Genomic DNA, 69,599 nt, shown 5'->3' with positions numbered 1-69,599 from the left:
CAAGGACGTCAAACATCCATTAGAAATCCTGGCCCTGTTAAAGGCAGTAGCTTTACCATCAGCTGTTGCCGTGATGCATTGTCCTGGCCACCAAAAGGGTGGGTCTGACATGGCAAAGGGCAACAGGGCAGCCGATCGGGTGGCTAAGGTCACTGCCCGTTCTGCCCATTCTGCCCTCCAGGGTGCACTCATCCCTCTTGTGGAGCTGACTCAGTATGCTCCTGAATACACCGAGCGGGATGAGGAGAGAGCTCGTGCATGGGGATTTACTGAGTTTGATCCCAGCTCTACTTGGAGAGTAAACTCTCATGGGATGATACTCCTCCCGGAGGCCCTGGTATATCCGGTGCTAAAACATCGTCACGAGGGATCTCACTATGGGAGAGATGCCTTATTAGAAACAGTGTGCCCATATTTGAAGGGCCCCTATTTACACAAAATAGCACAACGGATCACCAGAGGTTGTGAATTATGTGCCAGGAATAACCCCAAGACTGACTCCCACCCTAAAGCCATTGGGGTTCAATATCGGGGCAAGTGTCCTTTTGAGGACTGGCAGGTGGACTTCACACAAATGCCTAGAACAACAGGCAATTTCAAATATCTCTTGGTTTTTGTCGACACGTTTTCGGGATGGGTGGAAGCATTTCCCACAAAGACGGAAAAAGCTTCCGAGGTTGCCAAACAGCTACTGAAAGAGATAATCCCTCGCTTTGGGTTGCCGGACTCTATCCAGAGTGATAATGGGCCGGCATTTGTCTCTGACGTCACCCATGCAGTGAGCAGTGCGTTACAGATAAACTGGAAATTGCATGCTGCTTGGAGACCGCAGTCTTCCGGGCAAACAGAAAAGATGAACCACACCTTGAAGAAAACCTTGGCAAAACTGTGCCAAGAAACACAACTTCGTTGGGACCAGGTACTATCCCTTGCCCTCCTCCGCATAAGAGTGGCACCTAGAAGTGGGCTACAATGAAGCCCCTTTGAGATTGTGTTTGGAAGACCTTTTCAGGCCTCCGTTCTGAAAGCCAGTCCGGAAATAACACAAGATTGCCGGATCACGCAATATGTGAAACACATCCAGGAGGTTCTGGCAGTGATTCATAACTTTGCAACCTCAAGGATCTCTATGCCTCCTGATCAACCATTGCATCCCTTCAAACCTGGAGATCAGGTCTTACTGAAGACTTGGCAGAGCGGGGATGCTCAAAACCAGCTGTCAGAAAAATGGACTGGTCCCTATGATGTCTTGTTGAGCACACATACTTCTCTGAAACTTGCAGGCATAAAACCCTGGGTACATCATTCCAGAGTTAAGAAAGCCCCAGGAGGAACTGACCCAGAGACGAAGTCCCATTGGTCTTGTGAACCCATTGAGGACTTGAGATATTTGTTTAAGAAACAGACAAAAATTTGAATGTTACTGACTTCTTTTCCAGTTATTGTTGCAGGATACCCAAGGACTCATTTTTTTTTCCTGAAGAAACCCTGAGAAAACTAACATGCTCTAACCAATCTTCTTCTTTTCAAAGTTTAGGAGACGTGAAATAACATCTAGGATCATGCATATGGTGCCACTATTTTTTTTTTACACAGAAAGGTTTTCAATCTTGATTTTGATTTTGTTATTTTTTTTTAACTTTCTGCTTTTTTTTTTTTACTTTTGAGATTTTTTTCTCTGCTTTCTTTTTGTTACTTTGGCCAATGAGTGAAACTGCAGTTGCATGAGATATCCCACGCGTGATAAATGGTAACTAATGAGCTCTTTGTGTCTATATGTTGTATGTCTGTATGTCCTTTCCTTGTGTCCTTGTCTTGACCTCAAGTGATTGACAAATTGGTATACATGGTGCCCATAGACGTTGAAAAAAAAAAAAGAGTCTCCAGTTATGAGAAAAACTAAAGGTTATGGTTTGATTGTCAACATTGTGCTACTGAACTAAGCCGGTGCCTTCATAGAGATTGAACATTGTTGTTTCTGTTATTTTTCTGATATTTATGGCAAAGCTTCCCAGAAATCTAAATTCAAGTACAAATTTGGTAGCCTGTCATTTGGCTGATGCAAGGAAATTTTGTGGAACCTCAGTAGAGCTCCTGAGACACTCCACAAAGTTTCTCCCTTTCTTCCTGGGAAAGGCATTAGATGAATTTGTTCTATTTGGATTTTACCTAATGAAGTAAAACTGGAAGGGAAGCATTGTCACTTGGGAAAATGGTAAAACTTTGGTATGTACAAAATGTTAACAGTAGTATCTGGTATGTATGTAAATTGTCAATGGTGATTGTCACCTTGTAATATTATATAATTCAATTGTTTCACATCTACAGAAATTGTTTCTGAAAATATAGGGAGAAAAGGTCTCAACAGATTCCTATTGATGGAACTGTTGAGAGTAAAACTTTTCTACTAAGGACTGAATAGACTTGGAAATACACCTCATATTTACTACGTTTTCCTTGACATAATAATACTGATGATTTTTTTGCATTTTGCTCTAAATCCACAAAGTTTTCTTGTTTTGGTGACCAGGATCTGCAGCAAGGTTGTAATTTTTTTTCCAACAAAGCTAACTTGTGTTTGCATTTTCTCTCCCCTTGATACCAACACGGCATAAAAATAGTGGTAGTAATCTTTTACTACTTACTCAGAGTCTGTTTTTGCATAACTTCCATAGGGATTTTGTTTAAACTGAAAAAATTGGACATAAGTTTCATTGTGTGGCTTTGTGTGGAGCTCTTCCAGAAAGTTGAAACAGAGCTGAACCAAGAAGAGGAGAACCTGTTTGCCTTGTTTGTAGGGTTCCAGAGACCTCCAAAGAAGGTGAGGAAGCTTGCCTCCATTGGCAGGACTGGACAACCCGGCCAACGAAAAGTCCCTGGTACCCTCGAGAAGAGGAAAGCCCAGGTGGAGTCTGATGAGACCAACTTCTTCCAGAAGCCTACACGGACCGGATGTCAACAGTTCGCTCTGAATCCTATATGGAGTATTCCAACGGAGCCAGCTAAAAATTGCTGCTTAGTTATTCTGCCCTGTGATTTTATGCAAAAAATAGGCAATATGGTTTAAAAGTAGATTTGGTTTGCAAACTTTTGCTATGCTGTTTAAAAAAATTTGGGATCAAGGTTGAGAGAATTTATCTTTACATAAGTTGAAACATTTTAAGATTTTTTTTCCTGTGATTTTTGACATATCTGCTGTCTTGTTCTGGGTAATGCCTCCAGATGTTTTCTTTCGGCTGGGACTGATGAACTGTTTTTCCAGGAATGGAGGACTTTTGCTTTCCACAATGGACACTACCTGGAGGGATTCGTTTTCTTTCAGACTGGAACCCTGAAAAATTTTCATCTGAGACTGTATCCCAGCATCCATATGTTTGATCTTCATCACCATGGAAATGGTGGCAAAAAGTGAAAGGGGGGAATTGTTAGGGGGAAAGGATGTCCTGAGATAATCTCATACAGGCTTTGTGGACTCCACCCCCACTCCAGACTAAAGCCATCAGGACATTGGGAAAGACAAATCCCATCACCACCAAGGGGAGGGTGGCTGGGACCTGAGGGTGGAGTTGGGCAGCCAGGTTGGATATAAAACCAAACACGTGGGCCTTGCTCGCTCTCTGGCTCGCGATCGCTTGCCTCCTGGCTTCACCGCTCCTGGCTGGCGGCCAACTCTGAGAGCGCCATTTTGGGATTCCTGATCGGCGGATGGGGTAGGACTCATTTAAAACTTTGTCTCCCACTTTTCTCCCAGAGCTGTACATTTCCTCATTTCCCTTTCCCTTGTAAATAAACCTTTTATTAACCTTTCACGTGTGCCTGCAGTAGAGCATTGATAAGTCCTTTTAAGCGCGTGGGTGAGGACCCACAGTCAGGCACCCCGTTTTGTATCGGGGTTGCTCTACAACACTATCAGTGTGTAAGAGAAAAGAGTTCCAGTGGAGAGTAAAACCAACCTGTCTCCCATCTTGGGCTCTTTTGCCCCAGGCTGGGTCTTCTGATGCTGGAAGAAGGGAGACCCCATTCAGCTTTCTCTGAGGGGTCCTGATATTCAGGGAACTCTGGGGGATTTCTCTGCTGCTGGAGGTAGGGTGGGGATGTTGGGATCATCTTGAAAGTGGAGAAAAGGGAGAAAAAAATCAGAATTCTGTTGTTCCCTGACTCCTCTGTGTTGCTTCTTTTCATTTCATCTTTTGTTAATCAAATTTTACCAGACTCATTTGGGAGAGTCCAGGGTGGGATAAAGAGATGTGACCTGGAGTTGGAGGTGAAGGTGAAAAGGTGGGATTTTAATTCTGAAGACTTGGAAGGAGCAAATCTTTTTTTTTTTTTTAAGATTTTTTTATTTATGCATACAAGAACTGGGGTACAGGCCAGAGGTGTGGGGGGTGAGAGGATTCACCGGAGACAGAGTGGGGAACAGAACAGGCAGATTGACTGAAATACACTGCTCTGGGGAACAGTGGGTAAGACAGGAGAGTTCTGCTGTGCCATGTGGGTAGCTCCCTGGCTGGGGATAGAACTCGTGCTGCAGTGGCTGTTAATAGCTTCATAGGTTGCATCTTAACCCCTTCTGCCACCAGAGAGGCCCGGAAGGAGCAATACTAACTAACATCCCCTGGGGCTGGACTGTGAATGATTCTTTCCAGACCCCTGTCAGTGACTCGCTCATTCTGTAGGAAAGTAACACTAGAAAAAACTTCCAGCAAAAAGCAGGTCCAGAAGGGAGGGATAAATAACACTCCAATGCCAGTGTACTTGAGACTGAGCTCGAATCTAAGAGGATCAAAGGAACCCAGGGGTCTAGTCTCCCAGGCTGAAATGCTCAGGACCCCTGCTCTCATGCATCTTTGGGTCAGGTCTACTATGGGAATACTTGACCTAGAGATCTGGGACTCGGACACTGCACAGCTTCTGAACAGGTTTTTTTTTTTTTTTTTTTTTTTTTAAAGAAAGGGTGACAGGCGGGATGCTTTGAGTGATGATATGAGGAATGAGTGTTTACTGGATTTGGCAATGAGTCTGGGGTGTTGGCCAGAGGTGGGGGGTATGTGAGAAGATTCACCAGAAACAGTGGGGGGCAGAGCAGGTTGATCTCCTGAAATACACTGCTGAGGGGAGCAGCACATGAGACAGGAGAGATCTGCTGTGCCATATGGGTCACCTCCCTGGCTGGGGGTCAAGCTCTGGCTGCAGTGACTGGTGATAGCTTGATAGCACTGACACTTTAACCCCTGCAACACTGGAGTCTCTCTTCTGACCAGTTTTTTTTTCTTTTTAATTTTTTTTAAAGGTTTATTTATTTATTTATACATGCACTGGGTACAGTCAGAAGCGCGGGATGGTGAGAAAAATTCACCAGAGCCAGAGCGGGGAGCAGAGCAGGCAGAAGGACCGAAGTACACTGCTGAGGGGAGCAGCGGGCGGCAGGAGAGGTCTGCGTGCCATGTGGGACCCTCACCGGTGCCTGGTGATTGAACTGGCACTGCAGAGGCTGCAGGGAGCTTCGCAGCCCAGCACTCAACCGCTGTGCCACCAGGGGAGGCCCGGTATAGAGTTTCTTAATACTAATAATATACAGGTTCTGACTTGGCACCTGGCTGGGTCATGGGGCCATTTCCTCAGGCGGTTTATGCAAGTGCAGCTTGGGGAACGGAAGTCATGGCTGCAGGCAGATTCTAGCATCAGCAACATAAGGGCGGGAGGAAAGTAACCGAGATAGTGCACAGAAAGTGTGTAGCATGAGAAGAGAAAGAGGGATGAGGAAAGTGGAGAATGAGTCAAAGGAAGGGCTAAGAAAGCACCGAGGATAAAACCTAAGGAAACGGGATGGGATGAAAGCCCAGGGGGAGAAGGAGGGGACGGGCGGGATGCTCTGAGTGATGATACGAAGAATGAGTGTTCACTGGATCTGGCAATAAGGAGTCCTGGTGATCTTGGGAGCAGTTCCATTGGACAGGTGAGCTCCGAGGCCGCCCAGGTCACAGGGATGGAGTAATAATTTTTTTTAAGATTTTTTTTTATTTATTTATACAAGAACTGGCGTACAGGCCAGAGTCACGGGAGGGTGAGAGGATTCACCAGAGACAGAGCGGGGAGCAGAACAGGCAGACGGACCAAAGACACTGCTGAGGGGAGCAGCAGGTGAGGCGGGAGAGGTCTGCTGCGCCATGTGGGAAGCTCCCTGACTGGCCAGGAATTGGACCTGCGCTGCAGACAGCTTCACAGTGCAGCGCTCAACCTGCTGCGCCACCGGGAAATGGAGGAATATGGAGGAAAGAAATGGAAGTGGTGGAGGAAAGGTTATAGTTTTTAAGAAGTTTAGTTGTGTTTGCAAGGAAAAAAAATTGAGGGAGCAGAGTACATGGAATACAGGGACATTATATTTTTTTTAAGTTTGGGCATTTTAATGTGCTGTTAGGAAAAAATAGATTGGAGACAGGTTGAAAATGCAGGGACCCAGGGATTAGGATGGAGCAAGCTCTGGAGAGCATGAGGCAGTTGGCCTGAGAGTGTCCGGGCAAGGCTGACCCTCCCGCAGGGGAGTGGCGGGTGGCCATAGGAGGAAATAGCACTGACAATCATCAGCTCAGCCTCCCGGCCCCCGGCACCTCTCCCTGCCATGTACCTGGGAAAATCAATAAAAGCCTGGAAAAGCCAGCAAGGGCTCCAGGACTCCTCCTTTACCCCGTCTGCTCGGATCTCGGAAATCTGCATTGTACCTTCCTGCCTCTACAACCCCTCAGGGACAAACAACCACATCACACAATAGGAGCACAAATCTCGTGGAAAGGGGCAGGAAAAACTTTAGGTGAACTTTGTTTAGAGTGACCACAGGGCAATATGACCCACGTGGGGTGAGTGATTGCTGTACAGAGCCCTCTGCAGCTATTGGCTTGGGCGTTTGCCTACTATGGGTCTCCTGAGACCCAGCACTGCACTGGATAAGGGGGTACACGAGCAGGCATCCAGGATGGAGGGTGCTTTGCTGGAGAACTGTAGGGGGGCAACACGGAGCGTGGACTACTGGCTTGAGTGTGAGGCTCTTAGCACAGAGCAGCTGTAGATTGAATCAGGTCAGAGCACACGGATCTCCTTATAGAAGAGGCTAGTACTTGAATTCCAGGCTGAGCTATTCAAAACACCCGCCACTCCCTACCAAGAAATGTTTGAATCAACTACAGCAGGAGCACCTACCAATAGCACAGGATGACTCTAGGCTGGTGAGGAAAAGAGAACAACTCTTAGTCTGTGACCCCATATCAACTGCAATTTGTGCCCAATGCTGCATCTAGCACTTCAAAATAGCCTGGAGTGGAAGTGGGAGGAGACCATGAGAGACACAGACTGAGAAGCTGACCTGGAGAAGTGGTGTAAGGGGCAGGATGGGACTTGAGCAGGTTTACTATGACCCAACGGGGTAAAGGAGAGAGTCCTGGAGCCCTCGGTGGCTTTTGCAGGCTTTTATTGGGATTACCAGGTACACGGCAGGCAGGGGTGCTGGGGGGCCAGGAGGCTAGCAGGCCTCCCAGCCCCCAGTGAGTCTTCACTCTTTCTGGGCTCTCCAGCGTTTTTTCGTGGCCTTGCTTCTCTGCTCTCTTGTGGTTCTCTCTCTCTCGGCTTCTTCTCTGCTTCTGCTGGTGTCCCCATGACGCCGTACTTAAAAGCCCAGTCTTAGCCCAGGTGGATCCCATCTACCTATGCCCACACCCTACTCCAGGTGCCCGCCATCAGGATGCATTCAGGACCGCAGGTTTCCGTCATCTATCCTAATGGTGGGAGGGCAGAAAAGCCTGAAACTTTTACCTTACCCTACAAGGGGTAATTGTGGATCCCATCCCACAAGGGCAAGTTCAAATTCTGCAGTCTCCCAGAGGGGATTATTTGGTGCCCGCTGCCTCAGTGCTTTTATTTTTTAATTTTAATTTATGCACACAAGAACTGGGTGTAAGCCAGAAGTACAGGGGGTGAGAGGTTTCACCTCTGACAGAATGGGGAGCAGAACAGGCAGACTGACTGAAATACACTGCTGAGGGGACCAGCAGGCGAAACAGGAGAGGTCTGCTGCACTATGTGGGTAGCTCCCTGGCCGGTGACGGGGGAATCGAACTCATGCTGCAATGGCTGGATAGCTTGATAGCGCTGTCTTTAACCCCTGTGCTGCCAAGGAGGCCCTGCCTCAGTGCGCTTTTATATTTACTACTCCTCACTGGTACTGGTTCCCAAATTATTCCAATAAGTGCAAAGACAACAGTTGGAAATCTGTCACTATGGAAACCCATACAGAACTAAAAAGGGGGAGGCAGATGAACTCATCACAAATGCCAGAGCAAAAACCCTGAAAGGAGCCCCGAAGCAGCAAAGCTGTGGAGTATGACAGACGGTGAATGCAGGGCAGCAGTTCTGGTAACACTGATGGCACTTAAAGAAACAATGAAGGAGGGCCTCCCCGGTGGCGCAGTGGTTGAGCGCTAGGTTGCGAAGCTGACCGAAGCCTCTGCAGCGCGGTTCGATCCCCGGCTGCTCCCCGGCCACAGGAGGAGGGTCCCACATGGCGCGCAGACCTCTCCTGCCGCCCGCTGCTCCCCTCAGCAGTGTACTTCGGTCCTTCTGCCTGCTCTGCTCCCTGCTCTGGCTCTGGTGAATTCTCTCACCCTCCCGCGCTTCTGACTGTACCCAGTGCTTGTATAAATAAATCAATAAATAAATCAATAAATAAATCTTTAAAAAAAGAAACAATGAAGGATATAAAAACAACAGAATAAAGAAGGAAAATATGGGGCCTCACTGGTGGCACAAGGGGTTGAGACAACCTGTGAAGCTGTCTGTAGCCACTGCAGCATCAGTTCGATCCCTAGCCAGGGAGCTACCCACCTGGTACAGCTACCCTCCTGACTAGCCCACTGCTCCCCTCAGCAGTGTATTTCAGTCAGTGTACCTGTTATGCTCCCCACTCTGTTTCTGGTGAATCCTCTTACCCCCCACACGTCTGGCCTATACTCCACCTCTGGCCTGTACCCCAGTTCTTTTATGCATAAATAAATAAATCTTAAAAAATATATAATTTTTGCCTGCTTATGTCTGTGCAAACAACTTTATCTCCTGGGTAAGTTTGCTGTTTGCCGCTAAAAGTGGAACTCTATCAAAACTTGTCTCAGAGGCAACCCAAGGACCCTGTTCACTGAACCACATACCTCATCAAAACATTATATGGCGCCAAACATGGGGCCTTCAAGGCAGCAGTATATTATCTTTTCATTCTGATTGCTTTAGATGTTATTTTTGATATGCTACAGTTCCAAGATGAAGGGTAGTCGGATATTGTAATTGTTGCTGTTGACTCAATGTCTATTTCTATATGTTTAATTTTTTATTACAAATTTAATTTACTTGGAACTTTATCTTTGGCAAATCCTTGATGTTTGAGTTTACAAACCAGAAAACAGAAATGTCTTACCTTTGTTTATCCAGGTGTCTTGGAACACTACCAATTATATTTTTATTTATTTATTTATTTTTTTGGTATTGCTATCTATCTATCTATTTATTTATACATACATACATACATACAAGCACTGGGTATATTCAGAAGCGCGGGAGGGTGAGAGAATTCACCAGAGCCAGAGCGGGGAGCAGAGCAGGCAGAAGGACTGAAGTACACTGCTGAGGGGAGCAGCGGGCGGCAGGAGAGGTCTGCGTGCCATGTGGGACCCTCGCCCAGCGGCCGGGGATCGAACAGGCACTGCAGAGGCTGCGGGCAGCTTCGCAACCCAGTGCTCAACCACTGTGCCACCGGGGAGGCCCAAGAACACTACCAATTTTAGAATACATCATAAAACTTTTGACATGGAAAAAAAGAGAAATCTTGAGGTGTTATTAATAAAGCAACAGAACAAGGCCACAAGAGGTTACTATTGGCAACTACATGCCAATAAATGTGATAACCTTAAAAAATGAATAAATTCCTAGATCAACATAGTTTTCCAACCCAGCACGAAACAGATGAACAAACCTGATCACAAGCATGGAAAGGGAAACTAAAAAAATCCTTCAAAAAAAAAAAAAAAAAAAAGCCCAGGACCAGATGACTTTACAAATGAATTTTATCAAACTTTTAAAGAACTAATACCCACCTTGCTCAGATAGTTTTTTTTTTTTTATAGTCACTCATGCATTTGATTTAAAAAATACAACAACACTGACACGTGGTTCTTGTGTGAATTCTAATTAAGAGACATTACATTCAGAATTATAGCACCCAGGGCCACCCTGGTGGTGCAGCGGTTGAGCACTGGGGTGCGAAGCTGGCCGCAGCCTTGGCAGCGCTGGTTTGATCCCCGGCTCCTGGGCGAGGGTCCCACATGGCGCAACAGACCTCTCCTGCTGCCCGCTGCTCCCCTCAGCAGTGTATTTCTGTCAGTCTGTCTGTTCTCTTCCCTGCTCTGGCTCTGATGAATTCTTTCACCCTCCCACGCTTCTGACTGTACCCAGTGCTTGTATAAATAAATAAATAAATAAATAAATAAATAAATAAATCTTTAAAAAAAAAAAACAATTTAAAAAAGAATTATAGCACCCAGTGATAATTTTCAGAAGATGCTAACAGCTTCTTTGCCACTTAGGGAGGGTACAGAGGGTGCAGCTGTTTACCTGAATGTATTTTTTTAAAAATAATTTAAAAAAAAGATTTATTTATTTATACAAGAACTGGTGTATAGGCCAGATGCCCAGGAGGGTAAGAGGATTCATTAGAGAAAGAGCAGGGAACAGAACAGGCAGACTGACAAAATACACTGCTGAAGGGAGCAGCAGGTGAGACAGGTGAGGTCTGCTTGTCATGTGGGACCCCCCTGGCCTGCCGGGATTGACCGGTGCTGCAGAGGCTGCCGACAGCTTCACAGCGCTGCGCCCAACTTCCTGCGCCACCAGGGGAGGCCCGACCTGAATGTATTCTTAAATAAGTGACTACAACTGCTCTAATTTTCCTAGATGTAGCTCAGTTACAAATTATTGACCGGCGAGTTTGTGTTCCAGACTTTCTTTGCCAGCACAGATTAATTCCAAGGGCGCCACCCCCAAATCTTAGGGTGAATTGGGAACGGGCCAGTTAAATGAGGAAACAGGCCATTCCTTGGTAAAAGTTTGCAGTTTTCTTTCCCAATACATCTTTTTATTGAGAACTTCCATTTTTATCCTGTGTTCCTCCTCTGCATCTCACACTTGCTCTATCTGCTGGATTTTGGCCACATGCACCTCATTCATTGCATCAGCTGCAGTTGTAAGATGGACATTTGTTGATGGTGTTCTTCCTCATGCATCTTTTTTAAAGCACCTTCCTGAGAGGTTTTGCTCCTGTAGTTTTTACTGGCTGTTATTCTGACAGCTGCACACGAGGGTTCAGGCTGAGAGGGCCCTTCACATACTGGAAAATGTATGGACTCTTTCTCATCATCGCACAGTTTTCTATTTGAAAACAGCAAATGATTCTTGGGCCGCGGGGTCTGGATGGAACTGGGGCTCCTCTTCCGGGGGGCCCTGGAGGAAGTAGAGCTGCTCCCCAGCACGTGGGTGCTTTTTGGGCCGAGCCTTGGTGTTCTCCAGCACTTCTTCAGCTGCTTGAAATCCCGCAGGGACACGCTGGGCTGAGAGTTGCACCCGTGGGCCAGAGCCCGCCAGGTGCGCTGCTTGAGGGCAATCGTTTGGGCATCACTTTTCTTACATTCCAGCACATAATTGTACTTTTCTATGAAAGCAAGCAAGATACTCTTTTCCAATTCTGAGAAGTATTTGGCAGGTTTTATAATTTCGTTGTTTTGCCTTTTCCACTGTGTTTGTCCTGGCCCTAAACAAGCCTGCAGCAGCGGTGCAGCGGTCAAGGCGCTGGGGAGGGGCCAGTGAGGCACGATCGCCTGCCATCTCTCACAGCCTGAGGCTGGGAGGCCCGGAGGGCCTCAGGCTCCAGAACTCGGGGTTGGGGCGGCGTACCCCCCCACCCCCCGGGCCGGCCAGGCTCCGTTGCGCGCGATGCGGCCACCTCAAATAGTTTTTAAAATACAAGAAGGAATCCTCTTTTTTATAGTTTATGATGTCATCATCACAGTTTAGCATCAGCACTATGAAGCAATCTGCAGCTACTGCAGCACGAGTTCAATCCCAGTCCAGGAAGTACCTCTCTTGTCTTGCCCGCTGCTCCCCTCAGCAGTGTGTTTCAGTACCTCAGCCTGATCTGCTCCCCACTCCGTCTCTAGTGAATCCTCTCACCCCCAGCACCTCTGGCTTGCACCCTAGTTCTTGTATGCATAAATAAATAAATCTTTTAAAAAAAATGTCACTGTGAGCTGAAGGACTGCTTTGAGCCTTTTGGAAATACTCTTTAAAATCTCCAGTTTAAATATCTTGAATAGAGTGCTACCTTTTCTAAATATCTAGCTTCTACTTTGATTTTATTGTGAATACATTGTCATTCTTGTGTCAGTGGTGTTTTTAATCTTTATAAATTCATAATATTTCAATAAAATATTAACGCTGAGTTTGAACAAAGAGACAACAAAGTTTGGAAATCTTTCTTAATGTGTCTTTTGAAATGTAGTGAAATCTTTTGACTTCTCAGGAGAACAAAGAAGTAATAATTTTAATGAACTGCAGCCTGGGATGTATTGTATTTTGCAAAAATCAGAATAATATGGAAATTCAAACTTTATAATTTTGAAAATTGTATAGCATGCAGAAAAACTGGAAAAATAGGATAGTAAAAATCCTAATACTCAACACATAGATTTAACAAATCCTAGCATTTTCCATAGTTGCTTTACTAGCCTCATATCTAATTGATCTAGTTGTCTATTTATCTTTATTCCCCCTGAATCAAGCTGTAAATTGCAGATACCATGATCATTCATCCCTAGATCTTCTGTAGATGTTACACAACCAACCATAGATGTTAATACTTCCTAATATCACCTAACATTAGTCCATATTCAAACTTACCCAATTTAAATGTCTTTTAAAAAAAGATTTATTTATGCCTACAGGAACTGGGGTGTAGTCGAGAGGATTCACCAGAGACAGAGTGGGAAGCAGAACAGCCAGATCTACTGAAATATACTGTTGAGGGTAGCAGTGGGAGAGATCGGAGAGGTCTGCTGTTCCCTGTGGGTCAGCTCCCTGGCCAAGGATGGAATTCACGCTGCAGTGTTTGTGGATAGCTTCATAGTGCTGTGCTTAACCACTTGTGCCATCAGGGAGGACCAGTTTGCTAGGATTTTGCTGAGGATTTTTGTATCTATGTTCATCAGAGATATTGGTCTATAATATTCTAATATTCTTTTTTTTTGGTACTGTCTTTGATTTTGGGATCAGGGTAGTGTTGGCCTCTTAGAATATGTTAGGGAGTTTTACCGTCTCCAAATTTTTGGAAGATTTTGCATAAAAGAAGAATTAGATTTTCTTTGAAGGTATGGTAGAGTTCACTGGAGAAACCATCTGGTCCTAGGGAGAATTTGTTATTAGTCTTTCAATTTCAGCACCAGTGATTGGACTGTTTAAGCTGCTCATTCCACCCTGATTCAGTCTTGGGAGGTTGCATGGTCTAAACATTTATCCATATCTCCAAGGTTGTCCAGCTTGTTTGCACAGAGACTTTTGTAAAAGGTTCTTATGATGTTACATATTTCTGCCATCTGTTGTAATTTCATCTCTTTCATTCCTGATTCTATTGATTTGGTTTTTATTTTTCTCTTCTTCATAATCCTAGATAATGGCTTGTCAATTTTTTTTCAAACAACCAGCTTTTGGCTTCACTGATTTTTTTGAAATGTCCTTTTATTTTCTATTTTACTTATTTCTCTTTGAATTTTTATTATTCTTCCCTTTTACTGTTTTTTTTTTTGATTCTTTTGTTCTTTTCTAGTTTCTTCAGGTGCAGTTAGGTTGTTTATTTGAAAAAAATTTATTAATGTGTGCCTGTATTACTATAAACTTCCCATATAGTACTACTTTCGGAGCATCCCATAGCAACTGGTTGCTTATCTCTCCATTTTTGTTGTTATTTAGGTAATTTTTGATCTCTTCTTTGACTTTTTCATTGACCCAAGAGTGGTTCAGAAGCATTTTGCTTAGTTCCACATGCTTTGGTTTACATCAGTGTTATTTTTATGGTAAATTCCTAGTTTTACAGCACTATAGTCTTGAAAATGCTTGATATAATTTCTATTTTCATATATTTTCTGAGACATGTTTTATGTCCAAGTATATGATCTGTTCTTGGAAATGTTCAATATGTACTGGTCAAGAAAGTGTATTCATTTCTTTTGGGATGGAAAGCTCTGTAATGTCCAGTAAATCCATCTGTTCTAACACTTAAATGAAGACCTTAAATGAAGGTCTTTATTTTTTTGTTAATTTTCTGTCTAGATGACCTGTCCCTTAGTGTCAGTGGTGTGTCGAGGTCTCCAACAATGATTGCATTTTTGTCAATATGTTGTTTTAGATCGGTTAATAGTTGCCTTTTGTAACTAGGCATTCCTGCATTATGTGCTTATTAGTGAGTGATACCTTTTTGGTGAATTGTTCCCTTGATCATTTATACTGTCTAGTTCTGTCTTTGACTACCTTTTTTCAGTTGAAATGAAACAGTAGTAAAACAGGGTCAAAGGACAGTAAAACAGTCCAAGGTGGAGAACTTTGTGGACTCTCAGCCTTGTGCGAACAATTGCAAGAATACTTAGGTTCAGGCTATCTCAGGACAGCACAGGATCCTGGTGTGCTATCTGGCCATGGCCCTCAACAATGGAAGTCCAGGGTTCAGTCCTTGTTACTGGATTTCAATTATCATCAAGACTTTGAAACATCAATTTTTTAAAAAATTTGTTTATTTATTTATCCAAGCACTGGGTACAGTCAGAAGCACGGGAAGGTGAGAGAATTCACCAGAGCCAGAGCAGGGAACAGAACAGGCAGACTGATGAAATACACTGCTGAGAGGAGCAGCTGGCGTGGCAGAGAGGTCTGTTGTGCCATGTGGGACCCTCGCCATTGCCCGGGGATCGAACAGGCGCTGCAGAGGCTGCAGGCAGCTTCACAGCCCAGTGCTGAACTGCTGCGCCACCGGGGAGGCCCAAGACTTTAAACATCATTTTTATAGCATCACCTCTAAGTGCATTTCTCCAATCCACACATTTCTCCCAAACTCCAGACTCACCTGCTCAAGCACCCACACAACTCTCTCTAATAAATATCAACTTTAACAGATTCTAAGCTGAATGCCTGTGATGCTCTCTTCTGAAATATGCTCCTGGAAACTTCTCTGCCTACTAAAGGCAAACCATATCTTAATCTGGACAATTTGAAGAACGTTTTGGTGTTCCCTTTGACTCCTTTTTTTCCCTCTCTTACTCCAAGTTCTACCCATTAGGAAATGCTGTAAAATCATTGAAATAAATCAAGAATCTAATCACTCCTACTACTTTGTTGCCTACATCCCAGGGCAACCAAATCCCAGGCCAAGCAATCAATATCTCTAATCTGGGACACTGAAGTGGTTTCCTGCAGTTCTCCCTACTATATCATTGGCCTAAAACCACTAGATTCTGTTTCCAAAGCAAAGCCAAAGTGATCCTTTTTTTTTTTTTTAAAGGTTTATTTAAGCATGCAAGATCTGGGGGGCAGGCCAGAGGTGTGGGGGGTGAGAGGAGTCACCAGAGAAAGAGTGGGGAGCAGATCAGGCATATTGACTGAAGTACACTGCTGAGGGAAGCAGCAGATGAGTCAGGAGAGGTCTGCTGCACCAAGTGGGTTGCTCCCTGGCCGGCTGGGGATCAAATTCATGCTGCAGAGGCTGCGCACAGCTTCACAGGTTGCGGCTTAAGTCGTTGCACCACCAGCGAGGCCCCAAAGTGATCCTTTTAAGAGAAAAGTTATACCACGTCTCTCTTCTCAAAACTCTCTTGTTACTTGATTGCCTGTCTCAGTTAATGAAAGGACAAAATCCTGCTCACAGCCTACCTGGTCTGATCCTGATCCTGTCTTATGACTCTCTGCTCCAGCCACACTGGCCTCCTTACTGCTCCCAGAACACATGGCTGCTCTGGTCTTAGTGCATTTGCACTGCGGTTCCTCTGCCTGGAAAAAACTTGCCTCAAGCATCTTCATGTAACTCTTGGTGTTCTTGAGATCTTTCCTCAAATATCACCTTTTCAATGATACCTACATGAGTAAAATAGCCATCTTCTCTCTTCCCACACACTCTGCATGGCCTTCCCCACGGCATACTTTCCATGGCACTTACCACATTCTCACATGAGCACATCATTGACTGTGTTTACTAGACCGAATAATGGTCCTCAAAAATGTCCACTTCCTGGCCTCCAGGAAGTATGGTATATTATAGTCTAAAAGGATTTTATACATGTGGTTAAACTTCGGATCTTGATATGGGAAGATTATCCTGGATTAGCTGGGTGCGCCCAATGATATAGTCAAAAGAGAAAGAAGATAAGGTTAGAAGCAGAGTTAAGACAGAAGATTCTAAGTTCTTGACATTGAAGTGGAAGGAAAGGACACAAGCTAAGAAAATGCGGGCATTGTCTAAAAGTTGAAAAAGTTAAGGAAATTAATTCTCCCCCAGAGCTTCCAGAGGAAACACAACTTATGGACACATCTTAGTCTTCTGACCTTCAAAACTGGAAAGATAATAATTTTTTCTTTTACTTTAATCTACCATGATAGTGCTTTATAGCAGGAAACTAACACATTATGCTGAAAAAAAAAATACTGTGTCTCTCCTCAGTTGGACATACACTCTACAAAGCCAGCAAATTTTGTCTTGTTTTCAGTTCACAGATATTCCTAAATGCAAAAATACTGTGTGCCAAATATCTGACATTTGGCAAATGTTATTTGAATAAATAGTAAATATAGAACACCTCCTTATTCTAAAGACATTATCTTTATTAATTTAGCCTCAGTTCAAATGCAGTTTTGTGGTCACTCTATTTCATCACCATCTATTTTTCCTGTAAGTGCTGCTCTTCTCTCCCTCCTCTCCTCCCACAGCAACCCCCCTGCACACTACAGCATACAATTTCATTTCCCCTTTTAGAAAAGAAGGGTTCTGGGTTTGTGGACCCCATATTTCAAACAACTATGAATTTTGAACTTTATTTATAAATCCATAAGTTTAGTTGTTTCTAGCACTGGGATCACTACAGCTAAAGGCAGGTAGAGAGGACAGGTGAACAGAGAAGATGGAAACATAATAGGAATTTATCTAAAATGAGAAATTATGGGATCGCTCCTTTCTGCTAATTCAGAATCTGGCATTAAAAAAGTTGGAGAGAAGATGGAAGGAATAATCCAGGAACTGCCAGGGAGGCAAGAGCTAGACTAGACTAAACATCTGCTCCAAACACCACACAAACTCCCATGTGTAGATGCCACCCTGGGCCTTGTGGGGACAATGACAAGCTAAACACCTCTTGCTGTTGGAGATGGGGGCACCCAGAGGAGGAGATCAGCACTGAACACAAAACAAGCATAATTCCTGATAAAAATAAATACCTAGAAGATGGCAGCTGAGGGCCTGAACCTGGGCTGACTCAGCCACATGAAGTCTTTTCTACCCAGGGTCCTGGAGACAGGACAGGCCCAGGTGGGGTCTGACCCTGTGATCACAGGCCCTGCTGGGACAGGTGCTCCTGAAGGACAAGGACCAAGGAGCAGAGAGATGACCCCTGAGGAGTAACCACATCAAAGCCCACGATGCACTGAGCACCGACTGGACACAGGACCCGTCCCCCTCAGCTCCTCACAGGCTCTCCTGCACAGACCTAGCACAGGAAACATTCAGATCCTGGACTGTTCTCAGTGTTTCCTTTCATTTCTCTAAAAATTTATTCTCTCCTTTAACTCAACAGCCCCACCTTGTGACAAGGATTAGAAGAAACAAACAAATAGGACCTCCCCTGGTGGCGCAGCCATTGAGCTCTGGGTTGTCAGGCTGCCCCCAGCCTCTGCAGCGCCAGTTTGATCCCCGGCCACCGGCGAGGGTCCCACAAACAAACAAACAAAAAAAACCAAAAAAACAAATATACACATTTTTTTTTATAGTTGTCCTTTTCCTTTTTAATTGAAGGTCCCCTACTGGTCCTGCCTCCATGAGTGGCCACAACCAGGGGAGGGGGGAGGGGAACAAGGCAGTGTGGGGAGTGGGTCATCTCTACAACATCCCATTTCTACACAGAACCAAACAGACAGCACAGGGTCGCTATTGTGGTTGAAAGGTGGCAGCACAGAAGGGGAGGAACAGTGAGGGCTTGGGGTATTATTTAAAAAAATATACCCCAATATACCTCTTGCTGCTGGAGATGGGGGCACCCAGAGGAGATCAGAACCGAACACAAAACAATCATAATTCCCTCTGCTTAAACCCAAGAGGGGTCAGAAGATCAAAAGTGGTTTGGGAAGGCCAGATCTGTCATCGATGGAGGGAGGAAGAAGGTCTGGGGTTGGGGGGCTTTTGGCAACTAGGTAGAAGCATTGTCCTCCCCCTGCTGGGATTCCCTAGCCTCTCTGGTCTGGCAGGAAGGGGGCAGCCCGCAACCCCTGTGGGCAGGTCTGGGGCAGCCAGATGCTTTAGGCATTGTTGGGGGGAAGGGGCTTGCCCTCCAGGGAGATGACCGTTACCCCCAGCTTCTCTGCCAGGGTATAGGATTTTTTTTCTTTTTTTTAATTACACATGCAAGAAATAGTGTGCAGGCCAGAGGTGCGGGGTGGGGAGTGAGAGGATTCACCAGAGACAAAGTGGGGAGCAGAACAGGTGGATCTACTGAAATACACTGCTGAGGGGAGAAGCGGGCGAGTCAGGAGAGGTCTGCTGCGCCATGTGGGTCAGCTCCCTGGCCGGGGAACGAACTGCTCTGCAGTGGCTGCCAATAGTTTCATAGTACTGAGACATAACGCCTTATGCCACCAGGGAGGCCCCAGCAGTTTTTAATTCATACTTAATCCAGGTCAGCTTCTCCTTGGAGCTGGCATAGATGATTTTGCACTTAAGGCTGCACACCCAGGGGCCCAGAAGATAAGCATCAGGTCCACCTCTTTGCTCTCCTTGGTCTGTTAGGCTGCATCATGGAGGGCACAGTCCTGGTCTGGCAGCATCTTGACAAAGGTGGGTAGGGCTTGTTCATGGTCTGGCCGCCCACATGGCTTACCAGGATTTCTTTGCCCTCTGGGATGATGTTCTTCCTCTCCTCACTCGGGCAGAAGAGCACCACCTTCTTGCGCCTCTCCACTACCTGTGGTGTTGATGACTTATGCACCTTCATGTCGTTGGACACTTTTCTGACACCTTCAGAGACAGCCACGCTGGAAGCCATGTTTCCCAAGAAGCGAGGAGAGCCAGAAAAGACAAGAGCTGCTATGGCTACTGCCAGAATCCGACTGCATGTGGTTTTTTCCAGCCCCTTCTGTTTAGTATCAGATTCTATTTTAATAAAGGAGAAGCTGCATCTCAGGGCAACAGAAGTTAAGACAGGGATGAAGACGACCGAGCCGCGCCTCTGCTGGAGCAGGAAAGTCATCAGGGAGAGACACAGGTCCGTGTGGGGAGGGGCCTGGCGGGCAGGGCTGGCCAGTCTCCCACCTCCCCACATTGTGCTTATAGGAACACAGACAGACACATGCAGATGCCCTTTGCAAGAGAGAAGTTGGGTGGTCTTCAAGTCACAAAACCGAAGTTTGAACACATTTTGCATCACTCAGTCCTCCATAAGGGCAGGTAGCTCACCCCGGGAAAGAATGTCATGAACAAAGTACTTCACAAAGGTGATGACAAGCTCAACAGCCCACTGCGTGCTCAAAAATGTCCACATCAATCCACCGCCATACTTGGTCATGTCCTGTCTGCCCCTTCCCTCCCTTCAGGCTTCCAGAGTTTCACTTTAAAAGCTGCTTGGGGCAAAACCAGAAAACAGAACCTGGTTACAGTGCCCAGGAGATGACACTAAAGGGGGATTATGGGGTGCGTGAGCTCCCCCATGGACTCCATCTACATTTTTCTAAGGGCCTTCCTACCCCACTTACATCCAGAGTTAGTATTTCTCTCCTTCTTCACCTATAGGAAGAAAACATTTTGTGAGAGGCCAGGGAGGAGGCAGGACCAAGAAGTCCTGAGAACTGGCCTATCCTGGGCTCCAGGACTGGATCAGGGAACATGAGGAGCGAGCACCTGTGGGAGCTGCGCCAGCCTCCTCCGTCCTTAGCAGGGACATTTCCTTTTGACCTGTCACTGCTCAAGTGAGGTCCCCATGACCAAGTCATCAAGTTGAAATATTTGTCCTTCATTTGTCATAAGAAGGAGTCTCATGCACTTTACAAAAAAGTGTCAGCAAACCTGGCTCTCAGCTGAGAAAGTGCATGTGTGTGGGATCATGCCTCGCAGTATCAAGCAGACATTAGAGAAGAAATCTCAGACCTCATATAAGGTTTTCTCTGCCTGAGCGCTTCTTCCTCCACATCACAGCTCCAGTGAGCACAGCCCCAAGGAGAACCAGGCCAACAATGATGCCCACAGTGGTGATGGAGGACTGAGGAGGTGGCTCTGGAAGGGAAAAGAAGGTGAGACACTAACTTTCTGGCCTTAGTCACCATCCTGCTAAAGGTCTCCAAAGGGCTCCCGATGCCCCTGAGAAGAGTCTCTGTGCCCATGACCTCTTCCTTACCCCATCTCAGGACTTGGGGCTCCAGCAGCCCCTCATGCTGCACATGGCACGTGTATCTCTGCTCCTCTCCAGAAGGCACAGCCACAGCTGCCCACTTCTGGAAGGTTCCATCCCCTCCAGGCCTGGTCTCCACCAGCTCCAAGTCCTGGGTCAGGTCCTGCCCAACTCGCTGCCAGGTCAGGGTGATGTCCGCAGGGTAGAAGCCCAGGGCCCAGCACCTCAGGATGACTTCATGCTCAGAGGTGGGGTGGTGGGTCACGAGTGTCTTTGGGAGTTCTGAAAATTTATACTTAGGGTTACTTTCATAGGCCACTGAAGCAGCCTCATGTGACCATCCTGAGAATGGACAGATAATTGCACTGGGTGGACAGAGTGCAAAGCTGGAACTCCAGCCTGGTCTTGGATCACTAGGATGGTCTCCTAATCCTTGGAAAGTTCTAGAATCAGGGTGCAACAGTTCAGGGTAGCAGGCCGCTGGGCTCTGAGGGAGAGACTAGAAACTTCTCATCTTGACGTGGATAGAGGCCCAAGTGACTCAGGAAAGCTGGAGTCAGAATCCAAGACCTCTGAGAACCAGATGTGAGCAAGAAATACATGGTCCCCCAGACCACCACCAGAATCTGAGAGAATCAGTTATTACAGGACTGTCTTCTTTACCTGGAGAGAGTGCATTCCTTATTGCCCCCAGAGAAGGGTTGGCACTCTAGGGGTCACTTTCGAGGATCTGGACACCCAGGCAGACTCATCACCTTCTGGGGCCATAGAAGGGGGGTATCTGGCCTTGAGCCCACTTTCCTTTCCTGTATTGGACCTGCCAGCCTTGGCCCTAGGGGAGGCCCGAGGCAACTCTTACTTGTATGCAGTGTCTGGTTCCCTTTCTTCAGTTGTCCTTGGAGCCACTCCCCACACTCGAGTTCCAGGTGGCGAGTGTTGAGCTCAGAGGTGAGGACCTCCTCCCACTCATCCTCCAAGGTCTGTACCTCCATGCCCGCTTGGGTCCTGGCGCGCAGCTCCTCCATCAGGGTGAGGGAATCAACGCCGTCGTAGGCGAATTCATTGAGCCGGCTAGGTTTACCGTCCAGGCCCACTTGACAGCCATTCCTTACCTGCAAGGTGTGAGACCCTGGCCAACCCCACCATGTCAGCAGTGCCCAATTAGCACCTCCCCCATGCCCAGGCAAGCACAGCTGTTGGTGATTTGTAATAAACTAAAACAGAGGGGTTCCCCCTGGTGGCATAAGGGGTTAAGCACCACCCTATGAAGCAATCCGCAGCCTCTGCAGCACGAGTTTGATCCCTGGCCAGGGAGAAACCCACATGGTGAGGCAGACCTCTCCTGTCTTGCAGGCTGCTCCCCTCAGCAATACATTTCAGTCAGTCTACCTGTTCTGCACCCCACTCTGACTCTGGCGAATCCTCTCACCCCCCCATATCTCTCACCTCTACCCCAGCTCTTGTATGCATAAATAAATAAATCTTAAAAAAAAAAACAGGGCCTCCCGGATGGCGCAGCAGTTGAGCGCTGGGTTGCGAAGCAGCCCGCGGCCTCTGCGGTGCCGGTTCGATCCCCGGCTGCTCCCCGGCCACCGAGGGGGGTCCCACATGGCGCGCAGACCTCTCCTGCCACCCGCTGCTCCCCTCAGCAGTGTGCTTCGGTCCTTCTGCCTGCTCTGCTCCCCGCTCTGGCTCTGGTGAATTCTCTCACCCTCCCGCGCTTCTGACTGTACCCCGTGCTTGTATAAATAAATAAATAAATCTTAAAAAAAAAAAAAAAAAAAAAAAAAAAAAAAAAAACAAAAAAACCAAAACTAAAACAGAAACAGGGTAAAAGTTCCAAGGCCTCGAGGGAAAGCTTGGCCCCAGAGACTGGAGGGTAACTCCTGCCCGTAGGTGGGGATCACACACCTGTTCTGCTCTGGTTGTAGTACATCCGCAGGTTGTTCAGTCGGAGTCTGGCAATGTGGACGTGGCTCGCGACAATCCGCTTTTGGCTTTCCCAATATTCCAACCCCTCTAGCTGCATCCACGGCACTGTTGCCTCCATTTTCGGACTCGGGTCGTTGTTGTCGAACCGCAGGAACTGCGTGTCGTCCATGTAGGCCACGCAGATGAAGCGGGGCTCCCCGGGGCCGGGCCGGGACATCGCGGTGTGCAAGTACATTACGGAGTGGGAGCCTGGGGGAGGGGAGGGGCTGAGACCCTAACTCTCCTCTGGGCGCCAGTGTCTGGGTCCGAGGATGAAGCGGCAGGGCAGGGGGAGAGGGCAAGGTGCTAGTGAGACCGAAAAGGGGCGACCGGGAGAAGGGCGGGGCACAGGAGAGGGTGGAAGGGAGGAGCAGGATACCCCAGGTGACCAGCCGGTGTGGGGTTTGGTGCAGGTTGAGGAGAGGACAGTCGAGGGACCCTTCCTGGGTCCTGTGCTGCGGGGCGGCCCTCTCGCTCCTCCTGGCCCAAGCCATTCCCTCCAAACTTCGCACTCACCTGCCCAGGTCTCAGTCAGGACCAGGGCCCCCGACAGCAGCAGCAGGAAGGTTGGGGGCGGCATAGCCCGGATCCTCCTGGTCTGGGAAGAATCTAAAACCTAGTGCAGACTTTGCACCCGGAACGCCCTGACGCTGATTTACTTATCCCAACGGTCGTGTCCTGGAATTAGAACTGGGTGTGTATAGGGTGAAGGACTTGGCACAGCCTGTGATAAGGCAAAGTGGAGATGAATATTCCCTTTGCTTGGCTCCCCACCCAGTCACTCACTGGACTGAGGCCAGAAGCCCTGAGAACCAGGCCTGAGAGCTGGAACTGTGTCCCGACCCTCCTGCAGGTGGCTCTTGGCTCTGGCGTTTTTTTGCTCCTGCATTGAGTGGCCTTTCTCACACCGTCTCTCTGAGTCCCAGGGTCTGTTTAATCAGCGATTCTCGAAATTTTTATTTTTATGATCTGTATACACTCTCACAGATGAATGAGGATCCTAAAGATAATTTTGTGGGTTATATCTATCATAGCTATCAATTTTTGCCATACTAGAGATCGAAAGTTCAAAAATACCTCTTCGTTTAGAATGATATTAACAATCCTACATGTCAGTAGGAATAGTATATATATATATTATTTTATATACATCATTTTTCATTTTTGTACAATGTATGCATTTTCATCTTGGTTATAGTCTCCATACAATTCCCACCCACCTTGTTTTGATCCTACTCCCTTCTCCCCCAGCCCCCACTGTGTGTCTCTGGTTTATAGTTGCCTGTTGATTTTGATTTTTACTTTTTTATAATTAGTCTTTTTCCTGATCCCTTATTTTGATTTTTTAAATTCCTGCTATGCGTGGTACCATCCGGTATTTTCCTTTTTCTTTCTGGCTTATTTCACTGAGCATGATCCCTTCCAGCTCCATCCATGTTGCTGCAAATGGCATGAGCCTATCTTTTTTGATTGCTGAGTAAAAGGAATAAAATATTTTTATGAGAACTATTTTCCAAAAGAAAAAGTATAGTGACAAGAGTGCATCTTTTTATATTTTGTCTTTGCAAGTCATTTTCTTCTGTCTCATCAGAAAACTACTGAATTTTCTTATCTGCTTCTGCATTTAATTTATTTTAAAGACCTTGAAAAAATTCCAGCTACACAATCCAGCTTCACAGTTGTACACAAGGTATAAATAACCTTTCAGATAATTGTGAATGTTCATCTTTGATAATAAACAAACTGTACAATTAAGTTCTTTAGCTTAGTTGCAGTGTGGAATGGAAACCCTATGGTTGGACATTTTAAATTGTTACATTAAAACCCTTAAGCATTTTGAATGAATCTTATACTAATGCATGATGTTTTCAAAGTAATGCACTCAGTTCACCAAGTTTGTAGATCTTCCAGTGTTGACATACTTAAGGTAAATATTTAAAAACACATTTGTTATAGTATCACATATCCCATTGGAAAAGTATGTAAGTATTAGGACACTATTAGGATTACAGTTCTGGATACAAGTTTTCCAAAACCCTGTTTTCTATTAAGAGTTTGCATTTTGTCATTGGCAACAGTCAGTTTCTGTTTTTTTTTTTTTTAAAGATTTATTTATTTATGCATACAAGAACTGGGGTATAGGCCAGAGGTGTGGGGGGTGAGAGGATTCACCAGAGACAGAGTGGGAAGCAGAACAGGCAGACTGACTAAAATACCCTGCTGAGGAGAGCAGTGGGCAAGACAGGAGAGGTCTGCTGTGCTGTGTGGGTTGCTCCCTGGCAGGGCTCGAACTGCAGCTACAGTGGCTGAGGATTACTTCATAGATTGCGCCTATGAAGGCGCATTAAATTTTTTAATTTTTAATTAATTTTTTATTAATTTTAATTAAGATTGCGCCATTAAACCCTTGCGCCACCAGGGAGGTCCCTGAATTGCCTTTTCACCTTTGTCAAAAAGATCCATACATATGTGGATCTCTTTTTCTCTTCTGTTCTGTTGATCTATTGCTTTATATTTACAGTAATACTATACTGTCTACTATAGCTCTTTGTAAGTCTTGAACTCTATTTTTTTAAATCCTCCAATTTGTTCTTTTCAAAGTTTCATTTTGCAATGAATGTATGACCTTTAGTGTCAAAAAGAAGACCACTGGGATTTACATTAAATCTAGAGAGAAATGTTTCAGAACTGACAGCTTGTTTAATTTTTAATTTAAAAATTTGTTTAATTTTTAATTTAAAAATTTGAAACAAATGAAGATGGAATCCCGAAAGTGGATCAGTGTCATTTGGATGATAATATCAAATCCCTCCTCTGTAGCTTGATCTGTTGTAGAAATTCAATGACAGCTGAACAAGTTCTGAATGCTGAATGTTTTTTGCTACCAAAGGGGAAGTCAATTCCAAACCCAGAAAAAGATACTGAATATATTCAATATAAAGAGGAAGAATTTAAGATGGAGCAAGGAAAAGATAAGAAATGGTGAAACCAAATTTGATTGATGGAATAATATTCTTTGTTAGTGCAAATATTCATTTTAATAACTTTGTTTAGTTTGGTTAAATAAACTGAAAAAAATTCTGAATGTGTTCTGGAGCTAGTTGGGTTGTGTTTTTGGTATTCCACTTATAAAAAATAAAACATATTTGGCTATGTAAAAAAAAAAAAAAAAAAAAAAAAACTTCAGACACAGGGCGAGGCGGGATGAGGCCGGTGTGAGGGAGCCTTAGAGAGAAGCACGCAGCTCCCGGAGCAGCCCATGGCAACAGGGGCACCCTCGGTGTAGGGACGCTCCCGGCTGCCCAGAGACATGAATCTCAGCTGCACCTTCGAAAAGGCGACAACAGCCTTGCTCTGGGGCTGTGAGCTAAACAAGGAGAAGCCAAGTTGGACCTTCAAGCCCCGGAAGGACGGGGAGCAGGACTGTAAGCTGCTGCTGACTATGATTTGCTTGGGGGAGAAAGCCAAAGAGGAGATGAACCTCGTGGAGCTCCTGCCCCCAGCAGGTCAGGAGGACAAGAAGACCAAGCCCATCATCATTGCCTCGCTTAGGGCCTCAGTGCTTCCCATGGTCGTCACCACAGGGCTGGAATTTTCCCCTCTAGCCACCTTTCAGCTCCGGGCCGGCTCTGGACCCGTGTTCCTCAGTGGCCTGGAAAGTTATGACACCTCAGACCTGTCCTGGGAGGAGGAGGAGGAGGAAGAGGAGGAGGAAGCAGAGGAGGAGGAGGAGGACACAGATGTCCTGGAGGAGGAGGCCCCTGTCAGACACACCAAGAGGCTGGCGCCCCAGAAGCAGGCAAACCTCGCCAAGAAAAGGATGGAAAAAGACGAGGCAGTGAGACCTAAAGACAAGAGCCCTATGAGAAAGGCCAACATCACACCCAAACCTAAAAAGCCGGGATCCAAGAAATGATGAGCCTCCATCATGAGAACCAGTGAGACCACCCTGCAGAGTGACCACCAGCCTCGGGGGTGCTACCCCCCCAAACCCCCTCCATCTGAGTCTGAACGTGATGCAGGTGTTGGGGGTTGAACACAGGAAACTCTCACCCCAACTCTCCAGTTTGCCTGAGGAAAGAGCCCAGACCTCAGGGCCACAATAAAATGTGCTTTGCCAGGAAAAAAAAAAAAAAAAAAAATTTACCCCCACTGACAGCTTAATGGTATTGAGTCTTCTGACTAATCAGCACCATGGAGCTCTCCATTTATTTGGGTCTCACTGTAACTTTCAGTAGCTAGGTCTTTAATAATTTCTGTCAGATTTATCTCTAAATATTTTCTATCATGATGATATTGTACTTGGTTTTGAATATTAATTTCCCATTGTATATAGGAGTACAATTTCTATTATATAGAAATACAATTGTTTTTTTCATACTGATTTTATATACGTAAACTCTTGCTAAACTCACTCTTTAGTTGTAGCTTCTTAGATGTTTTAAGATTTCCTACATAGTTGATCACATCCTACAAATAAATATAGTTCTATTGCTTCCTTTCCAATCTGGATGTCCTTTTTTCTTTTTCTTGTTTAATTGTATTGCCTAATTGCATTGGCTAGTTTAGCTAAGTCTAGAAGTGGTATGAGTGGACAATTTGTCTTTTTCTGACTTTTTGAGGAAAGCATTCAGTTTTCACTATCAAATATGCTGCTAATTGTAGGTTTCTCATAGATTTTTTTAAGATTTATTTATTTATGCATAAAAGAACTGGAGTACAGGCCAGTGAGAGGATTCACCTGAGACAGAGTGGGGAGCAGAACAGGTGGATCTACAGAAATACACTGCTGAGGGGAACAGCAGGAAAGACAGGAGAAGTCTGCTAATGTGGGTCTTATTGCCATGTGGGTATCTCCCTGGCTGGCTGGGGATTGAACTCATGCTGCAAAGGCTGCAGATATTTTCACAGTGCTCTGCTGTGCTTAACCCCTTGGGCAACGGCAGACCCTCAAAGATGTTCTTTTGAGCTTGAGGAAGTTTCCATTTATCTCTCATTCACTGAGAGATCTCACTAGGAATGAATGTTATAGTTTGTCAAATGCTTTTTCTACATTTATGGAGATTATTATATATGATTTTTCTGTTTATTAATATGATGACTTATCATTCTGTGTAATTTTCCTTTGAAAACCTAAAATATTGCCCTGAAATTTACCCCCACTGATTCTTAAATGACTCAGAACCAGGCACTTTCAGAAATAAAGAGTTCACTAAAATAAAGACTGCTTGAAGGAATTTATTTATTATTATTTTTAAAGATTTATTTATTTATGCATACAAGACTATATATAAGCCAGAGATGTGTGGGGGGTGGTGGGGTGGGAGGTGGTGAGAGGATTCACCAGAGAGTGGGAAGTAGAACAGGCAGACTGAGATACACTGCTAAGGGGAGCAGCAGGTGAGACGGGAGAGGTCTGCTGTGCCATGTAGGTTCCTCCATAGTGATTTTGTATATTTTTGCGGTAAACTGATAACTAGTATCTAGCAATGAGGTGGGTCTGAAATTCTGTCATTAAATTTTCTTGGGATAGCAAAGAAAACGATTTTCATTGCTTACTGATTCTCAAGAAAATTCTGAGGATTAACCTAGAGAGCATACTTGAATGTGATGTCCACCAGCATCCTTTCTTTAGCTTCCTTGACCTTATTAGTTCAGGTTTGTATTATTTCCCTTATTAGAATATTATAGATGAAAACTGAGCTTGGGGAAAGATGAACTCTGAGTGGGTCTGGTGGATCTGAAGCCCTTCCCCGCAACTTCTTTTCCTCATTTAAAAACAGCCTATGTTGCATCGGCCCAGACTCTTAAGTCAACAACCAGAGTTGCCATGTGGTGGAATGCCCTAAGGCAGTTTCCACCATAGGCAGGAAATGTCCCACAGAAGCATGGAAGAGTATTTGAGTCAGGGTCCTGGAAATGGGAGCTGCCCAGTGAGACCCACTGGTTTATGGTAATCAGTATCTCCCTGAATATGGGAGGATGAGAATGGTAAAGATGAAGAACAAAAAACTGAAGAAGAAACAATTAAACTTTATTTGGAAAACAGGGTGACTTCATCACTGGTGATTAGAGCTTTGAGGCTGCACTGTCTCCTCAGGAAGGTGGCCTGGAATGGGGGGGGCTGTGTTCGGCAGAGGCTGTGCTGGTCTGGGATCTGGGTAGACAAGCAGAATTAGAGCTGAAGGCTTTGGCATCTCTCACACCAACCCAGAACTCATCTATGCTCTCAGCTTCAGCTACGTCCACCATCATCCCTAGCCACTCGGGGTATCCCCCATTCTCCTCTACCACCTCTCACCTGCTTGGTTTCCCAGCTGGGCCTCAGGACGGTCTCCCCAGAGCACATGTCCAGGATTGTTAAGGAACCGCTGGCTTCGCTGGCATGTCAGGCAGGTCTGCACTGTCCAGCGCTGTCCCCTGCTGCCTGGAGTGAAGGTGCAGGAAAAAAAGAGTGCCAGGAAAAAAGCTCTCCTTTTAGGAAGAAAAAAACAGTCTCTACATTCAGCTTTGTCTCCATTGTTTTCCAGCAGGACTTCGATCCCTTCCCCAATGGAAGCAAATTCGATGGCGTTAACCACCCCTCCGTTGTGCCAATTTTGCCAGTTTCTTGGCACTCTTTGAGATAAAGTCCAAACTCCTTCACAAGACTTTTTAAGATCGGTTGTTTCCTTCTCCAGCTTCAAGTCTTGCCCCTGCCTACCTCAAACTCCAGGCTCCTGAATTCTTATTTCCTTGTGACAGCCCAAGTTTCTGAGTCTTCACACATTCCTAGAATTTCCATCTCCTACTGCCTTTAGTTAACATGAACCTCACCACCGCTGGCATTAAGTATCACGGCATTCCACTCCCCCAGACCCTTAAAGCATTTCCGACACTCCTTTAGTTATTTCTACTTTAGTCTGTCCCCTAAGACTATAATTTCCACGGGAAAAGTGAATCCAGCATAAGATTTGACACATCTTAAAAAAACCCTGTTGAGTGAGTGGGGTGAATGGAGCGCGTGAGGGAATCCTGTCCTCCAAGGGACAAATCACACGCGTCTAGGTGAGCGCAGAGGCAACACCCCTGCTCACCTTCTCAAGTAGGGCGTAACAGTCAAGCTCCAACCTTAGTCTGTGCGAGGGCAGTTAGCAAAGCTGGAGAAAAGCCTGCTCGCGCAAATCCCTCGCCACCGCCCAGGTGAATCCAGGCCGGGGCCGCTTGGCCGCCCCCTGGTCCCCAACCCCGGTGCCCTCTCGGCAGAAGCACTCACGTCTCTGGCGCTGGGTGCAGGTCAGGCCCGGGACGAGCAGGGACGAGCAGCCGCGGCAGAGGGTCCTCTTCACCAAGGGGTCTCTGGGGGTGCAGAGGGAAGGTGTCCGGGCGCCCGCGCCCCCTCGCGCGTTCTCCCCTCCCGCCCGCCCGGTCGGGCCGCCTCACCGCCGCAGGACGAGCCGCTTCGCGATGGTCCTCTCCGTGTGGCAGTAGAACCTCGCCAGCGCCTGGTTCTCGGGGTCCTGCGCAAGGACGCAGTGGGCGGCCTGGGGACGGCGAGCAGTCAGCGCGGCCCCGCCGCAGCGATCGCCCCTGCGCACCCCACGCGGCTCACCTGGTACAGGAAGCTGAGCCTCTGGAAGGCCTCCCGGTCCTTCACCGGCCCCGCCATGCGCGCCGCTAGGAGGGCCTCAGGCCCCGCCCCTCGGGCGGCCCCGCCCCGGCGCCCACGCAAAGCCTCCCGGGAAGTGTAGTTCCTGGGCCCAGACGCGTTTGAAGGCCTTACTCTGGCGCCACCCCCAGGACAGAGGTCTTTGAGTTTTGGCTCTTTATAGACTTCTAGTTTATACTAGCGAATGGAGCAGCTAGTGAAGCAGGAGAGGATCTTAACCTGGTAAAGTATCTTCAAGACACAAGACTGCTGTCTTTATGCAGGTAGGTTGTTAAGGATGGTTTAGTGGAATTTATATCCAGCTCGATCTTCCACCCTACTCTCCTGAAGCCAAGGGTGCATGCCTGAAAGATCTACAGACAGAAGGAAGAGATTACACACTATAAAAAGTACTGGTACCAGGGGGAGAGAAAAGGAGGATACCAGCCCTCAGAAAGCACAACTTACTTCCACTCTTCCACTTACTAAAAAAAAAACCACACTTCCTGTTTTGCAGTGCTGGACACAGTAGTGATCCTCAGATTCCTGATCGCAGGTTCTAGAGCACAGAAACCTCTACTTCTGCCCCTGAAACTACATGACACCCCAACTACATAGCCCCCCATTCTGTCCCGCTGATCAGTGTCTCCCATTTGCTCCATTTGGCACCTGTATTTACCTCTGCTTCCCAGTTAGTGACCATGTTTCTGAGGACAGCAGTAGAGGGATGTGAACTGGAGGGGCAGAACATAAATGAATCCTGAGTCAAGGAGAAGAGGGAAGCATGTCAGAAGCTGAGGCCTGTCCCTGTCCTCAAACCCATCACGATTGGCAGAGAACCAGGCCTTCCACCAGGAAGAAATTGTTGGGACCTCCTCTAGGATGGGTTTTATAATGGTCCCTAGACTCAAGAGGTTTAGATTTAAAATGTAGATGCCCAAGACCCAGACCTATCAGTAACTGAAGGTGAGTACCCAAAATATGCATTTTTAATACCCAGTGATCGTTACACATCACCGAAGGCCGCTATCAAATTACCACACAACAGAGATCACTTCAGTGGATCCTTTGTTCCATATTATGTTTACCCATCAGAGCTTCTTGCCACAAAGAACCACAGTCAAGGCACAAAGGTAAGAGGAGAGTCTGGACAAAGTCCTGTTGAGGTGGCAGGAGGAACTGAAATGTCCTCAAGGAACTACGGTTTATGCAGTTTCTTATCCCAATCTTTTGCGGACCCCTGATTACCTAAGCAGCAGATAATCCAGTCATTTTGATTTGGTTTGGCATGCATCGCTTTACCGTTTTTTGACAACATATGTACCCTACAGGTTGTTTTGGCCTAACATTAAAATGCTTTATATTCTCTGATAGGGGAAATGGCAGAAGGTGAAGTGTGGCAACAAACAAGGGACTGGCTCCTCAAAAGGCTAGTTCCAGGCCAAGTGCACACAGGCAAAAGGAAGCTGCCTCTCTAGCCCTTCCCTACATACACCCCCTCCACTTCCCTGTCTTGAGGGTGAGGAAGACTATTTCCTTACTCCCTTTCTGGCTTACACACCTTTGCCAGGTAACAAGGCTGACAATTGGGAGTAGCAACTTAGTACCATTCTTTAAGGCCAGGGCTTTGGATAGAAATTTTTCTTTTCCTCTAACACCTGACTTCTCCTTTCCAAGTTCCATGGGGAAAGCTGCGAAGGGAAGACATTTCTTGCAGAATCTCTGGTACCTTGCTGCTGGGGAGAGCAAGGTGACTGACTTCTTGGAGACAATCAACTCTAAGGAGGCAGGTGATAAGCCAGCTCTGCTGAAGGCTGAGGCAGGGGCCTGGGTTCTCCTATCTTCATGCCTCTCTTCCCTATTCCTACCTCTGGCCAACCGTACTCATAATGGCAACCAAAGAAACCCTTCTCCCCTGATGTCTCTAGGAATCTGTTCCTCTAGCTCCCTTCCTTGACCTCTAACCTTCTCGATGCCCAGTCTCTGCCCTCAGAAAAACCCCTCAACTTCTAGACCCATAAGAGCAACTGTCACTCATCTTTGTTCAATCTAGAGGTACAAGACCCCTTGAATCTCCCTCAAAAAACAAGACTATTCTGGGTCAAGGAATGCCCTAACCAGATGTATAGGCATTTGTTTCCTCCTCCAGTTTGAGCAAGTGAGACCCTCCCACAGACTTTTTGTTTCTGGAAAAGCTCCCCTTCCTTCCCAACCCCTCCTTGTGCAATAGGAAACCTGATGGACATCAGAGGAGACCATCCCCTGGGAAGCAGCTCCCCACCGAGACAGGAGACACAGCCATTAGGTCCTGCCTACTCCTCCACACAAACCGTTCTAGAAACCAAGGTGTTTCTTCCAGACGGTTCAGGACTGGAACCAGGCAGACACAAAGTTGGTCCAGCAGGTCACAGGAAGGAAGGCCCATAGCTTCTGACCCTGCCTCACCCTGATTATTCCCAGGCCCCTCTTTGTCATTCCCAATCTGTTGGGGGCCTGATGGTAAGTGGCGCAGCATTCTTCCGACCAGCTCGGATGCCTGGGTAGAATAGGGGCCAAAGTTTCTCAGTGAAAGTATCAGTGAAGGTGTAGATATGAGAGCGGTCTGTGACGTTGTAAAAAGACAGCGTGCCAGCCTCATAGTCTAGGAATATGCCCACCCGCTTGGGTTTCACTTTGATGTGCAAAGGGGTGAAGGGTGTGGTGGTGGCTGCATATTTGTCCCCGTTCCACAGCCGCACCCGCCAGTAGCCAGTCTCAGGCAGTGGAGTCAGCTCGCCCTTCCGGCTCACGGAGTCCCGGCACACACCCACTGCCCAGTGGGTCTTGTCGCCCACCTCCACTTCCCAGTAGTGTCGACCTGAGGTGAAACCCTCAGTAGCCAGGACGCAAGGATAGAAGGTGAAGCGCCGTGGTGTATCAGGAAGATCCCGGAGTCTTGTCTCTACGAACTTGACGCTCTTCCGATCTTCCGATAAGACTAGGTTAGGATGAGCAGTCTCGGGGTCCAGGGTCACATCCGCTGGCGGGAGAAGCCAGAGTGGGGAGCTAGATGAGGATGGGAATAGCTAAACGCCCTGCCTTGCTCTTCCAGGCTGCCTTTACAGAACCTGTTGCCTTAGGTCCCCAGAACACTGCGGTTTGGTTAACTTTCCCAATCCAGGGTATCACTGAGGGAGGGGAGGGCACAATGGCTTCACTTCTGTCCCTGGCCCTAAAATAAACAGATAATGATCTCTTCACTTTGCAAGGGCTGGCTGTTTAGACTCTTGCCTGGTCCTCTCTCCATTCCCCTCAGGCATCATCATCTATCTCGCTGTGCGGAGAAGACAGGGCAGAAAGGGCCTGCCCAAGGGCCAGAAAGAATGGAAAAAGTTGAGAAGGACACAAAGCAGAACAGCGTATGGTCTAGGGATAGGGGGGCCATGTGTCTATTTTCCAGGGACAGTCCTGGTTTATGATTATTTTCCCTGAGAAAATATTAGTAACACTTCCATTCACTCTCAAATAATACACAAATTATTTAACTTCTCTGGGTCTCTATTTAGAAAAGTGCAGGCCGAAGGTAGATGATACCTAAGGCTTCTCTGAGTTCTATGAATCAGAGTGAGCTTTCCTGAAAGCCAGGGACAGGGGTGGGTGTGGATGGACATGAGAAGTTACAGATGGGCTAATGGAAAGCCAGATAAAGCAGGACCTAATGATTTCCCTGTCAATTCCCTCTGCTAGTTTCCTTTTAGGAGCAACTCACCAATCAGCTGTTTAAGGATCTTCCTTAGGGCAAAGTACTGTCGGGGGAAATTGCTGAAGTTCTTTTCCAGCTCTATGGATACTGAAGCCACCTCCATGGTCCTCACCTTCTCACATCTAGAAGGGTAGGGAGAGGGGAAAAAGGGTAGCATCAGGGCCGCTCCAGTAAAGTAAGTAATCAGATTGGATCTTTAGGGAGAAACTAAGCTTCTCTATCCTCCTGCTTTCTCCCAACTCCTTGAGGACAATTACTCACTCACTGCTTTCTGTTGCCAGCCAGAGGGCCACCTGGTCCCCTGGACAGTTCCTTACCTTAAGAATGATTCTCAGAACTTTGTGGAGGTATTGCTGTATTTCATGCAAATGGATGATCTATCTCCCCATTCACCCAACCCCTTTCCTCTTTTCAACTTGTTTGCACATAATTCCCTCCACAGGCGGAGGTGAATCTGGTTCTACATTATCTTCATATCTTCTTCCTACCAAGGAAGTCCTGACACTCAAGGGGAAAAGGTGAGGCTACTACTGCTGGTGACTGGTGCTCTAACTGGCTTCATGGATGCAAAGATCCTTCTCCCACATCCCATGCAGTGGGAGTTCCCTAACTCCCCGTCTCTTTACTGTACATAGTCTCTCAGCCAAGCTCTAATTCACAAAGAGATACAAGAATCACTTACTTTTCCAGGGTACTTTTGACATCCTAGAGGGACGGAAAAAAGAAAGCAATATTGGTCTTATTATATTCAAGTGTTGTAAAGGCAAAAAGTCCCCTTCATCCCCAAAGTTCTAGATCTGTAAAATAGGTGTAGGGTAAATTTAGGGTCACAATGTAGGGGGAAGAGCCCCACAGGCATCTGAGTACATCTTTCCCAACCACTGCTTTCAACTGTTGGTCATCATGATCTTGGTAACTGGTCGCACTTCCAATAGCTTCTTGTATGTCTGTTTTGTTCATCAAGGACAATGAAAACTCATTCAAGGGACAGGGATGGTGTTTGCTCTTTATTCTGCCCCCCAAGTACCAACCTCCACCTGTCTCCTTGAGGATCAGAACAGATAGTTCCAGACTGGTGACATACTTTGGAGTGTGGTGTTGGTTAATAACTGTTCCAATTTTGATTTGCAAATACTTGGGGTCCAGAAAACAAATCTCTGCCCTGCCCCCAGGATTTCACAATTTAAAATGGAAGACGGAACACATGTACATGAAAGAACATAAGAATAAATACCAAGCAACACAAAACATGCCAATAAAGGTACAACTAGGTCTCACTGAGTCACGTGCTGGGAATTTCATCTCTAAGAAAAATTTTTCCTATAGCCTTTTTAATATCATTCATCTGTTTAAGAAAACAAATTATTTTGAACATCTTGAAAGCATCATTTCCATGACAGTGAATCTATTATTTATCATAATTTCATGTGTGGGATCCCCGGCTCTCCTTGTTCTTAGGGATATTGTCTGGGTGCCCAGAGTTCTTGCTGGTCAAACTAAACATACAGTCAGACAGAGGAACTTTAATAAAGGGCAAAGGTCCTGGTATGAGGAACATATGGGACACCAGTATTACTGAAAACAGTAGGCAGATAATATTCTCTGACTAGCAGGAACAATAGAGCTCCCAACAGGCAGTAGCCCCTGGTCACTCCACCTTAGCTTACATCCTCCATAATGTATCCTCCATACTTGTACACTCCCTGTGTGCTTGACCCACCTTTGCTCTGTATTCTAATAAATACAAGACTGCCTGGGGATGGGGGCTGCACATTACTTCTGGTGTAGCCCTTCTAGGCTTCTCACTGCTCTGTGTGAACTCTGAGCAATCTTTCCCTCATCCCAAGCAGCTCCCAACGCTGCTGCTTAGAGAGGTGACATTCATGATTCCTTCAAATTATGTTTCTATACTTTTTTTTTAGCAATAGGTAAATCAAACCTCCAGGACTTAAAAGTAATAGTAACTGCATTTGGGCTTCCCCGGTGGCACAACAGGTGGAGCACAGCGCCGTGAAGCTGTCTGCAGCCTCTGTAGTGCGGGTTCGATTCCTGGCTGGCCAGGGAGATTCCCACATGGCGCAGCAGACCTCTTCTACTGCGCACGCTGCTCCGCTCAGCAGTGTATTTCGGTCAGTCTGCCTGTTCTGCTCCCCGCTCTGTCTTTGGTGAATCCTCTCACCCTCCCATGCCTCTGGCCTGTACTCCAGCGCTTGTATAAAAATAAATAAATCTTTAAAGAAAAAATAGTAACTCCATTCACACAATTTAATGCATACTTTTTTTTTCACTTATTCAGACTAGACTTCCCTTCTTTCAAAAGAGGAAATTTTTTCTTTGGTATTAATGAAACACCTAATTTGTTGACAAAACATCAGGACACAGAAATAATAAGCAAGGGTTGCGAGAAATCAGAGAAGACTATATGTAAAGGAAGCTCCTTTGAGTATATCTGGAAGAAGAAGCAGATTTAGGTGGGTCTCTCTGGTGGAGCAAGGGGTTAAGTGTCGGCACTACCAAGCTATCCACAGCCACTGCAGCACAAGGTCCATACCCGGCCAGGGAGCTAACCCACATGGTTCAGCAGACCTCTCCTGTTTCATCTGCTGCTCCCCTCAGCAGCATATTTCAGTAGATCTGCCTGTTCTGTTCCCCACTTTGTCTCTGGTGAATCCTCTCACCAATGCCCCCCTCCCACCCACCTCTAGCCTACCCCTAGCTCTTGTATGTATACATAATTTTTTTTTTAAACTGGATTTAGAGGAGCAGAGCAAATGAGTGAACATCTTGGGCCCACAGAACGGCCCGTGCAAAGCTAAACTGTGCTGGACCTGAGGGGCTGTGTGGGGGGCAAAGGTCGAACCTTGAGCATCTCGAAGCCTGACTGTAAGCACTTGCCCTCCACCTCCGCAGCCAGGTGGGCCAGGTCCCGGCGCTGGTCTCCAAGGTGAGCAGCATTTTCTCGGAGGCGCTGTAGAATGTCCTGTTCCTCCTCCTCCAGGCGTGAAAGCAACATCTGCTGCTCTTCATCAAGCCGCCTATGAAGCTCTTCAAATTCCTTTAAGATCTGCTGTCGGCGACTCTCCACTAGTCTCTGAGAAAAGACAGAGAGTGTTGTGTTTAGTAGTGCCAGTGGGGCACAGGGCGCCTTTCCTCCCCACAGGTGTATGAATTAACACAAACTTCCAATGGCCTGGAAACAGTTCAACAGGGCACTCATTTTCCTCGGCTGAAATGTCCTCTATAAAGAATGGCTCCATGGTCACCCCCACGCATGACTTTGAGTGATGAGCATTGGAGAGATTAAAAAAAAAAGGGAAGACATGATGACACCTACTATTATAGATATCAGAGATACCTCTTCTATCCCTACCCCAAAAGTTCTAGCTAATGCAAGGTGTCAAGAAAAGGAAAGTACAAATACCGGAAAGTTAGAGATAAGATTGTCATTATTTGTATATTGCAAGACATCTACCAGGTTGGTAAAAACCAGAGAACCAACTGTAAAAGTCCCAGATTCAGTAAGATTTTAGTAATGGGTTGTTATAAAATAGAAACTTAGATTTCAGGTCTGAGCTTAGCAAATAGTTTCAAGTCTTTTCAGAGAACTGACAGTTCGCACACCAGCAACAGGTTCCAGAAGTTTGCTAGTAACTAGTTGCTGAAAATTTGAAACATGCTTTCTCTCAGGCAGTACATTAGACTTAAACCTCTAATATTCCTGACATTTGATAATATGAAATTCAAATCAGCCATAGCACTTTTATAAGGTTGTCAGGGTCACCTCCCCAAGGAAAGATTCTCCATGTGTTCTGTGACCGATTGGAGGAATCAGCCCAAGAGGAAGGCAGAGTGGGAGGGCAGCTGGGAGGTGGGGCTGCAAAACTGTGGGGCTTTACCAAGCTGGTATTTGTGAAGTCCAGTCCAGAAGAGGCTGACTAGCTCCAGCTGAACAGCAACTGCTGCTTCTCTTTCCACTGCTGCCTTCTTGGGCACACGTTGAAGCAACATCTATTCTCATAGTCACCCTTCAGTGAAATACAACCTCCATGTGTGTGTGAGTTTAGGGGTGACATAAGAGTAGAATTTAGGATTCACTGCTGTGCTAAATAGGAGGCAAAAGGGGTCTCTTTCATATAATCCAAGAATCCCTTCTGTTTTTTCACCCTGTATTTATAGAGCAGTTGTTTTTTTTAAATTGAGAGAACACTGATTTACAACACCGTATATGGGTTCACACTTGGGGTTCACATCCCTGCCATCAAAGCACTGACGGACCAGGGCAGTAGTTCGTATTGAGGGTGTCACCTTTCCCTGGGGATATTTTGGAGATGGGGGACAGTCTTCTGTTTGCTGTGATTGGCAGGACTGGCGGTGCCCCTGGCAAGGATGGCAGTCAGCACTCCTCAGTGTGTGAGAGGACCCTGAGAGGTGAACTGTCCTGCACAATTTTCTATGTTTTGTGGATACTGAAAAACAGGTCTGAACTTGAATGCCATTTTTTATATAAACAAAACTAATTCTAGCATGGTTTTAATAAATAGTTGACCCTCGAACAACACAGAGTTAGGGGAGTTGACCTCCTCTGCAGTAAAAAAAATCTGCATGTAACTTTTGGCTTCCCCAAAACTTAACTACTAATAGCCTATTATAGACCAGAAATCTTACTGATAACAGCCAATTAACATATACCTTCTGTGTTGTATGTATTATATACTATACTCTTACAACACAGTAAGCTAGAGCAAAGGTTATTAAGAAACCCATAAGGAGGGCCTCCCTGGTGGCACAAGGGGTTAGGCACAACACTGTGAAGCTATCCACAGCTTCTGCAGCACATGTTCAATCCCTGCGGGCCAGGGGAGCAACTGACATGGCACAGCAGACCTCTCCTGTCTCGCCCACTGCGCCCCTAAGAAGTGTGTTTCAGTCAGTCTGCCTGTTCCCTGGTGGTTCCTCTAACACCCTGCACCTCTGGCCTGTACCCCAGTTCTTGTATGCATAAATAAATAATTCTTAAAAAAAAAAAAGAAAACCATAAGGAAGAACAAATACATTTATACATTTTTGAAAAAAAATATGCTATTAGTGGAGCCTCACTGTTCAAATTTGTGCCGTTCAGGGTCAACTGTACCTGAATTTTTAAGGAATGGCTGAATAAAACTAATCAAGAATGTATTTTTTTCTTAGAATGTCACCAAAAGTTATTTATCATTTTGAAGAATTATGTCACTAAGAGCTAAATGGCTTGTGGAGTCCTAGTCAACACTACCACACAATGGCCTCAGTCTGAACTTGTGTTGGTGGCACTGTGGCTGGGGTCACATCCAGGTGCAAGGATAAACTACACTGTCATCTCTTTCAGGGAAGTCTGCCCTAAATAACCCCATATATTACTATACATTACTTTTCTATATGTATGTTGTATTATATTATACTGTATTTGGGTAAGGATAGTTTCTTTTTAAAATGATGTAGATAGGTTATTTTACCTATAATTTTCATTTCAATGTGGCTAATTACAAATCACTTATTTTAAAACAGGCATTGGGTCTGATTCTGCAGGCAGGGATGAGGGTAAGGGAGGAAGAATTCAAATGTTTCGGACACCACTGAAATGATAATTAACATTTTAAAAACACTTCTTTTCAAACATTTAGAAGGTTTTAAAAATTTTTATTCACTTCTCCATCTTCTACCTTTAAGAAGGTGATCAATAGGAAAAGAAAGTTAATGACTGGGGATATTTCATTTTGACTAATTTTAAGTTTCTTAGGAGCCCTCTAAAAGAACAAAGAACTTTTTTTAAAGAAAAAATTCACTTTTGCAATCAAAGTTTCTTAAAATTAAAAAAAATTGAAATGCTTGCTTTGTTCAAATCTATAAAAGAATAAGGTAATACCTGTTTTCTGTTGAAATGTTATTTAATCTTTCATCATCTCTAAATCTCAAGTCAGAAAACTCACTACTTCTTCCGGGAGGCTTTAATGAGGTCAAATTTTTATGTTGCCTTCTTCTGAACTTGTAACTGTGTTTTTTGTGCCATGTCATTATCTATTTTCTCTACTCAACTGTACATTCATGGAGGGCAGGGACTATTTTTTTCTTATCGTCTGCTAGTGTCAAATACAGGGCTTAGCCCATATTTAATAATATTCCTGGATTCATGAAAAACTAGTACCCCTGATTTTGCCACATACAGTATGATCTTGGCTTATGGACTTGATACTTACCCAAGTTCCATTTCTCCTGTGTAAACTAGGGGTAATAATGCCTACCTTACAAAGTTTCTATGTTCACCCTTGCCAAAGATGACTTCCAGGACTTCTTCCCTTTCTCTCTTGTAGCTTCTCTATGTTCACCTTCTCCAACTTTGGCCTGAACTCCTAAAACTCCAACCTGGGAAGCCTAACACCTAACATAACCCTGTAAGTTGGTGTTGTCATGGACACCCAATGAATTAATGCATAGAAGGAATAAATATTATCCCTACTAGTACTAATCACTGTTCAATAGATAAAATATGGCATATGCCAAGATATGCTATGAAAGAAATGTAAAATTATATGAAAAATAACAAAGTTAATTTCTACAGGGTGAGGAAAGGCTGCATAGGAAGTGGTTTTCATCCTGTCTGAAGGGTGGACAGGATCCCAAAGGTAGAGGATGTGGAGGGGAACGTTTAAGGGGTACCAGTATCACCAAGCATACTTGAACTTATTTGAGTGAAGAGAATGCGGTCTTAATGTCACTGGGCAGTTCTTCTGGGAGGTCTTGATCAATTCTCTTTTCCTCTTCCCCAGCGCAATTTCCACATTCTCTACTCCTCAACCCCTCTATGAAACTCATATCCTTGCACTCAGCAGAGAGCCTCCATCAAGACCAACAGGCATGGGTCCCTTAATTTGCCAGAGTTTCCTTCTCCTCAGTACTTAATTCACATCAAGTAATTTAAATATGTTTAATGACAAGTCTAATAAAATGCCATAATTTTGGAGAGAACAGTACATTTCTTATGAATCAGAACATAATGCGTGATTAATTGCCTGCAGAGCAGTCCACAGGGGATTGCCTGCTTTACCTTGAGCTCACCAGGCTTCTTCTCCTCAGAGGACTTGCAGCGGTTGATCTCTTGCAGTTTCTGCTCCAGGGGCTCCAGGCACTTCTGTAGTTTTTCCTGAGGGGTGTAAAGTGGGAAAGGTGGTACCTGAGGTTGGCTGGCACATCCTACATTTGTTATCAACCATTGTTTGCTTCCTTATCCATCTCATCATCTCAATCCAAGTCTCCTCCCTGCCTGCTATCCAGGATGTGAACTCCCTTTAGCGCCCCCCCTCCAGCCACCAGAATGCCCCATCACCTACTCTCTCACCAAACTTTTCTGTCACCGAGTCTCACAGCTGTCCAGCTGTCACTGTGTCCTTCCCCTACCTCATTCATTTTCTTACTCTAGTCTTTTATCATCAAGGTGACTTACTATACCCATATCCTTCTTTAAACTTGCCCTCCCATCCACCTATAACCACCCAGAGAGAATAAAACTTGATTACTTATAAGCTACTTTAAATCTTATTTTCAAGATTTTATGAACATAATTAAGCAAAGTACTTGATAAGGTATTAAGACATTAAAATCTCTATAGTTTCTTTTACTCAAACATATATCCTGTGTCCCAGCAGTAAGTTAAACCAGCTGCCATGTTGTCTGTTATCTGGGGAAGATGTAAACAGCAGACTGGTTCAGCTTAGTCTGGAAGGGACTGATTAGATAAAATGATGCTGCCTATTTCCAGTAACAACAGGGGTGTTCTGAGCAGGGGATTGGAATAAAGAAACCAGATTAATTTTCAGTGCTTCCTAAATTTGATCTTCTCCATGTGGTTTCATTCATTTATAAAAAATATTATACATTCGTGCTTGAGGGTAACTGATGAGAGGTTCTAATGTGTGCCCAGTGTTTTGAAGGACCAGATAGAGTCTTGCCCTCAGGAGTTTCTGATCTAGCCCCTCTCCTCACCTCCCGCTCTGTGCTCTTCCCTCTTGGCCCACATTTGCATCATGTATTGGGTTACCCACCTTGTACTCCTGTGTGGCATCATCCAGTGGCACAACGGTGTGGGCCCGGTGGGTGTGGGATATTGCACATATCAAACATACAGCTTCCTGGTCCTCATAGCAGAAAAGACTGAGGGCTTCGTGATGCTGGGGGCAGAGGCTCTCATCCCGGATTTTCCGCTTGACAGCCTGGAGCTGCTTGGCAATTTCCACCATACTGCCCAGCTGTCGATTAGGCCGAAGACTGCGGTAGCGGGAGGTCTTTCGACAGACAGGACAAGGGAAGTCCCTCTCTAGGTCCTCCCACCAACGGGTGATACAAGCTTTGCAGAAGTTGTGCCCACACTCAATGATGACAGGCTCCTTCAGATACTCCAGGCACACAGAGCAACTTGCCTCCACCTGTAAGTTCTCTAGAGCTGCGGCTGTGGAGGCTGCAGAGGCCCCAGCCTCTAACAGACTTGTCTCTGCCATTATATAACTTAGGGATGGGAAGAGGGCAGAGAAAAGAAAAATGTTAGTTAGAGGTTTAATTTTTTGGCATCCCTGGTCTAACAGTTATACCCATGTTAAATCCTAACTCCCAGTTGAGTTTTTTACATCTCAGTATTTTACATCTTCTCTTCCACTAGATTCAACCTCTTTTGTTTCTCCATTTCCAAAACTTGTGACTCCCAGCCATCAAGCTATTTTTTTTCTTCAGTTAACTGACATACAACCCCTGGGCCTCCCCTGGTGGTGCAGCTTCTGCAGTGCCGGTTCGATCCCCGGCCAGCTGGGTGGCCGGCCGGTGAGGGTCCCACATGGTGCAGCAGACCTCTCCTGTCGCGCCCACTGCTCCCCTTGGCAGTGTATTTAATCAGTCTGCCTGTTCTGTTCCCCGCTCTGTCTCTGGTGAATCCTCTCACCCTCCCATGCATCTGGCCTGTACCCTGGTTCTTGTATAAAATAAATAAATAAATCTTAAAAAAAAACAAAACTGACATACAACCCCCAACCTCTTCTTTTAACTCTGCTTTCTCTTGTGAGAAACAGATTTCCTTCAATTCTAGCTCATTGAACTTTTCCTGAGCTAGGCTCATTCCATTTGAACCAAGAATTTTAGACCAATGTATTCCTAATTTGACATAATTTTTTCATAAAGGAGAAAGGATCTGTAAAAGTGAGAAGTGCCATAAGTCAAAGTATTAAGACTTCTTAAGTTACGTACATTTCAAAGGTTAGTGTCACAGAAGTTTTATTACAATAGTAATAAAAGCTTGATTGCTAAGCTTGATTGCCACTGTTATCTTGCTCTTTCAAAAAGCAATAAATGGAATGAGTTATGCAAAGGAAACAACCTTTTTTTCCCTGGAAAGTCTGAAATTATTCTTCCTTTTATCAGAATATCCTATAGGAAGTGTGCCCTCTTCTTGGAATGGAATGATTCATACAACATCCCATTTCTATTTGTGTGCAATTCTATATTTGGCAATTCTATATTTGGAACTGCTGAAAAGTGATAAATTAATGAAAACAATAATAAAGAACGTATTACTCAGTCCAGGCCATTAACCTCTTGAAAAGAGGACTGGCAATTTTTTAAAATACTCAGCAGTGATTGGAGACTTTCAAAATAGCTACTGATAACTAATACTTTGGACATCCTGTGCCTCTAACTGAAAGGTTGTGGAGTGGTTGGGAATTAAATGAAGGAAAGAGGCAATCAAAATCTCACTAGTGAAGCCTCAAAAGATTGGAAATGCAGCAGAGATTTGTGAAGCAGAAGGCTGGTACCCCACTCCATCTTTAAAACATCACCTTTTTATCCATAAAATAACTGACTTCTCTTTTCTGATAACCCCTTCGGTCCACCTTCTCCATCAAGGGATCCAACAACAGGAAAGAAATTTAGGTCTAGGTCCTGCAAACTAGACCTAATGAGTTGGGTTAACAGTGATTACTCCCATATATATTCATGGCACATATGAAAAGTGTTTACTTTGGCATAGGAGCTGATAACTTACTTGCACCTGAATTTCTTCTCACAACTAGGAAACAAGTTCAGCCAGGTGATTTTTCTCTACCTACAGGAATCCACCTTTGACTAGTAACCCTGCCACTTCCCCAATCTTCTAGAAATCAGCTGGCCTCCTAACCTGGGGTGAGTTGAACTGTATGCAGAATTAGGGACCAGGATGGATGTAAACTGGCAAAGAAGTGGTGTGAAATGGAAATGGGGAAAAGGTTAGGGAAATAGGAAAACTTGGAGCTACAACCACAGTGAGGCCTCAGGTGCCTCTGGGTAGGTCATTTCTTTTCCTCTATTCTTGGTGTCTCAGTAGAAAGGTAAACTTCAGGGACATACTCATTTTGTTTCTACCACTGTCCGAGTCCCACCTTAACACCCTCTCCTGAACGTGGTCCACAACTCGATCCCACCCGTCTCCATCTCCTGCCAGATCTGGCCGGGGGACTGGAGACGGGGAGAGGAAACGTGGTTGGCAGGGAGGGAGGGATGCGAGTCCAGGTGAGAGGTGTGACGTGAAGGTGGGATGCCCGCCGCTATGACGCAGCCGGGGCCCGCGGTGACGGCGTCAGTTTCGCCCGGGCAGGCGAGCGGCAGCGGGACGGGGAACGGCGGGGTAGCCAAGCAACGCCGGACGCGCTGACGTCGCCGGGGCGGCAAAACGTCCGCCCGGGCCCGAGGCGGGCGGAGGCAGCGGTGGTTACGTGCGGGGGGCCGGTGACGCAGTCGCGGGGCGGTGGGACGCGGCGTGCGGAGCCGGCAGGCTGGGCCGGCCCCGGGGCCCGGCGCGGCGTCGGGACGGCACCTACCTTCCCGGCTTCGGGTCCGGGAGTGCGGGGCGCGGACCGCCGGCGCGCTGCCTCCCTCCTTCCTCCTCCCCCCGCCCCGCCCCGCGGCGCGACACACAATACTCGCCGGAAGCGGAAGCCGCGCCGGAGGGCTCGCGTCTGTGGAAGCCGCGGTGTCGGCGGCGGCCGCGGGAGGGCCCGACGGTGCCGGCGGAGGATGGAGATGGCGAGGCGGCCGGGGGTGAGAGCCAGCAGGCTGAGATGTCCAGGGCGGGAAGGGGCCCGGAGGGGCAGGTGGCTGAAACGCGGTCGTCTAGGTGACCCGAGGAAGCCTCTGGAGAGAGGGGGCCGCGCATGCGCGCGTGTGGGCGCTGAAGCCCATAGCCCTCAGGGCGCGTGTGGGCGCGGGGCCGGCCCGGCGGTCCCGACCCGGCGACGGGCGGGAGGCTGCGGGGGTTCCGCTCCCCGGGTGGGGCTGGAGCCGCCGGGGCAGGGTGCGGGCGGATCGCGGGCTTCCAGCCGCGCTTCTCTCTGCAGGCCAGTCCAGCGGGAAGGTGGCTGGCCGAGGTGGCGGCCACGTACGTGGCGGACCTGCCGGCACGTCACTTCCGACTGGTTGGCTTTTAGCCTTTTAATATTCAAAGATTAGGTACGTTCTCCCTGCCGCGGGCCTAAATGCCCCTCGCCCCAGCCCTGCTACGCGGGCTTTCATATTCTGCCCCCGCCGCTGGAGTGGGGGGAGCTGGTCCCGCGACTGCTGCTCACTCTTTGTGCTGTCAGCGCCAGGTCCAGGCCGGGTCCGGCGAGCGCGCGGTGAGTCGCCGGTTATCTGGCCGCGGGTTCTTTCCCCTTGGGGGCCGCGACTTGGCTTACGCCGAAAGTCAGTGGTACTGGTGTGGGGCCTTCAGAATTTTGCGTGATAGCCTCCCTGCTCTGCTCTCCTGCTGCTGGAGTTTCGCAGCCCAGTGACTTTGGAGGAAGAGGGTGAGATAATGAGGCTGGGGAAGAGCCTGCTGGTACTTGTGTGGTGGGACTGGGGAGGTGTTACTGACTCAGGGTGCTGCAGCTGGGGAGGACTAGGTGCTGGGTCGCGGTGTGTGGGGTTGGAGAGGACTTAGTGCTAGGGGCGTGTGATTCTGTTGGGAGAAAAGACGGCTCGCCCAACCTTGCCGCTCCTAAAACTTGGCATGCAGAATGCTAACTGAAAAAGATGAGCAAATTTTGGTGGGTTCTAAGAAAGAAAGTAGCTCAGCTTGTTTCGCTGTAAGTTGGGTGACTGTTTACAAACACTCTGCAGTACTTCACTCTGCAGTATTTAGTTTCTCATACTGGGAACAAGGAACTGTATACCTGGAGAAAAGATCAAATATTGGAGGTAGAAAGATTTAGGAGCACGCATGCTAAATACCAATGGTCCACGTTTTCTTTACTGTTCCATTGATTTTTGTTCACTTTTTTCCAGGAGCTAATTATTTAAATATGATTGGATTTGAGGAAATTACATTTATGAACTGTTTGGTCTTCATTACTGTTTAGCTGTTAGGAATTTTTAGCAGTAATACTCATTCTAGGTCACAAAACGCCTCAGTGCTCAGGAAGGGTACTTTGAAGCCTTTAGCTGGTTGTCAGCCACTTAGCCTTGCTTTTGAGGGCGAGTGTTGAGTCTTGTAATGTTGATTTATACGAGGAGATTTCTAACACAGGAATATGCCAAAACAAATGACAGTAATGAGATTTTTAAAAATGAGATTAATTTTTTAAGTATACATTATAAATGCTGTTTTTATACCAGGAAAGGAAAACAAGATACCTTGAACCTACCCAGTCATGTAGGCAATAGATGTATTAGCAGTGCAGGTAGAAAACTGCCAGAGGTCACATTGGATGGGTTGGGGAGGGAGAGGGTTCATTTGTTCAGACAACTGAGATTCTTACTCAGAAAAAGGCAAAACTTACTTTTCCACATCTCTTTTTAATTATGAAAATTTTCAAACATTAGAAAGAGTGTGCAGTTTGTATATTAGACTGTATACTTGGCTATCTTTTATCTTTTCTGTTCAGTAATATAGAGCTACATCATTCTTTTTCAAGCCTGTGGTAGTACTTCATTCTGTAGACATATAATTTATTAAGTTATTTAGAATGGTAGACATTTAGGTTTTTTCCAAGTCTTACTGCTAAAGGATATAGTGAACATCTTTGCACATGACTCTTCCCATAGTTTTATTGAGATATAATTGACATACAACATTGTATTAATTAAGGTACACATAATAATTTGATACATTTACACATATTATCTTTAGATTTTCATGCTGTATATTAGTATGACAAATTCCTGGAAGTTGGGCTGCTGGGTCAAAGGACATGGAAATTTAAAATTCTGGTAAGGTTGTGTCTGCAGTCACACATCAGCATATGATAAGATAATCTTTCCATTCAATGGAGTGCTAATATTTTCATATTTTAAAAATTTAGTTGATAATTTTCATTTAAAAACATTAATGATTGTGTAACATCTTGTTTTATCAGCAGATGGCTATTTAGTTTCCTGTTAGTTTCTGTTTTTGCCTTAATATCCTTCTTTTACTTTCTTTTTTTTTTTCCCCTTGGGCTGCTACACAGTGTTTTAGTAATGATTCTCAGAAAATATGCCCTTACTACTGTGAGAGAGATTCCTGGATGAAGGATATGTATTGATTTTAGTGGCTATAGCTGCATTGCGTTTTCAGAAGGCTGTTTTTACATTTCCCTTGGCAGCACTATGTGTGCTTGCCTTTTTTCACAAGGACAGCAGAGAAATTATGTTTTATCTATGATTTTATTTCTATGTTTTTTTAAATCTGTTTTTATTTTTTTCAGCAAGTTAAGAAAGGCCTTAATTACTTGAATTTTCCCTCCTTAGTAATTTTGATTATATTTTTGTTATTGTTTGTTTGTCATTGGAGTTAATTTTTCTGTGTATTTCCAGTCTGTTCTTTGCTCTTGTTTTATGTTGCGTAGTTTGTCTTTTTTTTTTTTTTTTTTTTTTACATACATATACACATGCACATGAATTAGGCAAGGGTAACAGCGTCTTCATTCCTGGAAAGCTAGACTGGAAAGCTGAAATTATTCTTTTGCTACAGGGCAGGGAGGGGGCACCCCAGGACCCCCAAACCTGCCTGCTGTAAATAAGTTCTGCCATCCCCTGCAACAAGACAAAACATGTAAGACCTTTAACGGACAGGAACTTTAATACAACTAGTGTACAACAAAGAAAAGAAAAAGAATATGGTTTCGAAATCCAGAACCCAAAGTTACCCATCCCCTTGTGGGTAAAAGTCCGCCAAACAGGATTGGCCCAGAGCAAGGCCCGAAAGCCTGCCACAAGTCTGAACACCTTCGGGGGGGGACCCATAAAAAAGGTTAGGAAACATAAATCTGGAAGGAAAAGAGCAAAATCAAAATCAAGATTAATGTTGGGCCTTCCTGGTGGCGCAGGCGGTTGAGCATAGCGCTGTGGGGCTCTCCTTAGCCTCTGCAATGTCGGTTGGATCCCCGCCGGCCTCGGAGCAACTCACATGGGGAGCAGACCTCTCTTGTCTCCACCACTGCTCCCCTCGGGCAGTATATTTCGTCAGTCTGCCTGTTGTGTTCCCCGCTCAGTCTCTGGTGAGTCCTCTCACCCTCCTGCGCATCTAGTCTGTATCTTGGTTCTTGTATAAATAAATCTTATTTTTTTTAAAAAAGATAAACGCTGCCATTGTTAACCTCCCCACTGTCTCTCACCCCATCTTTTTCAACTAGTCCAAGATCAAGAAGCAAGTACAGCTTTTTCACGTGTCTCTCTGCTCCATGTGTCTCCTCCAGGTCTCCTTCTGGCTTTCCCTCCTTCCTTCTCTCCCGTCTCCTCTCTAGCTGCTGCTTCTCCCTGCTCAGCTCTGCACTTCTTGGGTGGGGCCGGAAACTGGAACCTCCCCTTTACCTTAGGACCACCCTCTTATACTTTTATCAGACTAGCCTATAGAAAGTGTGCCCTCTTATTGGAATGACATGATACACAATATCTAATTTCTGTTTGTGTGTATTTGGAACTGCTGAAAAATGATAAATTCATCACTCACTGGCCTCATTAAGAAATCCATTTTGACCCTTAGACTTTCATCTATCTTAGGTTTCTTACAGTGTTTTGTAGTTTTTTACATTTAATTCTTTGTCTTTAAAATTATTTTAAAAATATGATGGAAGTGAATGAAGCCGGTGTGTGCTGTTAATTTAGCCCTTTATATTTCGTTATTTATGTAATTTTAAGTTTTATAGTTGTAACTATATTTAAAAAGTAAAGGGAAATTAATCTTAATCATTTATTTTATTTCATCAGTATAACCCGTTATATCAAAATGCATATAATCATTTAAAACAATTATTTCTCTATAACTTATTTTATTTCTATTTCTTATTAAAGATTTATTTATTTATGCATACAAGAGCTGGGGTACAGGCCAGAGATGTGGGGTGGGGGGGGTTAGAGAAGTCACCAGAGACAGAGAGGGGAACAGAACAGGTAGACTGACTGAAATACACTGCTGAGGGGAACAGCTGGCGAGACAGGAGAGGTCTGTTTTGCCATGTAGGTTTCTCCCCGGCCAGCTGGGGATTGAACTGGTGCTGCAGAGGCTGTGGATTGCTTCATAGTGTGGTGCTTAAACCCTTGTGCCACCAGGGAGGCCCTTAAAACAATTATTAATGAGATATTTTATGTTCCTTTTACATACCAAGTCTTCAAAACCCAGCATATATTTTACAATTACATCACATCTCAGTTCAGACTAGGCACATTTTAGGAGCTCAATTTCCAGATGTGGCTAGTGGCCACTCTGTTGATTAGTATGCATTAGATGGACTAGATGGGTAACTAGTGCTGTCTCCACTTTTAAATAATCATTTTTTAAATTGAATTGAACTGCCATCCTTGTTATATGTGAAATTCTTTCATAGTGAGATTTGCTTCTGGATTTTTGATTCTGTGTTCTAATCTCATCTATTTCTCTTCTTACACCAGTATCACAGATTTTATTTCATTGACTTTATAGTATTTTATAAAATGTAGAAAGAAATCCTTACTGTTTATTTTTATACTTTCCTTTGATGTTCTTGGCTGTATATTCCATATAAACTTTCCTTTCATATAAAAAGACCTGTTGTGATTCTAAGTCGAAAAGCATTAACTATATAATTGATTTGGGGAAAGATGGTATTTTTTATATTTTCTCCCCATCCAAGAATGAGATTTACTTTCCATTTGTGCAGGTCTCATTTTAGTTCTTAAATAAGATCTTGCAAGTTGACCATCTTTGTGTGCTTATATGTCTTTCATATAGCTCCTTTGGTATAGAGTGTATAGGTACTTCATGTATTTTTTATTGGGATGTTTGTTGAGTTCTATTTGGAAGTGTTATGGGGCAGGGGAAGGGGCACCTTAGAACCCCCAAACCTGCCTGCTCTAAATAGGTTCTGCCATCCACTGCATCAACACAAAACATGTAAGACCTTTAATGGAAAGGAACTTTAATACAATTAGTGTGCAATACAGAAAAGACAAAGAATATAATATCCAAATCAAGCCCCTAGAGTTACCCATCCCCTCATGGGATGGGTAAAAGTCCATCCAAACAGGGTTGGCCCACAGTAAGGCCCGAAAGCCTGCCACAAGTCTAAAGCACCTTCCTGTGGGGACCCACAGAAAAGGGTCAGAAACAACCAGACAAGTCTGGGAGGAAAAGAGCAAAATCAAAATCAAGATAAAAGCTGCCATTGTCATCCTCCCTGTGGGTCTCTCGCATCTGTGTCACCCAGTCCACGACCAAAAGGCAAGCGCAGTTTCTTCACATGTCTCTCGGCTCCATGTGCCTCGTCCAGGTCTCCTTTTGGCTCTCCATCTTGCTTCCTTCTTCAGTCTCCTCTCCGGCTTCTTCTCTTCTCTTTTTAGCTCCACCCACCCTTGGGTGGGGCAGGGAATCTGGAACTACCCCTTTACCTGGGGACCACCTTGTTACAATTCCAGAACTTACACCATTGTGTTATTCTGTTGAGCATGGGATTTTGACATCTTATGTAATAACCTGAATTGTTCTCTTGCTTCCCTCTCCCCACTGGACACGTGTAGTTTTTAATTAACTCATTAGAATTGTAAATCACTAACTTAAAAATTCTTAATCTCTTTTATGATTCTAACTATAGATAGTATAGGTCCTGAATGCAGATTTTGTTGCTTCTTAATTAAAGGTTGAATTGTACTATTTGTGGGAGGTTATCTCCTGGTTGTCAGTGGTAACGAAAGGAAAATAGTGAACTTTTTTCTCTAGTGCCGGGGGGGAGGGGGGGAATCACTTATTTGTTGTTATTTCTTGTTGCAATTTTATCTTTAAAAAATACTTATTTTGTAGAAGAACTGGGTATAGGCTGGAGGTGCGGGAGGTGAGAGGATTGATTCACCAGAGACAGAGTGGGGAGCAGAAAAGGCAGACTGACTGAAATACACTGCTGAGGGGAGCAGCGGGCAAGACAGGAGAGGTCTGCTGTGCCATATGTGAGTTAGCTCCCTGGCCGGGGATTGAAATCAAACCTTTGAGGTGATAGCACTGAGACTTAACCCCTAGGCCACCAGGGAGGCCCTCTTGTTGCAATTTTAGGGCTACAATAAATAATATCCTCTTTTCTCCCTGCCAGTTTCAAAGCAAGGACATTGAGAGACTAGAACCCCACCTTTATTAGTTTTATTAAACTGTAATTTGAGAGACTAGCTCAGAAATAGCTAATTTGCTTACTCCCTAGAGTTGAATTTGTCACCCAATCCTTGAGGCCACTCCTCCCCCTTCCTTAGCCCATTCCACTCTTCCCTAACAGAACTTGCCTGCTAAACTTCGTGTACCTGGAGTACAGGTACCTGCTGAAGCTAAAGACAACAGTGGCGCCCCCTGGAAGAGGGAGCTGGTGAGAATTGACAGCCCCAGGCGAAATATGAACAAAGCATGGGTGGGGTGGAGGCTAATAAGAAATATAAAGGACTACAGAAGGAGCCCCTGGATTCAACATTAATTCAGGATTTCAGTGTTTTCAGATCTTCAGTGTTTCTACCTTGAGCCATTTCTGCCCCCACCATTCTGATCTCCCAGAAGGCTGTTGCCAGCCTCTGAAGGACATGGAGAGGCTTCCAGCAGCCAACCTCAGAGAAGAAAAGTTTGGAGGCTTTGTGGGTAGCCAAGCAACTGAAACTGTTCCCAGCTTTGCTGCTGCTACAGCTTGGAAGAAAAAGGCGAAGACCAGGAGCTGGGTGCCTCGCTGAGCTGTATGAGTGTGGGCCATTTGTCAGGTCATTCTGTAACAGGGTGGTCCCAAGGAAAAGGTGAGGTTACAGGTTCTCTGCCCCTCCCAAGGAAGGGTGGAGCTGAGCAGGGTGGAGAGAAGAAGCTGGAGAGGAGACTGGAGAAGAAAGGAGAAAAGGAAGAACGATGGAGAGACAGGACACCTGGAGGAGGCACATGGAGCTGTGACATGTGAAGAAACTGCACTTGCTTCTCCGTCATGGACTGGTTGAAACAGACATGTATGAGAGACCCATGGAGGGAGGTTAACAATGGCAGCTTTTACCTTGGTTTTGCTCTGTTTGTCCTAGATGTGCTGGACCCCTTCTGCCTCTTATCGGTGTGTCCCCCTCAAAAGTTTCCTTAGACTTGTGATAGGTTTTCGGGCCACAGTGGCCCAGCTTTGAGTCAACCCTGTCTGGGCATTTACCCACAAGTGCTTGATTTGGAAACTATTTTTTTGTCTTGTCTTTGCTGCACACTAATTGTATTAAAGTTCCTTCCTATTAAAGTTCTTGTGCACTACAGTATGTTTGTCTTGATGTGGCAGATGGCAGAACCTGTTTAGAGTGGGCAGGTTTGGGGGTTTGGGGTTTCCACTCTCCCTGCCCTGTAACAATTTGGCTGCTGTGGCTGCTGTTTTTTGTTGGTTTTTTTTTTCCTCGAGGCATGTATTTTTATTCATTTATTTATTTGTTTGTTTGTTTGTTTTGTTTATACATGCACTGGGTACAGTCAGAAGCGCGGGAGGGTGAGAGAATTCACCAGAGCCAGAGCGGGGAGCAGAGCAGGCAGAAGGACCAAAGTACACTGCTGAGGGGAGCAGCGGGTGGCAGGAGAGGTCTGCGCACCATGTGGGACCCTCCTCCGGCAGCCAGGGATCGAACTGGCGCCACAGAGGCCGCGGGCAGCTTCACAACCCAGCGCTCAACCGCTGCGCCACCGGGGAGGCCCTGTGGCTGCTGTTTTGAGTGTTGATTGTTTGGTGCTGTACTGGGAATCTCCGCAGCTCCAGTGAGCATCTCCTGTTGTGTTTTCTGCTGTCTTTGTGAGTTGGATCTTGGCCTATAGCCTGGCTGCCATGTGCTCTAGGCCCCCAGTGGCAGGAAGACACCATATTGGGAGCCTTTGTGTTTGGGACTTTAAAATACTGGACACTGCTTCAGATGAGGTAAACAGGCTTTTGTGGCCTTAGTGACTCTTTGTTTTCCCTTGTTTGTTAAATCAATCCCATTATTGTTCCACAAACCTGAGTAATCTTGCAGTTGTGTGCACAGGTAAAGAACTCAGTGACCAATAAACTACTTGGGTACTCTCCTTGACCAAGTTTAGTGCCCCTTGCTGCCCTGTATCAGTAGCAGATGAGAAATCATCTCCTCTGCATGAGGCTTTGAACAAAAGGGCAGGAAGTTGGACTAAGCATGCTCAGCTTCCAAACCTGTGGTTAGGTCAGTCCTCAAGAGGCCAGGGGTCAGGAGTGGGGGATGCTTTGGGGAAATCTCAAGGAAACCATGAAAATAGGAATGGTTGTTTCCCCTAATTACTTTAGAATTAGATAGGTACTAGATAGCTACTTTTTAATTTTTTTTTGATAGCTACTTTTTTAAATTGTGAAATTAACACATTTAGAAAAGACATAAAACTAAAAGGTGGAACAATGATATTTCAGCAGATATCACCATGTAAGCACTATCTAGTTCAAGAAGTAGAACACTGCTAGCCCTGCTGAGTGTTCCTTCCCTGGGGAACATTTTCCTCACTACACACTCCTGTACAGCAGCCCTCACCTCTGTCATATTTACGGTCATGCTTTATAGCTTTATAAACACCTAAGTACGCATCCCCAAATACTATGTAATTTTGTTTTATTTTGTCTTTATATAAAAATCTCATATTGAATTCTTTTGTTTGTATTGCTTCATTTGCTCATATTACATTTCTTGTTCCCCTGTTGGGGTCACTTTTCACGCTGTGCAAAGGAATTGCATTTTATTGGCGGGAAAGTAGGTAAGGGGCAAAGAAATGTGGGCTTGACAGAAGTTCATTAACTTATCACAGGGCACTTCACCCATGAGGGATGAAGAGGTTTGAACTTGCTGCACCCTGCCTCTGGGTAGCCTTCTCTTCTGTGATCTAAGTTTCTTAGCTGACCTTGGAGCTCAGCTCAAGGTTGTTTTTCCTTGCTTGGGATGTCTGATAATCTGCAACTGTAAGTACAAGCTTCAAAGAGAAAAGTTTATCTTCAAATAGAACCTGTTTTATTTCTCCTTTTCCAATTTGATGCTTTTAAATTATTTTTCTTGCTTGATGCACTGAGTACTGTGTTGAATAGTCCTGTTGAGATTGACCATTCTCGTCTTGTTCAACCTGATCTTAGAGGAAAAGCTGTCAACCCTGACTGTTGAGTATGTAACTGTGGACTTGTCAAGTACAGTATGGTCTTCATATGTTGAGGTACTTTCTTTCTATACCTAACATATTCAGAATTTTTATGAATGAATGTTGAATTTTTAAGTGCTTTTTCAGCATTTATTGATGTGATGTGATTTTATTCTTCTGTTAATATGTCACATTTATTGATTTGTCACATATTAATATTAATGTGTCATATATATTAATATTGATGTGTCACATATATTGAATTAATCTGCATCCCAAGGATGCACCTGATTATGGTCACTGATCCTTTTAATGTGCTTTTGAATTCTGTTTGCTACTATTTTATTGAGAGTTTTTGCATCTGTATTCATTAGGGATATTGTAGGGTTTTTTCTTTAAAAATCACTTGTGAGGAAACTGAGGAAAGTATCATGTTATTCTTTGAGAGATGAAATATTACAGCATGCCCACCAAAGTTAAAAAATGAAATGGCTACTAAGTAATGCAGGTCAAGAGATCAAGGGTTTAGGGCCACTTATTTTTTAAAAGAGCTCTACAAGGATGGCTGAATCTTAATCTCTTATCAGTGTTCCAGTGATCCCTCTCTTTGGATAAACTTGAACATTTCTGCAGACATTCGAGCAGCTGTGAAAGCAATAAATTTCCTGCCTGTGAGAATCTTAGCCTGGCTTTCCTTTTCTTTACTGCACCAATCCTTTTCAATTACCACTTCCTGCTAAGCTCATCTTAATATTCTCCGAGGCTCAAGTGGAAGACGCACCTTCAGTCTTTCCGTGTGCTCGTGAATGTTATGGGAAATGTGTGGTGTTCCTGTGTTTGCTGTGGCATTCTGTGAGTATAGTGCACTTTGGAATCAGATGTCTGTTTTCATTCAGTTTTGACCTTTCTATAAGCAAGACTTCTAGCTGCTTGCTTTTAACTTCTCCAAAGGAAATCTGTCTTGCATTCCAAGTCTACGCGTACTCTGTGGTACAAAGGAGAGCAAAAGAAGAGGGAAACAAGTTGTGACTGTCCTCTTGTGACCAGAAGTTCCTTAACCACTTTTTCCTTTTAAGTTTATGGTAATATTAGTTTGCAACATTCTGCAGGCTCCATGATTACATCTACTCACTAAGTCTAACGCCAAGTGTCCAGACACCACCTGCCACTAACCAGTTGATCCTGTCTACCCATTTCCTACCATCTCCTTCCCATCTGGTAACCATTTGCTGACAGACTCAGGATCTGTTTTTGTTTTCTCTATTCCACAAATGAGTGAAATCATATGGTATTTGTCTTTTCTCCTGCTGATTATTAAAAAATCTCAAGGTCCATTCATGTTTTCACAACCAAGATTTCATTTTTTAAAAAAAAAGTATTCCATTGTGTGTGTGTGTATACATACCACATTTTATTTATCCATCATCTGTCATTGGGTGCTTGGGTTGTTTCCATATATTGTGAATAGTGCTACAGTGAGCATATGTCTTTTTGAGTTAGTGTTTTCATATTCTTCAGGTGAATACCCGGAAGAGGGATTACTGATTCTTATGGTATTTCTATTTTTAATTTTTTGAGGAACCTCTATGCTGTTTTCCATAGTAATTACACCAATTTATATCCCCAACTAACAGTGACTCAGCAGTCCTTTTTCTCACCAACATTTATTGACTTTTTTTAAGATTTATTTTTTATTATGAATACAAGCATTGGGGCATAGGCCGGAGGTGTGGGGAGGGTGAGAGGATTCACCAGAGACAGAGTGGGGAACAGAACAGGTGGATTTGACTGAAATACACTACTGAAGAGAACAGCGTGCAAGTCAGGAGAGGTCTGCTGCGCCATGTGGGTAGCTCCCTGACCCGGGATCGAACTTGTGCTGCAGTGGCTGCAGACAGTGTCATAGATTGCGTCTTAACCCCTTCCCTTGTGCCACCAGGGAAGCCCTATTACTTGACTTCTTGATAATAGTCATTATAGCTGGCATTAAGAGAAACCTCATTGTGGTTTTGGTTTGCATTTCCCTGATGTGGAACTTGTTTTGTTTATCTGTTGGCCATCTGTATGTCTTCATTGGTGAGATGCCTACTTAGATCCTCTGCCCATTTTTTAATCTGGTTGTATGTTTATGTTGTTGAGTTGTATAAGTTGTTTATATGTTAACCCCTTGTCTGACACATGGTTTGTAGATATCTTTTCCCTTCCATTCATGGTTTGCAGATATCATCTCCCTTATTTGCCTGTTCATTTTGTGGAGACATCCACAAAAAACATCACTAAGACTGTTAAAGAGCTTTTAATCTATGTTTTCTTCTGTATATTTCATGATTTGAGTCTTAATCCATTTTGAGTTGATTTTAGTGTGTGATAGTGATCTAGTTTCATTCTTACATGTCGCTATTTATTTTTTTTTTCTGGCACTATTTATTGAAGAGACTTTTTCCCCTCTATTTTATGCTTCTAATGCCTTTGTCATAAATTTGTTACCTATGTTTGTATGGTTTTATTTCTGGAATCTTGATTCTGTTCCATTCATCTGTGTGCCTGATTTTGGTCCAGTAAAAATAATGTTTTGATTACTGTAGCTCTCTAGTTTAAAATCCGTCAACTTGACACCTCCATTTTTGTCCCTTTTTTACTCAAGTTTATTTTGGCTATTTGTGTTCATATAAATTTTAGGATTTTTTTTTTTTAAGATTTATTTTTTTATTTATACAAGCACTGGGTACAGTCAGAAGCGCGGGAGGGTGAGAGAACTCACCAGAACCAGAGCGGAGAGAAGAACAGGCAGAAGGACCGAAGTACACTGCTGAGGGGAGCAGCGGGTGGCAGGAGAGGTCTGTGCGCCATGTGGGACCCTCCTTCGGTGACCGGGGAGCAGCCGGGGATCGAACCGGGGTCACAGAGGCTGCGGGCAGCTTCGCAACCCAGCGCTCAACCGCTGTGCCACCGGGGAGGCCCGAAATTTTAGGATTTTAAAAATATGCTTCTGAGGAAGAAGGCCGAGAGGGTCTTAGTAGGCATTATGTTAAATCTCTATATTACTTTAAGTACAGTGGCCATTTTGACATTGATTTCTTCTGATTCAAGAGTGCAGCATGTCTTTCCATTTCTTTGTGTGTTCTCTAATTTCTTTCAACAGTGTTTTATACTTTTCAGTATACAATTCCTTTCCTTCCTTGGTTAAATTTATTCCTATGAATTTTACACTTTTTGCTGCATTTGTGAATGGTATTGTTTTCCTTATTGCTCTTTCTGGTAGTTTATGTTGTACATAAACACAATATATTTTTGTATGTTATGGCCTGCAACTTTATTGTTTCTAACAGTTTGTTGTTGTTGGAGTTTTTAGAGATTTCTACATATAATATGATTTCATCTGTTTATAAGTCAGTATATAGGGCCAAGTTGTACTTCTTTTCCAATCTGGATATCTTTTATTTTTCTTGCCGAATTGCTCCAACCAGGACGTGTGAAATTATGTTCAATAACGGTGAGTTGAACATCTGCGTCTTATTCCTGATCTTAGAGGAAAACCCTCAGCTTTTCCCTAATGAGATATGTTGGCTATGGCTATGTTGTGTATGCCCTTTGTTATCTTTACATATGTTCCTTCTGCACCATTTTATTGAGTTTTTATCATAAATGCAGGCTGAATTTTATCACATGCATTTTCTGCACTTTTGACATGATCATATAATTTTTATTTTTCAATTTGTTGATTTACTGAACCACATTGATGAATTTGTGTATGATAAACATCCCTGCATCCCTGGAATAAATCCAGCTTGGTCATGGTGTATTTTTGTAATGTATTGTTGAATTTGGTTTGCTAATATTTTGCTGAGGATTCTTGACTTTGTTCATCTGAGAAATTGGCTTGCAAGTTTCCTTTTTTGTGCCGTCTTTGGTTTGGTTATCAGCATTATGCTGGTCAGGTACTGCTTCTTCTTACACTTCTATTAATCTAAGCGGTAGTAGCACAAATGTGTGCAGTTTTGCTTTGTGGGCATTTATTATGATTTTTGTACTTTCCTGTATTATTTTATTCAAATAAACATATTTAATAAAAGTTTCTTAGAAGATTTTTTTAATCTTCCCTTTTTCCATCACTGCTACTGACAGATAGCTGGTTGCTTTAGAACTAGGCTTTACTGTTTCCTTTTTTTTTTTTTAAGATTTATTTATTATTTTCTTATTTATACAAGCACTGGGTACAGTCAGAAGCGCGGGAGGGTGAGAGAATTCACCAGAGCCAGAACAGGGAGCAGAGCAGGCAGAAGGATCGAAGTATACTGCTGAGGGAGCAGCAGGCGGCAGGAGAGGTCTGCGTGCCATGTGGGACCCTCCTCTGGTGGCCGGGGAGCAGCCAGGGATCGAACTGGCACTGCAGAGGCTGCTGGCAGTTTCGCAACCCTGCGCTCAACCACTGCGCCACCGGGGAGGTCCTAGGCTTTACTGTTTCACAACCTGGCCTTTAATACAAGCAAACTCAATGCTGCTTAATAGTGTCAAAGGAAATACTGAGTGGTTTCCTCATAGTAATATTGGGAATTTTCAATGTGAATTGGTAATAGGGGTCTTCTGGTGATTTTTGGATAGGGAGTGAGATGGTGAAAAGTAGAATTTTGTATGTTTTATTTAGTAATGGATATCGAAATGGATATCAGATGTAAAGATGTCAGTGAGGAAATAGATGCTCAGTGTGAAAAGAAGAAATGCCTGAATTAGACTAATAAGTAAAATTATAGATGAGAAATTCAGAGACACCAAACGTGAGATTTTCTGAGCAGTAGCTAGGGCTTGGTGTGGCTGTGACAGGGGCAGCTGGATGGGCCTAGGCTCCAGGGTGATGTTAAAAGGGGGCCAGCAGGGCCCCTCTGCTCTTCCATTATGTAATGTGGGCATGGGGTTGGGGCCAGCAGACAGGCAAGGGCTGTGTCTGTGGGAGAAGCGGGGATAGTGGGAAGGTGGAAGTGGAATAGAAGCAGAAACTAGCTTAGACATAAAAATCCTGCAGAGCACAACAGCTATATATTGATATATGGGCTGTTCCAATGGTATAATGAGAAGTATAAGAGATATGAAGCTAAAGTTAGATATTCAAATCCAGAACTCCTACCATTTACTATTTGTGAGATTTTTAAAGAAATTATGTAATTTTTTCTAAACCTCAGTATTTTTCAGCTGTAAACAGTATGTAATACTAGAGTGTCATAAGGGTTATTTTCTGTAAAGGAATAGCTAGGTTAATGCTAGGTTTATAATGTGAAAGTTGAATTATACTGTCACTTTATATATTTGTTTTTTATTTTTTTCAGACTAACTGCAACATCCAAGAAGCCATGACAAAGTTGCAGTTTGATAGTGTCTGCAAAGGCAGAACCAAACTAATCTGGATCAAAGAGCCTCTGCAATTATTGGGTTGTTGGAAAAGTCATGACACATTTTTGCAACAGATGGCATGTTCGGAAGTACTAGAGTCATTTACATCTACGTTATTGCTAGTCATTTGACAGTTGGCAGTTCTAGCTTCATTCTAAAATAAATTGAGCAATTTGGTTAGTTTTGGAGATTTTACAAGTTGAAAATGGAAGACCAAACTCTGCATTTTCACCATGTTTTCTGTTTTACTTCCATAACGGGAAGAACGCAGATCAAGCTTGTGAAAAGTTGCATAAGTTTATGGGTACAGGGCCTCCCCTGGTGGTGCAGACAGTTGAGTGCAGTGCTGTGAAGTTGTCCGCAGCCTCTGCAGCGCTGGTTCCATCCCAGCCAGCAGGCAAGTGTCCCACATGGCATGGCAGACCTCTCCTGTGACGCCTGCTGCTCCCCTCAACAGTGTATTTCGTCAGTCTGCCTGTTGTGTTCCCCGCTGTCTCTGGTGAATCCTCTCACCCTCCTGCGCATCTGACCTGTACCCCAGTTCTTGTATAAATAAAGAAATAAATCTTTAAAAAAAAAGTTTACGGGTACAGTGCTCTACAACAGCGTTAAGTGCTAGTGATGGTTCCGATGGTTCATGAGATTCCATGCTGGTGATTTTGATCTCAACAACGCTCTTTGGTCAGAGAGGTTGATGACGACAAAATAAAGGCATTGATCGAATTGAGAGATTGCAGAAACATTGAACATCCATCATTCAAGTGATCAGGACCACCTGGAAAAGCTGGGATATAGATGCAAGCTTGATTTTGGGGTTCCTCATGAACTTAAAGAAGTTCATTTGACAGCACATATAAACAGCTGCAGTAGCTCATTAAACGTGAAGAAAACAATCCATTTTGAAGCAACTGAAAACTGGTGACGAGAATTGGATTGTGTATAATGAGGTGCACAAACCAGTCTTTGTCCCAACTTGATAGTTCACCTCAAATGACATCAAAAGCAGTCATTCATCAGAGGAAGACTATGCTCTCAGTGTGGTGGGATTTTAAATGTCATGTTTTTTTGAGTTCCTGCCAAGGAAATAATCAATTCGAATGTGTAGTGTCGGCAATTGGACGGTTTGAGTGAATCCATCATCCAGAAACTTCCAGAGCTTGTTAATTGTAAAGGAGTAGTGTTCCATCACAATGTGAGACCACGCACAAATTTGATCACCCATCAGAAATTACTGGAGCTTGGATGGGATGTGTTGCGGCATCCACCATACCCTCCTGAACTTGCGCCATCACACTTCCCCTTGTTTCGCTCTCTTCAAAACTTGCGTGGTATAATATTCAATTCAGATGAGGCTGTAAATCAGCACCTTGTTCAGTTTTTCACTAGTAAAGATGGATCCTTCTATGAACGAGGAATTTTGAAGCTCACTGAAAGATGGCAAAATGTTTTTGAACAAAATGGGCAATATATCATTGATCTTTGTTCTTTTTTTTTTTCCCTAAAGATTTATGCATGTAAGGGCTGGGGTACAGGCCAGAGGTGTGGCGGGTGGGGGAAGTGAGAGCATTCATCAGAGACAGTGGGGAGCAGAACAGGCAGATCAACTGAAATACACTGCTAGGGGAGCACCAGGCGAGACAGGAGAGGTCTACTGTGCCATGTGGTTTAGCTCCCTGGGCAGCGATGAAACTCATGCTGCAGTGGCTGCTGATAGCTTCATAGTGCTGAGACTTAAATCCTTGCACCACCAGGAGGCCCCTGATCTTTGTTCTTAATATAAACAAATGACATTTGAAAAGCAGAAAAAATATGTCATAACTTTTCCGACAACCCAGAAGTTTAACAAGGTATGTCTAGGCACAAGGTGAAATATTTGGAGGATTTTAGAGGAAGCCCCCTCTCTTTGGAGTTTTTCCTTATTGTGCTGAGAATGCTTCACTGGATTTAGTCAATGGATGGTGTACTTGGATTTGTGATGTAGCTGCCTGCCTTTGGGCATTTGAACATATTACTGCTCTAACATATTACTCAGGTGAAAAATCCAGTAATTTTCTGGGGCAGACATTCTGATACATACTTCCTCAAACATATGTCAGCCTCCCTCTGGCAAATGATTCACTGCAATCTCCAACTTCATCTGTATGGGGATGGAAGATACTAGCAAGTCAGATGGCCTCTTGGGAGTTTTGTTTTCAAGTTCTGGATTGGCACTTTCACTTCTGCCAGATTGGACTGCTGCTGTTTGGTGGGAGAATTTGCTGGTTATCTCTCATTATCTTTTTTTAAGATTTTTAGTTTAATTTTAATTTTTTAAAAATTATTTTTAAAAAGATTTATGCATACAAGAGCTGGGGTACAGGCCAGAGGTGCAGGATTCACCAGAGACAGAGTGGGAAACAGAACAGGCAGACTGACGAAATACACTGCTGAGGGAGCAGCAGGCGAGTCAGGAGAGGTCTGTCGCACCATGTGGGTAGCTGCCTGGCCGGCCGGGGATCAAATTCATACTGTAGAGGCTTTGGATTGCTTCATAATGTTGTGCTTAACCCCTTGAGCCATCAGGGAGGTTCTGTTCTTTAAGAAAATATTTGTATCTGGGCACATGACTGGCTGAAATAGATTATCTTTTTTAGCATTCCTGCAACCTGATAGGACTATGTTATTGGGTCAATGAGATGTGAGCAGAAATTATGTGTGTAACTTATAATCCTACCCCCATCCTCTGTCCCCATCCTCTGTCCTCTGCATGTGTCGTGTTAAGTCATCTTGGACCGTGGGGCTATCAGCAGTTCCTTAGGGCAGTAATTCCCAAACTTTGCTGCACATTAGAATGACCCAGGGAACTTTAAAAAATCCTGGTGCCTAGGTTACATGGTAGGCCCACTAAGAATTATGGGAGTAGCAGGTGTAGATATCAGTGTTTGAAAAAATCTCCAAGTGATTCTAATGTGCAGCAAAGTTTAGGAAGCACTGCCGGAGCGATTCCAGCATAGGACACTGGAGGGCCCACGTTGCTGGAAGCACTTCAGTCCCGGATCACCTACAAGAGGCCATCACATGTCAGAGCAGTAGGTGTCCTGCTTGTTTAAGTCTGTTATTTGGAGTTACAGTCACTGGCCCTATCTACTGACTAACAAAGGTGAGTCACTCATTAAAACTGTATTTCGTAGAATAATCTTGTTTTCATGTTGTGTTTTGCTTATTTATGCCATTCACTTGTCAGGAAAAATATTTTGAGACCCCCCCAGGAGTGTCACTTAGCATCATGTCACTGAGGCCCTTCGTGTTGCACATGTGCATATTCACTCCTGTCATTGCTGGGGGGTGTCTACCGCAGTGCTCATTGCTGGGGGAATGTTTGGGTGGTTTCCAGTTTGGGGCAGTGATGAATAAAGACATTGTTTACAACTTTTGGGATAATGCAAGTTTTTAGTTCTCTTGAGAAATACCTAGCCGTGGGCTTGCCAGGCTACATGGTAAGTGTATGTTTACTTTGTTTTTTTTTTTTTTTTTTTTTTGTTACGCGTTTCAGAAAGACCAGTAGGACTGTTTTCCAAACAGCTAAATTTAAATATAAGGTCCATCATCTGTGGCGTCTGCCTTACTTGTGTACTAAACTGATCATCATCGTGAGGCTGATTAAATGCTGTGATTCCTCTGGGTCTAGTTAATTTTAATGACAAAAATTTACATGCTATAAATTTTCAATTTTACATATACTTTTTTTTTAATATTAAATTTTATTTTTATATTCCCCCATACAATTGCAAACGCCCCATTCTAACCCCAATCCTTCCCCTCCCGCCCCCCACCCCCCAAAAAGTGTCTCTGGTTCGTAGTTTTTTGTTGATTTTGATTTTCACTTTCTTATATTCATTTTCCTGGTCCCTTATTTAAGTTTTCTAGATTCCTGCCATGAGTGAGACCATCCGGTATTTTTCTTTTTCTTTTTGGCTTATTTCGCTGAGCATGATCCCTTCCAGTGCCATCCATGTTGCTGTAAATTGCATGTGTTTATCTTTTTTGAATGCTGAGTAATATTCCATGGTATATATGTACCACATCTTCTTGATCCAGTCATCTATTTTTGGGCATTTGGGTTGTTTCCAAAGCTTAGCTATTGTAAACAGTGCTGCTATAAACATAGGGTGCAGGTGTTCTTTGGAATGGATGTTTCTGTGTCCTTTGGGTAAATACCTAGGAGTGGAATTGCTGGATCATATGGGAGCTCTATGTTTAGTAGGTCCAGAAATCTCCACACAGCTCTCCATAGTGGTTGGACCAGTTTGCACTCCCACCAACAGTGCAGAAGAGTTCCTTTTTCTCCACACCCTCGTCAACATTTGTTGTTGCTAGTTTTTTTAATATGTGCCATTCTCACTGTTGTAAGATGGCATCTCATTGTAGTTTTGATTTGCATTTCCCTGATTACAAGTGATGTTGAACATTTTTTCATATGCCTGTTGGCCATTTGCCTTTCCTCTTCAGAGAAGTTTCTTTTTAGCTCTTCTGCCCATTTTTGGACTGGATTATTTTCTTTGTTGTTGTAGAGTCTCATCAGCTCTTTGCAGATTTTTGTGATCAGTCCTTTATCATTAGTGTTGTGTGCAAAAATGTTCTCCCAGTTGGTGGGGTTTCTCTTTGTTTTTGTTATTGTCTCTTTTGCTGTGCAGAAGCTCTTTAATTTGATGTAGTCCCAGCTGTTTATCTTTGCCTTCACTATCACTGCTTTGGGTGATGTGTCTGTAAAGATGTCTTTGATGTACAAATCCCGTAGTGTTTCGCCTATATTTCCTTCTATGTATTTTATGGTTTCAGGTCTTATGTCTAGTTCTTTAATCCATTTTGAGTTGATTTTTGTGTATGGTGTGAGGTAGTGGTCAAGCTTCATTCTTTTGCATGTAGCGACCCAGTTTTCCCAGCACCATTTATTGAACAAACTTTCTTTGCTCCAATGCATAGTCTTTGCTCCTTTGTCAAAGATTAGTTGACCATAAATCTGTGGGTTTATTTCTGGATTTTTTATTCGATTCCATTGGTCTGTATATCTGTTCTTGTTCCAATACCATGCAGTTTTGATGATTATGGCTTTGTAGTATAGCCTGAAATCTGGGAGTGTGATGCCTCCATTCCCTTCTTTTTTTTTCAGGAGAGCTTTGGCTATTTGGGGTTTTTTGTGATTCTATATGAATTTCATCAATAATTGTTCTATTTCTTTGAAGAATGACATTGAAATTTTGATTGGAATAGCATTGAATCTGTAGATTGCTTTTGGTAGGATGGCCATTTTAATAATGTTTATTCTTCCAATCCATGAGCAGGGGATGTCTTTCCATTTCTTTTTGTCTTCTTCTATTTCTTTTAACAGTGTTTTATAGTTTTCTTTGTATAGGTCCTTTACCTCTTGTGTTAGATTTATTCCCAAATATTTGATTTTTTTTGTTTCAATAATAAAAGGGATGGTTTTTTTTTTTATTTCTTCTTCTTCAGATTTATTGTTAGTGTATAGGAAGGCTACTGACTTTTGCGTGTTGATTTTGTATCCTGCCACTTTACTGAACTGATTGATGAGTTGAATTAGTTTTTCTGTGGAGTTTTTGGGGTTCTCTATGTATATTATCATGTCATCTGCAAATAGTGATAGTTTGACTTCTTCTTTTCCTATTTGGATTCCTCGTATGTCTTTCTCTTGTCTTATTGCTCTGGCTAGGACTTCCAGTATTATATTGAAAAGCAGTGGTGAGAGTGGACATCCTTGTCTTGTTCCAGATCTTAATGGAATTGCTTTCAGCTTTTCACCATTGAGAATGATACTGGCTGTTGGCTTGTCATAGATGGCCTTTATGATGTTGAGGTATGCTCCTTGTATCCCAAGAATTTCAAGGGCTTTTATCATGAATGAGTGTTGCACTTTGTCGAAAGCTTTCTCAGCATCTATTGATATTATCATATGGTTTTTATATTTCTTTTTGTTGATGTGTTGGATAACGTTGATTGATTTTCGGATGTTAAACCATCCTTGTGTCCCTGGAATGAATCCTACTTGGTCGTGGTGAATTATCTTATAGATACACTGTTGGATTCTGATAGCTAAAATTTTATTGAGGATTTTTGCATCAGTGTTCATTAGGGAGATTGGCCTGTAGTTTTCCTTTTTTGTGTTGTCCTTATTCGGTTTTGGTATTAGTGTAATGTTGGCTTCATAGAATGTGTTTGGTATTGTCCCTTCCTTCTCAATTTTTTGGAAGAGTTTGTGAAGGATAGGCACTAATTCGTCTCTGAATGTTTGGTAGAATTCATTAGTAAATCCATCAGATCCTGGACTTTTGTTTTTGGGGAGGTTTTTGATTACCATTTCAATTTCGCTGCTTGTAATTGGTCTGTTTAGGTGTTCTATTTCTTCTTTATCTAGCTTTGGGTGATTGTAGAGTTGTAGGAATTTGTCCATCTCCTCTAGATTGTTGAACTTGTTTCCATATAACTGTTCATAGTAGTTACTGATTATTCTTTTGATTTCTGCTGTGTTCATTGTGATTTCTCCTCTTTCATTTATGATCCTGTTTATTTGTGCTTTCTCCCTTTTTTCCTTTGTGAGCCTGGCGAGGGGTTTGTCTATTTTATTGATTTTTTCAAAGAACCAGCTCTTGGTTTCATTGATCTTTTGGATTGTTTTTTTAGTTTCAATTTCATTTATTTCTGCTTTGGTTTTTATTATTTCTTTTCTTCTACTGGTTTTGGGTTTTTTTTTGTTGTTCTTTTTCTAGATCTTTGAGCTTCGAGATTAGGTTGTTTCTTTGAGTTCTTTCTTATTTTTTGATGTGAGCTTTATTGCTATATATTTTCCTCTTATTACTGCTTTTGCTGCATCCCATACATTTAGGATATTGGTGTCCTCCTTGTCATTCAATTCAAAGAATTTTTTAATTTCTTCTTTGATCTCCTCGTTAGTCCAGTGGTCTTCCAGTAGTGTGGTTTTTAATCTCCATGAGGTAGGATAGTTCCTTGCCTTCTTTTTATGGTTTATTTCTAGTTTGATGCCTTCATGGTCAGAAAAGATGGTTGGTATGATTTCAATCTTGGTGTATCTGTTGATGTTTGTCTTGTGCCCCAGTATGTGATCGATCCTGGAGAATGATCCGTGTGCGCTTGAGAAAAATGTGTACTCCGTTTTTTTGGGGTTTAGTGTTCTATAGATGTCTGTTAAGCCCAAATGCTCTAGGTCCTTATTTAGAGCTTTAGTTTCTTTACTTATTTTTTGTCTTGTTGATCTATCCATTGTTGATATTGGTGTGTTGAAGTCTCCCACTACGTATGTGTTTTCTCTGATGTCTGTTTTCAGAGAGGACAACAGTTGTCTGATATATTTTGGTGCTCCTTCGTTTGGTGAGTATATATTAATGAGTGTTATTTCTTCTTGAAGTATTGTCCCCTTGATCATAATGTAGTGACCATTGGGGTCTCTTTTTATTTTTTTGAGTTTGAAGTCTGTTTTATCTGTTCCTGCTTTCTTTTTTGGTCCATTTGCTTGTAGGATTGCTTTCCATCCTTTAACTTTGAGCCTATTTTTATCTTTTGTAGCTAAATGTGTTTCCTGGAGATAGCAAAAGGTTGGGTTTTATTTATTTATTTATTTTTGCATGTTTTATTTATTTATTTGTTTGTTCGTTCATTTGTTTTGTTTATACATGCACTGGGTACAGTCAGAAGCACGGGAGGGCGAGAGAATTCACCAGAGCCAGAGTGGGGATCAGAGCAGGCAGAAGGACCGAAGTACACTGCTGAGGGGAGCAGTGGGTGGCAGGAGAGGTCTGCGCGCCATGTGGGACCCTCCTCCGTTGGCCAGGGAGCAGCCGGGGATCGAACCGGCGCCGCAGAGGCCGCGGGCAACTTCGCAACCCAGCGCTCAACCGCTGCGCCACCAGGGAGGCCCGGGTTTTGTTTATTAATCCAGGCTGCAACTCTGTGTCTTTTTATTGAAGAGTTTAGTCCATTTACATTTAGAGTTAATATTGATATGTTAGCATCTGTATTTGCCATTGTGTTTGTCTTTCCTTTGATTTCATTTATTTATTCTTTTAATAACTTTTTTTTTTTTTTGGTCTTCTTTCATTGTTATTCGTCCCTCTGAGGTTCTGGCTTTAGGATTCCTTGTAGTATTTTTTGGAGTGGGGGTTTAGTCGTAATGAAATTCCAGAGTTTCTGTTTGTCTGGGAAGGTCCTTATTCTTTCTTCATAGAGGAAGGAGAGCTTTGCGGGATGGAGTATTCTTGGTTGGCATCTGTTTTCTTGGAGTCTGTTGACTATGTCCCTCCACTCTGTCCTTGCCCGTAGTGTTTCTTCAGAGATTTCTGATGTCAGCCTGATTGGTTTTCCTTTGAATGTTATCTGTTTCTTCCCTCTTGTCAGCTTCATTATTTTTTCCTTGTCCTGGATTCTTGGGAGCTTTACTATTATGTGTCTTGCTGTATTTTTCCTTTCGTCGTGGAAGTTTGGTGTTCTTGCTTCTTGTATATCAATTTTCAGCTCCTTCTTCACATTTGGGAAGTTCTCTTTAATTATCTCCTGGAATATTTTCTCTGTTCCTACATCTCTCTCCTCTCCTTCTGGAATTCCTATAACTCTTATATTTCCTTTCCTCATGGAGTCAGATAGTTCCCGAAGTCTTTCTTTGTTCTTTTTCCTTTGTACTTCTCTTTCCTTTTCTGTTTTGGTTCTTTTTATTTTGTGTCTTCAAGAATACTTATTCGTTCTTCCATTTCATCTATTCTGCTTTCATCGCTTTTCCCAGAATTCTTTAGTTCCTCCATTAATTCTTTGATCTCCTGCATTTCTTTTACTTCCCTCTTTAGGGACTCAATTTCATTCTTCTGACCATTGTTTTCCCTCTTTAGGGACTCAATTTCCTTCTTCTGATCATTGTTTTTCTTTATGAGTTCTGTCATTTTTTTAATCATGGCAATTTTAAATTCTCTTTCTGGAAGGCTCAGAAGTTCTTCCAAGCTACTGTCGTTGCAATCTGGTGGGTGGTTTTCTTTTTGTGGTGTGCTTCTTTCCTGAGGAGTTGTTAGGTTTCATGTGGTTCTTCTACTCCCTCCTGTCTGTTTTCTAATTTGTCATATGCATTGGGACACTTTGTTGCTCGGACTGGCCGGCATCTTGGGTGAACTCCGCTCCCCTCTGGCTCTTCCAGGTGCCATCACTGGCTTCTGAGGGAGCTTTCTGTTGGTTTCAGGCAGTCTTTACTGAAGAAATGTCCCTGTTCTAAAATGGCAAAGTGGGACTCAGTCCCTGCGCATCCGGTCTCAGGCACACTCTTCTGCGCTCCCGGTCTGCCCCGGACGTGGGTGCCTGCTCCCTCTGTGGGCTCAGACTGCTGGTAGGAAGGGGCCAGGCGTGGGCTAACTTCCCAGCTGGCCACTGGGTCCTCCGGAAGCCTTCTGCCCTTTTCAAGAAGTCTTTTCTTAAGAAATTTCCCTGTTCTATGGGGTGTTAGTGACTTTTTTTTCTGGTCGCTAGGTGGCGCCAGAGATCTCTCCTATTGCCCTTGGGGGGCTGTTTTTCGACCCCCCCCCCGTGGGACAGGGAACAGAGCGG

General features: G+C 44.3%; 4 protein-coding genes and 1 pseudogene across 7 annotated transcripts; 1 reads left to right on the top strand and 4 right to left on the bottom strand.

Moving 5' to 3' along the window:
• Positions 1–11,079: 11,079 nt before the first annotated feature.
• Positions 11,080–19,605, bottom strand: LOC119251269 (myb/SANT-like DNA-binding domain-containing protein 3; annotated as a pseudogene).
• An 863-nt stretch (positions 19,606–20,468) lies between these two features.
• On the bottom strand, positions 20,469–23,262 carry LOC119251268 (patr class I histocompatibility antigen, A-2 alpha chain-like). The gene is made up of 5 exons (XM_037518639.2): positions 23,196–23,262; positions 22,620–22,889; positions 21,568–21,837; positions 20,715–20,990; positions 20,469–20,593 (listed from the first exon to the last, which is right to left on the bottom strand). Exons 1-5 carry the CDS (start codon positions 23,257–23,259, stop codon positions 20,469–20,471), a joined length of 1,005 nt encoding a protein of 334 aa, XP_037374536.1. The 5' UTR covers positions 23,260–23,262.
• A 2,637-nt stretch (positions 23,263–25,899) lies between these two features.
• LOC119252095 (nucleoplasmin-2-like) lies at positions 25,900–26,794 on the top strand. The gene has a single exon (XM_037519298.2). The coding sequence runs from the start codon at positions 25,990–25,992 to the stop codon at positions 26,593–26,595; it is 606 nt and encodes a 201-aa protein (XP_037375195.1). The 5' UTR covers positions 25,900–25,989; the 3' UTR covers positions 26,596–26,794.
• Positions 26,795–28,051: 1,257 nt separating this feature from the next.
• LOC119252094 (ribonuclease P protein subunit p21-like) lies at positions 28,052–30,346 on the bottom strand. Its single transcript, XM_037519297.2, has 5 exons — positions 30,271–30,346; positions 30,102–30,202; positions 29,935–30,017; positions 28,981–29,106; positions 28,052–28,836 (listed from the first exon to the last, which is right to left on the bottom strand). Exons 1-5 carry the CDS (start codon positions 30,325–30,327, stop codon positions 28,739–28,741), a joined length of 465 nt encoding a protein of 154 aa, XP_037375194.1. The 5' UTR covers positions 30,328–30,346; the 3' UTR covers positions 28,052–28,738.
• A 42-nt stretch (positions 30,347–30,388) lies between these two features.
• TRIM39 (tripartite motif containing 39) lies at positions 30,389–44,984 on the bottom strand. 4 transcript variants are annotated; one of them, XM_037519294.2, is made up of 8 exons: positions 42,121–44,705; positions 41,127–41,222; positions 36,909–37,139; positions 34,731–34,753; positions 34,055–34,170; positions 33,141–33,325; positions 30,986–31,066; positions 30,389–30,680 (listed from the first exon to the last, which is right to left on the bottom strand). In XM_037519294.2, exons 1-8 carry the CDS (start codon positions 42,571–42,573, stop codon positions 30,561–30,563), a joined length of 1,305 nt encoding a protein of 434 aa, XP_037375191.1. In that variant the 5' UTR covers positions 42,574–44,705; the 3' UTR covers positions 30,389–30,560. The 4 variants fall into 4 exon arrangements, with proteins under 4 accessions (XP_037375191.1, XP_037375192.1, XP_037375189.1 ...); XM_037519295.2 differs by lacking the exon at positions 30,986–31,066 and having other exon boundaries at positions 30,390–30,680; XM_037519292.2 differs by lacking the exons at positions 30,389–30,680; positions 30,986–31,066 and adding an exon at positions 44,917–44,984 and having other exon boundaries at positions 31,073–33,325; positions 42,121–42,580.
• Between the last annotated feature and the right edge of the window lie 24,615 nt (positions 44,985–69,599).

Source organism: Talpa occidentalis, unplaced genomic scaffold (assembly GCF_014898055.3).
Source record: "Talpa occidentalis isolate TD23 unplaced genomic scaffold, MPIMG_talOcc4v2.1 talOcc4.2, whole genome shotgun sequence".
NCBI lineage: Eukaryota > Metazoa > Chordata > Mammalia > Eulipotyphla > Talpidae > Talpa > Talpa occidentalis.
The sequence above is the reverse complement of the archived record's forward strand: the minus strand, read 5'-3'. Positions and strand labels throughout refer to the sequence as shown.

Bases quoted from the DNA above. Each gene is read 5' to 3' on its own strand.
- LOC119252094 (XM_037519297.2), bottom strand. From the start codon at position 30,327: ATGGCGGGGCCGGTGAAGGACCGGGAGGCCTTCCAGAGGCTCAGCTTC. The intron at 30,018-30,101 runs GTGAGGCGGCCC...CTGCACCCCCAG, and splicing joins AAGCGGCTCGTCCTGCGGCG to AGACCCCTTGGTGAAGAGGA. The intron at 29,107-29,934 runs GTGAGTGCTTCT...CCTTCACTCCAG, and splicing joins CTGCACCCAGCGCCAGAGAC to GCAGCAGGGGACAGCGCTGG.
- LOC119251268 (XM_037518639.2), bottom strand. From the start codon at position 23,259: ATGCCGCCCCCAACCTTCCTGCTGCTGCTGTCGGGGGCCCTGGTCCTG. The intron at 22,890-23,195 runs GTGAGTGCGAAG...CCCCTCCCCCAG, and splicing joins CCTGACTGAGACCTGGGCAG to GCTCCCACTCCGTAATGTAC. The intron at 20,991-21,567 runs GTAAGAGTTGCC...ATAAATTTTCAG, and splicing joins GAACCAGACACTGCATACAA to AACTCCCAAAGACACTCGTG.
- TRIM39 (XM_037519292.2), bottom strand. From the start codon at position 42,573: ATGGCAGAGACAAGTCTGTTAGAGGCTGGGGCCTCTGCAGCCTCCACA. The intron at 41,223-42,120 runs GTGGGTAACCCA...TACACCCCTCAG, and splicing joins ATGCCACACAGGAGTACAAG to GAAAAACTACAGAAGTGCCT. The intron at 34,171-34,730 runs GTAAGTGATTCT...CTACCCTTCTAG, and splicing joins GTCAAAAGTACCCTGGAAAA to ATGTGAGAAGGTGAGGACCA.
- LOC119252095 (XM_037519298.2), top strand. From the start codon at position 25,990: ATGAATCTCAGCTGCACCTTCGAAAAGGCGACAACAGCCTTGCTCTGG.